Source organism: Hibiscus syriacus, unplaced genomic scaffold (genome assembly GCF_006381635.1).
Source record: "Hibiscus syriacus cultivar Baekdansim isolate YM2019G1 unplaced genomic scaffold, ASM638163v2 tig00113096_pilon, whole genome shotgun sequence".
Lineage (NCBI taxonomy): Eukaryota > Viridiplantae > Streptophyta > Magnoliopsida > Malvales > Malvaceae > Hibiscus > Hibiscus syriacus.
Genome location: NW_024063440.1, coordinates 625,282 through 686,229, shown reverse-complemented (window position 1 = coordinate 686,229; position 60,948 = coordinate 625,282). Strand labels below are relative to the sequence as shown.

Genomic DNA, 60,948 nt, shown 5'->3' with positions numbered 1-60,948 from the left:
AGGATTCAACAGTCCTCTAAATAAAAAGAAAGTGTTGAGATGGGATGGAAACTGTCAAATCAGCATCTTGTGTTTGCTTGAAGCCAGAGTTAAGGAAAGTAATGTTGGGGGTATTTTGTACCAGAATTTCAGTGACTGGAATTCATGTTGTAACTACAATCATTCAACTAATGGTCGTATCTGGATGCTTTGGCACAGTAGCTTAAGTTGCACTATACTTTATGTGTTTGATCAAAGCATCTCTATGAAAGGTACTTTTAGGGGGAAAGAGTTTATTATCTCAGTAATTTATGGTTCTAATGATGGATGTATTCGAAGGCAACTTTGGAATGAATTGAGTTCTATGGGGTGTACAATAGGGAATTTGTCTTGGATAATTGGAGGGGACTTCAACATCATCCTAAATGCTGAGGAAAGCTCGACTACTGTAAGTATGACTACAAGTGCATATATCTTTGATTTTCAGAATTGTGTGGAGGATTTGGGAGTGTTTGATCACCCTTTCTCTGGTCCATTTTTCACGTGGTCGAATAAACAACATGACACTTTCTTGGCACATAAATTAGACCGTGTGCTTATTAACTCGAGCTGGCTCGAAGCATTTCTGAATATGAGGTGGAATTCCAAGCTCCTGGGGACTCCTCAGACCACTGTCCAGCTCTGATCTGGTTCCATAAGGAAGCGCCCATAACAAAGCCTAAGTCATTCAAGTTTTTTTAATTTTTGGGCAAAATACTCTGAATTCCTAACTATTGTGGAGAAATCATGGCAGGCTCCAGCGGTGGGGAATCCTGCTCAAATCCTCTTCCACAAGCTCAAAAAGGCTAAAGTGTTGCCTTAAAGAACTAAACAGAAAATGTTTCAATGACATTTCTAATCGTGTAAAAAAAAAGAGAGAAGAATTGATCAACATTCAGCTGGCTAACCTAAATTCTGCTCATATTGGCAATAACATCACTTCTGAACTGGAAGTTGGTAAGAAGCTGCAAGTCCTTGAAGAAGCTAAACTACTTTTTTATAAGCAGAAAGCCAAAGTGGATTGGATCAATGAAGGGGATCAGGGGACTCACTTTTTTCACTCTATGATGGCAAGCAATAGAAAAACCAACACAATTAGGGTTCTCTACAATAAGGCTAGGCTTAGATTAGACACATTTGAAGATTTATCTAATGAGGTGATCAGTTTTTTTCCAAACGCAGCTAGGGGTTACTGATCTGAATGTCATGGGTAGCAATGTTGAAACTATTAAAGATCTACTGAAGTACACTCTTCCTCTAGGGCTGCTGATGACTTATGTATGAGAGTGTCTGACACAGAGATAATGGAGGCAGTTTGGGGGCAAGGGAATGAGAAATCTCCTGGACCTAATGGGTATAACCCTTTCTTCTTCAAATCAGCTTGGTCTGTTATCTCTGATGAATTCAAATCTTCTATTCGGTACTGTTTTGACAACTCCTTCATTCTTCATGCTTTTAACACTACAGTTGTTGTCCTTGAGAAAAAAGTCCCTAATCCCAATATGGTAAAAGACTTTAGGCCAATTTCATGTTGCACTATGATCTATAAGACAATCACAAGGATTTTAGTTAGGCTTCTTTCTGTTGTATTCCCTAGTATTATCTCAAAAACCCAATCTGCTTTTGTTCAGGGGAGAAGCATTGTAGATAACACGCTACTTGCTCAAGAGCTTGTTCGGGGCTATAATAGAAAGAATATTTCCCCTAGGTGTGTCATGAAAATCGATTTGCAAAAGGCATTTGACTCCTTGAGTTGGGAATTTATTGTTGTAGTGTTGTATGCTTTAGGCTTGTCTGAAAAATTTGTTGGTTGTATTTGGGCTTGCTTTACTAAACCTAGTTATTCTATTGTGCTTAATGGTTTCTTAGTTGGATACTTCAAGGGTTCTAGGGGAGTAAGGCAAGGAGACCCCCTATCTCATTACCTTTTCGTCATTGTCATGAATGTTTTGTCTAGCTTGTTGAATGTGGCAGCTCAAAAAGGAATTTTTAGTTTATAACCCAAGTGCAGGAAAGTTGGCCTAACTCACCTCTACTTTGCTGACGATTTATTAATTTTTTGCAAGGGATCTATTGAATCCATTCTTGGTGTTCAATCTGTTTTGGATTTATTTTACTCTCTTTCGGGCTTAAAACTGAATGCCAGCAAATGTGAATTATAAGTAGCTGGGATGTCTACCACTCTGTGTGATGACATAAGGGAAATCACTGGATTCAAAATAGCGAAATTACCTGTGAGATATTTGGGAATTCCTTTGGTGACTAAAAAGATGGCAGAGAAGGATTGTCAATGCCTCATTGAAAAGATAAGAGCCAAGCTTAATCTGTGGGTTAACAGACATTTGAGTTTTGCTGGCAGTTGCAACTGGTGCGCAGTGTATTATTTAGCATCGTAAATTATTGGTGTAGGCATGTCATGTTGCCTCTAGTGGTGATCAAAAGGATCGAGCAACTTTGCTCTCGATTCTTTTGGAAAGGTGCTGACGTGTCCGCGAAGGGAGCCCGAGTCAATTGAAGGTATATTTGTCTATTAAAATCTGAAGGAGGCCTGGGTGTTTTTGATCTAGGTGGGTGGAACAAGGCATTCTTTGCGAAACTGGTCAAAAACTTATTGGCAGAGGATGAATCCCTATGGGTGGCTTGGATCCATTTCTATATGATAAAGGACGCTGATTTTTTGCAGATGAGTGCACCTTTAAATGCTAGCTGGAGTTTTAAATGCTTACTTAAAATGAGACCTGCTATCTCTCACTTAGTTGCTGGTCTAGGCAGTGAACTTAGCACGAGACAGATCTGGGAAAACATGCGGATCACAGAAGATAAGGTTTTGTGGCACTAGTTGGTGTGGTTCCTTGGGCGCATCCCTAAGCACATCATTATCCTTTGGATGGTTGTCTTGGACAGGCTCCCCACTCGTGTCAGACTTTTGCGGATGGGATTAGCCATAGAGAATGACAAATGTTTACTATGTAGTATTAAACCTGAAACTCGAGACCACATCTTCTTCGAGTGTGGGTTGACCAATGCTTTATGGGGAGCTATTCTTTCTCTCCGTGGTGTAAATCGCAATGTGAGTAGCTGGAATGGAGAGCTGGCATGGGCTATCCATTGCTTTAAAGGCAAATCACTCATTGTGCGAGTGTTGAAGCTTGCTCTGGCCGGATATGCTTATAGCATCTGGAAAGAAAGGAACAACATACTGTTTGGAGGGAAAGCAAGGTTGATGAGATATATCCTGGAGGATATTAGAGAAATCATTAGGATTCAGTTTAGTGGCTGGTCTATTGACAGAGTGGACTCGAGGAATGTTGCCCTTTGTGTAAACTGGGGCATTCCATGTGTATAATTGTTCCATATTTTTTTGTTTTATGGACTGGCTAGTCTATTGCTAATGCCTGCTACTAAAGTATTGAACTGTTTCTTGTAGCAGTCTTCTGCTTTCTTGGGTAATGAAATTGATTATCCAAAAAAAATTATTTTGCAGAAACAATATGAGGACGTGAAAATGAGGATTGAAACCACAACAAAGTTGAACCGAATTCCACAGCACATTCGGAAGCAACACGAAGGATTTCGAGAATGGGACTTTGTTTCGAGCAAACGTGATCAGCAAACCATTCTTCAAGTAATTAATCATTCAATAAAACCCTATAATTAATTTATTGATTAATCTCTGAACAGTTGAGTTTCATTAGTTAATGGTGCTTTTCTTTTAGATCCTAATCGATGGAAGAGACCCCAATGCTTGGGATATTGAAGGAAACCCTTTGCCAACTCGTGTATTTGTGAAGAGAGAAAAGACCCCAACATCACCACCATTTCAAAGCTGGATCCATGAATGCGCTTGTAAGTATAATATACTACACATGTTTGAATACAAGGCAATTTAGTTTGCATGTTGTTGAGTGATTTTTTATGGTGAAGAATAGATCAGGCTATCATCAAAGACAACAACAGTCCAATTATTTTGAACGTGGATTGCGACATGTATTCGGACAATTCAGAATCAATCAAATATTCTCTGTGCCTTTTCATGGATGAAGAGAAGGGAGATGAGATTGCATTCATACAGTTCCCTCAGAATTTCGATAATCTCACCAAAAATGATATTTATGGTAGCTGTTTACGAGTGATACAAAAAGGTAATTAAGCCTATATCAGAAAGGTTTTATTGCATACAATGATTATCTGATCATATGGTGTATGATATTTGGTTAAGGTGGAGGTTCAAGGACTTGATGCAAATGGAGAACCATGCTACATTGGCACAGGATGCTTTCACAGAAGAGAGGCTCTTTGTGGGAAGAAATATGAGAAAAACTACAAGGTTGATTGGACGAAACTAAATGATACTAAGGTTGAAGATAACGCAAGCCTCCTTGAAGAGACGTCTAAAGTCCTTGCAAGCTGTACCTTTGAGCACAACACACCATGGGGAAAAGAGGTGACATTACAGACATGGATTTTTAATAATTCTTAATTGTAATAATAATGATAATAATGAGTTTTTTTTTATTGCAGATGGGTTTAGTATACGGCTTCTGGTGGAAGATATAGTTACTGCCCCTTGTTGTATGGATACAAAAAGATCCCTTTTAGGCTTCGGCTTGCTTACTGTCCTTGCAGTTTCTGGTCTGCAAACTGACTGGCGACGTTGTATTATGCCGTTGTTCCATGCCTTTGCATGCTTAAAGGCATCTCATTGTTCCCCAAGGTATGAAGCTCCTAAGTTGTTAACTATTTATCTGATAGGATGCTATGTGAATGATTGTAGAACCATGGAAACCTGCAGATATCGAGCACTCTGGGTGCTCCCGTTCGCATATGTTGCCTTTTCGCACCGTGCATATAGCCTCAGTGAGTTCGTATGGTGCGGAGGCACGTTCATGAGTTGGTGCAACGATCAGAGGATGTGGTGCAACCATCTCGAAGCTGTTAGGGTATTTACAACTAGCCTTCGTAGTCACCGCTAAATTACCCAACGAAGACGTCTGGGAAAGATATATATGATCGTGAGCTGATTGAATTTGGCGCCGCATCACAGATGTTCGATATTTTAGCCACACTTGCGATGTTGAATCTACTCGGTATGTTGGGGGCAATCAAGAAGGTCATCATCTCTAATGTTTTGGAGTGCAAATTCTCATCTGCTTGGCTTTGGTAACAATAAACTTACCTGTATACCAAGCATTGTTTTTCCGAAAGGACAATGGCAAGATGCCAGCTTCAGTTACTTGCAAGTCTATTGTTTTCGCCTTGCTAGCTTCGGTACGTCATTCATCCCTAAACCTTTGAAGACGAAAACCGTATTTAAAAATTACACCATTTTACATAATCATAGAAAGTTTTAAGATTTAATTGAAAAATAATTATCTATATTATATTTCTTGTTTACTTTTAATGGACGGTTTATTTCACGTAAACGTTTTCCGGAAAATGTTTTCCTCATTTTCTAATGTCTGCATGGAGGAAAACTGATTAGTCAACGTAAAACATTTTCTTGATCAACAAAATTTCATTTGTGTTTTTTGGAAAATGACTTACGGTATAATTTTTCGTAATTCATTTTCTGAACTTTTCACTTCAAAGAATATATACTCAAAATAATTTTATTTTATGAATTTAATATTAATAAAAATATTTTAATATCATTTTAATTAAAATAATAATTATTAAAATATTTAAAATATATTTATTAATATTTATAATAATGTAATATTATATTTTTAATATTATAATAAAATAATCAATTATATTATAATAATATAAGATATTATATTTGTATTTTAATTATATATAATAAATTATTAAAAAAATTATATTATTTATTAATTTCATAGAAATAATATTATTAAAGTATTAATAATGAATAATATTATTTATATATTTAATATTAATATAATGATCTAATAATATTTTAATAAAGATATTTAAAATATACTAATTAATATTTTTAAAATATAATATAACACTATTACTCTAATAAATAATTAATATAATTTATAATATTTTTATTTCAATAAAATATACCAATATTAATATTTTTATTAATAAAATTATAAATATAATATTTTAATAATAAATAAATTATTTTAATATTTTAAAAAATAATAATATTAAGTTTTATGATAAATAATATTATTTATTGTATTTAATATTTGTAATAAATAATTTTTAAAAAATTCATCAACTAGTGGAAAAATGATTTAAACAATATCTTTTAAATATCGTAAAACGTTTTTCAGAAAATATTTTTCAAAAAATATAATTCATTTTACGGAAAATATTTTCTGAAAAACGTTTTCAGTGAAACAAACGGACTCTAAGTATACAAAAATTTTCCCCTAAAATATACATCTAATGTTTTCTTTGTTATCATTTAAAATATATAAGATTTCATTCCATTACTATTTTAATGTCATTCCGTTAGGGATCATTAAAAAAATTCATGCTGCTTGATACATGGTGTTATTTTATAATTAATATTAATTTTTAAAAAATAAAAACCCTAATTTTCTAAAAAAACCTAAATTTTATAATTTCTAAAAATATTTAAATCCCCAAATTTCTAAATCCCCACGTCCCTTTAAAAGGTTAGAGATCAAGCGGAAAACAGAAGTTCGAGCGACTTAATTTTAGTTAGGGTGGCAGTGTAGCTTCATCGACAGTGACGAACAAGCAATGATTTGATTTAAAAAATAATCTTATGCGACACAATTAACAACTAAGTATTGTGATTATTCTGTTTCGAGCAATGATGCGTGACATAAAGGGGCGATTAATCTGTATGAGTCCAACGACAAAAGAGAGATCAATTCATGCATGCAGGACAACTAAGACCTACATCATTCGTAGAAAGGATTATTCATAATTGCAGGACACCTGAGTGAGAGCTACACCAGTTTTAATAGTTAAGAGGGCAAGTGTAGGTTTTGGTTGTTCCAATTTTGCAATAACTGTTGAGAAGAACAATTTAGACTGCTAAGCAAAGACAAAATGGATTAGAGATTCAAATTAACATCACTACTCCCTCTTTGAAGATACAAACATAATTTCGAAAAAGAAGAGGGATTTTGGTAGTTAGCTTGCTGCTGCATCCACGGGTTGTCCGGTTTTCCATGCCCAACTAGTAGTCCTTCAGAAAGCGTATAAATTGTTTGTCAAAATACCTGAATGAAGTTTTCTCACTAGTATAACATGGTAGGTCCTCCGATGGAAACTATGGCTTTGTTTGTGAATTATTTACTGTTAGGTATGGCTCATAAATATACCAGTAAAGAGGACAGGAGATGGAGCGGAGTGAGCGAAGCGAACATAAACTGTCCTTACAAAGAAAGTCTCGTTGTGGGGTTCCGAATTATGTGGGTTGGGGGTGCAGGGGCGTAGGCCCCACGGTACGGTACAGGGTTGATTTTGTAATTATGTACCAGGGTTTTCTATTATAAATAGAGATGTAACCTAGACCTAAAATATCATTGAATAAAACTTCTAGCGCCGCCTAGGCACCGAGGACGTAAGAACATTGCCGAACCTCGTAAAATTCTCGTGTTCTTTTGTTTTCTTTACCCGTTTTCGTCAACAATTGGTATAAGATGTCAGGAGCAAAATTCGAAGTCGCGAAATTCGATGGTCAGGGTAACTTCGGATTATGGAAAACGAGGGTGAAGGATCTATTGGCACAGCAAGGGATCTTGAAGGCTTTGCGACCTTCAAAGCCGACGTCGATGGATGAGGAAGATTGGGAAGAATTGCAACAGCGAGCGGCAGGAACCATACGATTATGTTTGGCGGACGAGGTCATGTATCATGTCATGCATCTATCGTCTCCAGATGAAATTTGGAGGAAGTTGGAAAGTCAGTTTATGTCCAAATCCTTAACGACAAAACTGTATTTGAAGCAGCGGCTGTATGGGCTGAAGATGCAGGACGATCATGATTTGGCGCAACACCTGAATGTCTTCAATCAAATCGTTTCTGATCTGGCTCGGCTTGATGTGAAAATTGAGGATGAAGACAGAGCGATGATTCTGTTGTGTTCGTTGCCTCCCTCTTACGAACACATAGTGACTACTCTTACATATGGGAAAGAGACTATCAACGTTGAGGAGATTACTGCAGCCTTGTTGGCTCACAACCAGTGGAAGCAGAATGCAGGGGAAAGCTCTCAAGCCGATAGCTTATATGTCAAGGGTAATCGAGATCGTGGACGGAAGCCAGAGAAGGCAGGGTCCGGGAAGCGGAATTCCAGATCCAAATCCAGGGATAAGAAGACGATTCACTGTTACAAGTGCAAAGAGGCGGGATATATGAAGCGAGACTGTCCGAAGTTGAAAAAGCAGACTGATGAGAAGCGTGATGGCTTATCCAAGTCTGTGAACGTGGTCGAGGATGATAATTCTGATTGCAGTGAGGGTGATATGCTTTCTATTTCAACGACACAATTGACGGATGCTTGGATTCTTGATTCTGGATGTTCTTATCATATCACGCCAAATAGGGAATGGTTTTCGACATACAGGCCGGTTAATTCTGGTTCGGTTTATTTGGGTGATGATCGATGTTGCAATATTGTTGGTATTGGTGATGTCAGAATTAAGATGCACGATGGCTCCGTTCGGACATTGAGTGGTGATCGACATATCCCAGACTTGAAGAAGAATTTGATTTCCTTGGGCACTTTGCACAAGAATGGTTTTATCCCTAAGGCTGACGAGGATAGGGAAACCATTCGGATTGTTAAAGGAGCATTGACTGTGATGAAAGGCAAGATGACTGCAGGGAATATCTACAGATTGTTAGGGAGTACCGTTGCAGGTGGAGTTCACTCTGTTGAGTCCTGTGATGATACGACAAAATTATGGCATATGCGCCTTGCTCATCTTAGTGAACGTGGTATGGCAGAATTACACAAGAGAAACTTGTTGCATGGTGTCAAAAGCTGTAAGCTCGATTTTTGCAAGTATTGTGTTCTTGGTAAACAGACTAAAGTCCGTTTTAAGACTGCGAAGCACACAACTCAAGGGATTCTTGATTATGTGCATTCTGATGTATGGGGGCCTTCCACGACATCGTCTTTGGGTGGATCTAGGTACTATGTTACTTTTATTGATGATTTTTCACGGAAAGTTTGGGTGTATTTTTTGAAACAGAAATCTGAAGTTTTTGAGAAGTTCAAGCTGTGGAAAGCTGAGGTAGAAAACCAAACAACACGAAAAATCAAGTATTTGCGGTCTGACAATGGTACGGAGTACACAGATTCACAGTTCCTATAATTCTGTAAGGAGCATGGGATTCAGAGGCATTTTACAGTGCGCAAGACACCACAACAGAATGGTGTTACAGAATGAATGAACAGGTCATTGAATGAAAGAGCCAGATGTTTGCGGTTGAATGCGGGGCTTCCTAAACACTTCTGGGCTGAGGCTGTTAACATGGCGTGTTACCTTATCAACAGATCGACAAGGGCATCGCTGGCTGGGAAAGTTGCAGAAAAGGTATGGACTGGTCATGATGTTAGTTTTGATAACTTACGGATTTTTGGTTGTCCTGCTTATGTGCATGTACCTGCTGATGAGAGATCCAAACTTGATGCAAAATCGAAGGAGTGCATTTTTCTGGGTTACAAGAAAGGTGTCAAAGGGTTCAAGTTCTGGGATCCAGTTGTGAAGAAAGTTGTGATTAGTAGAGATGTCGTTTTTGATGAACAGTCCATGTTGCATCAGAAGCAAGACACGACAGTGGTGGATTTCGAGCAGTTTCCAGTTGAGAAACCAGAAACTTCTCAACCGACTTCTGGTGGTTCCACTACGGATGATTTGCAGGATTATAGTCTCGCCAGAGACAGGGTGAGACGGAAGAATATAAAGCCTCCGAACAGATTGGGTTTTGAAGACTTGGTATCTTTTGCACTTATTGTTAGCAGTGATGATCCGGTTACTTTTCATGATGCCGTTACTAGTCAGGAAAATGACAAGTGGATGGCAGCCATGGTTGAGGAGATGGAGTCTTTGAATCACAATCGCACATGAGAGTTAGTTCCCCTTCCTGAGGGTAAGAAGCCGATTGGTTGCAAATGGGTGTATAAGAAGAAACCAACAGTAACAGAAAAAGAGGGGGAGAAGTTGAAGGCTCGTTTGGTAGCGAAGGGTTTTTCACAGCAGAAAGGAGTTGATTATGATGAAATCTTTTCTCCTGTGGTCAGGCATACTTCAATCTGAGCAGTACTTGCATTGGTGGCTAGTTGGGATTTGCATTTAGAGCAGATGGATGTTAAAACTGCTTTTTTGCATGGTGATTTAGAGGAGCAGATCTACATGCGGCAACCTGAAGGTTTCACTCAATCTGGAAACGAGCATTTAGTTTGCAGATTGAAGAAATCTTTGTACGGGTTGAAACAGTCTCCGAGACAGTGGTATAAACGGTTTGACTCCTATATGATCAAGATTGGCTATAACCAATGTGAGTATGATTGTTGTGTCTATGTTAAGAGCCTTGATGATGGTTCTTTTATTTTTCTATTACTGTATGTTGATGATATGTTGATTGCTGCGAAGAACATGGATGATGTTATCGGTTTGAAAACTTTATTGAGTCAGGAATTTGTTATGAAAGATTTAGGTGCTGCAAAGAAAATTCTTGGAATGGAAATTTGCAGGGACAGAGACTCAAGGAAACTGCGGCTATCTCAACGGGGTTATGTTGAGAAAATGCTAGAAAGGTTTGCGATGAGCAGCGCGAAACCAGTTAGCACTCCATTGGTGAATCACTTTAAGCTCTCATCAGAACAGTGCCCTAAGACAGATAAGGAAGCTAAAGCTATGGCAAAGGTTTCGTATTCTAATGTTGTTGGCTGCTTGATGTATGCGATGGTATGTACTCGTCCTGATTTAGCTCATGTTGTTAGTCAAGTTTGTAAGTACATGTCTAAACTTGGTAAGCAACATTGGGAAGCAGTCAAGTGGATCTTTCGATACTTAAAGGGTACTGTGGGACATGGAATTGTTTTTGGGAGTCAGCGGGATAATCCTTTGGTTGTAGGATATGTGGATTCAGACTATGCAGGTGACTTGGATAATAGAAGATCTACGACAGGGTATGTCTTTACTCTTGGTGGAGGGCCTATTTGTTGGAAGTCTACTGTTCAATCTGTTGTGGCTCTATCTACAACTGAAGCTGAGTACATGGCAGCGGCTGAAGCTGCAAAAGAAGCTTTATGGCTTACTGGTTTAGTGAAGGAGTTGGGTGTTCAACAAGGTGGAGTTCAGTTGCTTTGTGATAATCAAAGTGCTATTCACTTGGCTAAGAATCAGGTGTATCGTGCTAGAACTAAACATATTGATGTAAGGTTCCACAAGATCAGAGAGTTGGTTGCATCTGGAGAGGTTTTGTTTCAGAAGGTACATACTGATGAGAATGCCGCTGATATGTTCACCAAGCCAGTTACGATAGACAAGTTCAAGCATTGCTTGGACTTGTTGAATATTTCGAGTTGTTAAAGAAGCAAGGTAACCCAACCCACATTGAAGTTTCCAAGGGGCAGGACATTTGCCAAGGTGGAGATTTGTTAGGTATGGCTCATAAATATACCAGTAAAGAGGACAGTGTTGATTTTATAATTATGTACTAGGGTTTTCTATTATAAATAGAGATGTAACCTAGACCTAAAATATCATTGAATAAAACTTCTAGCGCCGCCTAGGCACCGAGGACGTAAGCACATTGCCGAACCTCGTAAAATTCTCGTGTTCTTTTGTTTTCTTTACCCGTTTTCGTCAACATTTACCAAACTCTATTCTCTGGAAAGGATTATGGGAGGTAGTGGGGTGTTATGGTGAGGTTCTTAGTGTGTATATTCCAAAGAAGAGGAGTAGAGCAAGAACAAGGTTTGGATTCGTAAAAGTTAGTAATTGGGTTGAAGCAGAGAGAGTTAGGGAACAGTTGAATGGTCTTATGGTGTATGGCAGTCGTATATCAGTAAGTTTTGCCAAGTATATGTTGAAGGATCAAAAAAAATGTTTGCAAAGTGAGATGGTCTGGAAATCAAAGATCGCGAGTCAGAAAAAACTCAAAGTATGATGGTTTGCCAAGAGGGAGCATCCAGAAAGGAAGTATTGGGTCATGTTGATGAGGACGAAGTAAGAAAGTTGAGGAGATGTTTGGTGGGCGTTATGATTGGTGTTTGTAGTGTTGGAAGTATAGTTGGTAGATTACAAAACTGGGACTTAGGGGAAATTAGAGTTCAAAGATTACATGGGAATGCCTTTCTACTTACCATTGAGGATGAAGACTTGTTTATCATGCAGGAAGACCTTAAGTGGTCTTACTTGAAAGAGATTTTTATGGATGTCATGCTGTGGACAGAGACTCTATGTCAAAAGGAAAGAGTTGTATGGATAGAGATAGATGGTTTACCATTGCATTGCTGGAATGAAATCACGTTGAAAAGGTTGGCTGGCTTGTGGGGTACGTTTGAAGTTTATGGTGAAAATGTTAAACATCAAATAGATTGTGAAAAAGTAAGAATGTTGATATCCACTTCGTGGGAAGCTCGAATTGATGAAGTTATGGTGGAGAATCAGAAATTTGGTGTCCGAGTTCTTGAAGTAGGGATGGTGGATCACTCGAATGCTAAATTGTCAAAGAATGAAAATTACAAGATTGAAGAGAATGGGGATGAGAAGGTTGGAGTAGATTTTGGGGCTGTAAAAGAAGGGTGTGCATCGGTAAAAATTTCCAAAGATACATCAGATGCGTCTTCGTCGGGAAGCTCTTCTGATATAAAAGGGGATACGAAAAATAGTGGTGGCGTAATTAATGTTTTGTGTTCTGGAGACAGCTTAGGAGATTGTAGAAATGATAGTGTTGGGATGCCGATCGAGGGTGGATGTGGTTTCGATGAAGAAAGAGAGAGAGTAGAAAATCAAATTCAAAATCACTCTATTCAGGAGGTTGTTCAGGGAGTGGGCGATGTTAGGGTAGAGACTATGGCTTTAGGTTCTCATGAGGTCAATAATATGTATGAGGGGGGGTACATTGATGGAGGTTAGAGCTGGGGATTTTGTAGGTGCCCTAGAAGTTCTTATGGATTTAAATTTGGGCTCTAATCCAATTGATATAGGTAATTTAGATATAAAGAAGAAAACAAAAAGTGAGCAATTTGGGGGAGATTTTGTAGAGGATTCGGTCATGCCATAGATAAACTCTACTAAAAATAAGAACTTGAAGAATAAATACGGATCTCTTTTGGATATTCAGGACAAAGTCCTATCGAAAGCGGAGATAAGAAGAAGAAATCAGGCGTTGAAGAGGAAAAAATGAAGAAATATGATCTTATTTACTCTAAATTATCAGGTAGATCTCTTTCGGATTCTGATTTAAAGAGAAGATGGGTTGATGCATCTGTTGAAGCGGAGAAGACATTGGCGTTAGGTAAGATTCTCGGTATTAATTTTGTTGGTTCTGAAAGTGAGATTCTTCAGGATTTAGCGTCACTAGAATGAAGTTGAGGATGGTGTGTGAGTGTTAGGGGTTATGGAGGTCTTAGCGGTTTGACTAAGAGGTTTGTGTCATGGTTTTAAGAGGAGCTAGAGTAGATTATAAATATAATCCTTGTGAAAGGATATTAGTAGATTGATTAAAATGGTAGTCTGTCTTGCCGTGGGTTCAAGAATTATTGGTTGCAAGTCGTTTATACTGGATTACATCATTTGTAAGGATTATGCGCCGAAATTTAGGATCATTGTTCTTAAGGAAGAAGGAATGTGGATGGACTAGATGTGCTGATTAAAATGGATCACAAGTATTTTTTGACTGTATGGAGAGAAAGTTGTAGAATTGCAGGAGGTTATGTGGAAGCAAAAGTTCAATCATTTTGACTTGTCTAAGGGGAATTAATTATTGCATAATTTTCAGAGCATTGTTTTTTTTAAGGAGCAAATCGATGATTGATTAAAGGGCTGGTTTTTTATGTCAAATTACTTCTATTATGAAGAATCCAAAGTGGAGGAGCATCAAGTTTGGAATTGCCATTTTCAATGTAGCATTTAAAGGATATGGTCTGGTCAATTTCTCTGTATTGAGATCGATTAAGTTTTATCTCCAATTATATTTTGCTGTTTTATGATAAGTTGGATGCTTTTTAATCACATTTTTTTCCTTTTTTGGAGGTTAGTTGGATGGGGTTGCCCTTGTTCATTGTGAAAGTGGTTCCTATGGTGATTTTAAATTGGATTGTGTTACTGATTCTAGAGAAGTAGTGGTCTGTTTGTGTTGTTATTGTTTTACTAGTTCATTTTCTATAGTGGAATGGTAGCTTGGCTGGTGTTTGTTTCTTTTGGTCGAGAGCTTCCTGCATACTTGTTTGATGGCATTAGGAAGAGCTTACTGCTGGACTCTCCATTGTATTAATACGGTAGTAGAATCTTCTTCGAGTTATTCGTCTGGTGGCCTGTTATGGTGCTTTTGGTTTTAGTTACTATCGCTTTGTTGAATTTACAAGAGTAATACTGTGTCCTGGTTATTGTTGGACTGCAGTGTTTGTTTTTGTTCTCTTATGTAGCACTATTTTCCTCCAATTTATTATTGGGAGGTTTTTAATGAGACTCATAAGTTGAACTTTATCTTTTGTTTTAAGTTAATAATATGTTCTTTGCCGAGAAAAAAAAAGACAAAAGAGAGATTAAAGGTGACTGATTCAATAGTCGCATATGGGATTTAAATATTCAAAAATTTTGAGTGATTTAAGAATTTTAGCATGATTTTAAAAATTATTGATTTGAGTTTTTAAAAAAATAAAATTAAAAGAAATTTAAATATATCATACGCATCAGAATAATGAACTTATTTTAATGATTCGTTAACCGTTTGACACCTTAAATATTATATATATTCTTGATCCCAAAAAAATATATAAACATATAAAACAAACCAATGATATAATTTAAATACTTATTTTTTATTTAAATTAATTTTGTTCATTAATTTTTAAATCACTCAAAATTTAGATACGTTGTTTTGTGTTCGTTGATAATTTTTCACGACGCTCGGCTCTAATTTATAATTCTCAATGATCTTTTAATAGCTTAATCCCCTTTTATTCGTATCTATTTTTCATTTTAATATTTTGGTTAATGTCAAAATTATGTATTTAATTTACGATGATAGCTGTAAATTCTTATTGTAATTTTAAATATTTTTATTTTTTTAGTAAGACTAGATGATTCTATTAAAAAAAATAATTAATTTTTAAAAACAATTTTAAAGGACCGTTGTTGGGACTTAAAGTCGTCCTTAAAAACTATTAACTTTTGTAGAGATTAAAATGATCGACGCAGAGAGAGGGGGAGAAATGGGTAAAAACGATCAAGTTCCACTCTTCGAAACAAAGCAAGTTAAGGGACGAATTCTTTTCAGGTGGATTGTAGCTTCAATATTTCTTGGCATATGCTTCATCTGTATGTATAGACTCAGGTTTTTCCCAGTTGAAGGAAAAGCTAAGAGAATGGCTTGGACTGGACTGTTTCTTTCTGAACTATGGTTCAGTTTTTACTGGTTTCTCATCTCAGTTTCCAGATGGAACTCTGTCTACCGTATTCCCTACGTACACAGGCTCACTAAAAGGTTCGGGAAAGAATTACCGGGAGTCGACGTATTCGTGTGCACGGCGGATCCGTTGTTAGAGCCACCGAGCATGGTGGTGAACACGGTTCTATCAGTGATGGCATATGATTATCCACCTGAGAAATTAAGCGTCTATTTATCAGACGACGGGGGATCGGATTTGACGTTTTATGGCATGTTAGAGGCTGCGAATTTCTCAAAGACATGGCTACCTTTCTGCAACAAGCTCAAAGTGGAACCCAGATCACCCGAGGCTTACTTTAGGACGGCTTCTGAACCAGTCAATGATCCTGTCAATGTCCAACACTGGCTTTCCGTCAAGGTAAATTTAAATATTTAACATTGGTTCGCTTTCGTACATGGATCATGCAACTTGTTTGACTGTTTGCTTGCAATTTGCACCCTTTGTGTAATTCTTTTACCAACTTATTATAAAAAAAATGAAAACATATGCATCACTGCTCACCTCACCATCAACCTCGTTGACGAAAACATTCAAATTCCAACTTTTTTTGTGTGCATGAAGTATCTCTCAAATAATTATTAAATGAAATGTTACACCTAACCCTTTAATTCCATTAAAATCGTACAAAGCTCGATCGGATCCAACTTTTCGTCACCTTATGGTAACGTGAGAGCTAAGTTATTCACATAACTCCATGAACCTTGTATAAATTAGAGTAACAGTGAGCAAGGACTTCCCTTTAAGCATCCTTATAGCCCAATTAAGCTCCATACTCCAATCTATAACCCCTCTTGCAAGTCATAAGTTCACAATATACTAATTCACACAGTGGCGGATGCCAAGCATGTCTTGTTTCTGAGTTTCTTTATCTTAGTTATCAATTTTATTATTTGTGCTCACTCTGTAATTTTATTTATACTCATCCAATTTGAAAATATTCAATAATTAATTTGTGTGTGCCCACCCTAAATATTTCTGGATCCTCACTGAATTCACACATTCTTAATCACAGTCAAAGAAAATATGATATCTTGTTTCTTGTTTCCGACGACATAAACCGCAGCAGCTATCAGTTTGAATACCATAAGAGATCAACCTATATATACTCTCAATAATTTTGCAGAAACAATATGTGGACATGAAAATGAGGATCGAGACCACCACAAAGTTGAACCGAATTCCAGAGCACGTACGGATACAACACAAAGGATTCCGTGAGTGGGACTTTGTTTCGAGCAAACGTGATCATCAAACCATTCTTCAAGTAATTAATCATACCTAATCAGTTTATTAATTAAGCTCTGAACAGTTCTTTTTTTATTAGTTAATGGTGCTTTTTTAGATCCTAATCGATGGAAGAGACCCCAATGCTGTGGATATTGGAGGAAACCCTTTGCCAACTCTTGTGTATTTGTCAAGAGAGAAAAGACCCCAACATCACCACCATTTCAAAGCTGGGGCCATGAATTCCCTTGTAAGTATAATATACTATACATGTTTGAATACAAGGCAATTTAGTTTGCATGTTGTTGAATGAATTTTATGGTGAAAAAAAGATTAGGGTATCATCAAAGATAAGCAATGGTCCGATCATTTTGAACGTGGATTGCGATATGTATTCCAACAATTCAGAGTCAATCAAATATTCTTTATGCATTTTCATGGATGAAGAGAAGGGAGATGAGATTGCCTATGTACAGTTCCCTCAGAATTTCGATAATCTCACCAAAAATGAAACCTATAGTACCTCTCTCCGAGTAATACAAAAGGTAATTAAGCCTACAATGGAATGGTAATTTTATGAAACAATGATTATGCTTGATGATTTTTCTCTTTTTTTTGGGTTCTCTTTGATCTGTCTATACTGGTTATATCAACAATAAAGCTAGAGATTCAAGGGCTTGACGCAAATGGAGGGCCAATGTACATTGGCACAGGATGCTTCCACAGGAGAGAGGCTCTTTGTGGGAAGAAATACGAGGAAAACTATAGGGTTGATTGGAAGAAACTGAATGATACAAAGGTTGAAGAAAGTGCAAGCCTCCTTGAAGAAACATGTAAAGTTCTTGCAAGCTGTACCTTTGAACACAACACACCATGGGGAAAAGAGGTGCATTTTGTTCTCCTTATGTGAAACATACACAGACATGAACCCATAGTTTACTTCACCTGGTTTATTACAGTTATCGTAAGAGATGACATACTTTAAGAATAATTGCATGGATGGCTTGGATTAACATTTCTCAATGGTAATGGTGATAATTTTTTTGGTGGCAGATGGGTTTAAAGTACGGCTTTGCGGTGGAAGATATAGTTACGGGGTTGAGTATACAATGTAGAGGATGGAAATCCATGTATTTAAACCCAGAAAGAGAAAGCTTCTTAGGAGTTGCTCCAATAACATTACTGCAGTTGCTGGTGCAACATACGAGATGGGGTGAAGGTCACCTTCAAATTTTCCTATCAAAATACTGCCCTTTGTTGTATGGATATAAAAAGATTCCACTTAAGCTTCGACTCGGTTACTGTCCTTTCAACTTGTGGGCTGCAAATTGCTTGGCAACGTTGTATTATGTTGCTGTCCCATGCCTTTGTCTGCTTAAAGGCATCTCCTTGTTTCCTAAGGTATGATGAAGTTCCAGAGTTCTTAACTATCTATCTCGTAGGATTCAATATGAATAACTGTAGGGCCATGACAACCTGCAGGTATCAAGTCCCTGGGTGCTCCCGTTCGCATATGTTATCTTTGCACACCGTGCATATAGCCTCGGTGAATTCATATGGTGCGGCGGAACGCTTCAAGGTTGGTGCAACGATCAAAGGATATGGATGTTCAAGAGAACAACTTCGTACATCTTTTCCCTCATTGAAACCATCTTGAAGCTCTTGGGATATTCACAACTATCCTTCATCGTCACTGCCAAAGTAGCTGATGAAGACGTCCTGAAAAGATATGATAGTGAGCTGATTGAGTTCGGTGCCTCCTCACCGATGTTCGATATTTTAGCCACACTTGCTATGTTGAATCTATTCGGTATCATAGGGGCAGTCAAGAAGGTTATCGTGAATGCAGATGAGGAGTCTAAGGTTTTGGACCAATTTGGGCTGCAAATTCTCCTCTGCTTGGTTTTGGTAACAATCAACTTGCCTGTATACCAAGCACTCTTTTTCCGAAAGGACAATGGCAAGATGCCTACTTCAGTTACTTGCAAGTCTGTTATTTTCGCTTTGTTAGTCTGTACTATAGCCATGTATTGAATACAAGTCACAGATACTGATATTTGAACTTCAAACTAAATGCCTAAATAAAGCTGTATGACCAATGGTTTAAATCCAGTTTTTTTTTTTTTTTTTTAATAGTTTAAGGTGACTATAAGATATTATATGTTCAAAATTTTTCTCAACTACGGATAAAACTACTCGAACCTAAAATCTCTAGAAAGAACAACACTCCTTTTAATCACTGAAACCTCTTTATAAGTTTGTTTAAATCTAGTTTTATGGGGACAATATCCTCACAATTAAGCATTCACATTAAACCAAACAAGACTTATCCGAAAAAACAAATTAAGCACATTTATTGGCTGATAAAACCAACCTTTGTGGGGAAATACACTGGGTCCATATTATCAACACATCTAAAGCTCTTGCAATGATTAACAAATTGTACAATCCAGACGGTCCCTTTCTCATTGAAACCAAAGAAAGAGAGATATGGGAAGCAATGGCTATCTTCCACTTTTCGAAACCAGGCTTGCCAATGGCCTCCTCTTCTTTCGACTCTATGCAGCTTCCATATTCATCACCGTCTTCTTCATTTGTTTCTATCGACTCACCTATTTTCCACTCCAACAAGGCAACCCAGAGCTTGTCTTGGTTCGGAATGTTCCTTGCTGAACTCTGGTTCGGTTTTTACTTCTCCATCACTGTTGTTGTTAGATGGAACACTGTCTTTCGTTCCACATTCAAGAACAGGCTCTCTTCCAGGTCTAATTCTTTCATTTTTTCCCCCAGTTTTCTTTAACAGATTAGACACTGAAGTGATTCAATTTCTTACAAAAACAGGTATGTTGAAGAAACTTTGCCGGGAGTATACATTTTTGTTTGCACGGCAGACCCCGTGATAGAGCCACCGACAATGGTGATCAATACGGTGCTATCGGTTATGGCCTATGACTACCCATCTTAGAAGCTGAGTGTGTATCTGTCCGATGATGGCTGCTCCGATCTAACGTTCTATGCTTTGTTAGAAGCTGCACGTTTTTCCCAGACATGGCTGCCGTTTTACAGGAAGCTAAAAGTAGAACCGAGGTCGCCGGAGATTTATTTCTGGAACGCGGCTGAACCGGGTGATGATTCTGCCATGGCCCAACAGTGGTTGCTCATCAAGTTAAAAAGCTTATTTTCCCTTAGTTTCAGAAACAAAATATCAAGGTAACATCATAGCACTGAAACCATTATCTTTATCACTGGATAAACGCAATCATTAGTCACTCAACTTTAATTGATTTCTTAGTTTTATCATTAAACTATGAAAAGTTTAAATCACAGCACTAAAGATTTTGAGTTGATTTTTTAATCATTGGATCGTTAAACCTTTGACAAACCTTTGACAGTTAAATGACTTGACATTATTTGTGTTGACGTGGAAGGTGGAAAATAATTTTCTTCTTTTTCGTTAAATTTTGGGTTTTATTTCAAGTTAAATATTTTTGCCTAAACCTTTAAAATTTTGAACAAAATTTCATGTTTGACCCTTTAAACAGGTCTAATAAGATGTTAAATATAATTGTTTAATTTGTGTTATATATTTCTACTCTAATCTAGTCAAATTTAATCTTTTTACTTTTTGAAGTTTTCAATTTTTTTTATTTCAATTAAAAATATCAATTTTATACAAAATGTACAAGGTAATTTAACATAACTGGCGATTTCCCGATATATCACTGGTGACCGGTAATATTATCGATCTAACACCGGTCAGACTATATTTCCCGATCTAACACCCTTAGCAATAAAGCGCGCCCCCTGCACCGCGCTATATGATGATTTGGCGCCACGTAGGGTATAGCGCGCCCCCTGCAGCGCGCTATACGGTGAGCTGGCGCCACGTGGGTATAGCGCGGCCCCTGCAGCGCGCTATACGCCACGTAGGGGTATACCGCGCTATACCTTTACTCCTGAATAATTTTATATAGCACGGGGCAGGTACCGCGTTTTGTATAACTTTCCTCGCTATAAATACCATTCTCCGCCGGTTAATTTCTCACATCTCTCCTCTCAACTTATAAATTAATACAACAATTCCGTCAACGAGTCAACCTTCTCATATTTTATTTAGAAGTTCGTGCGATTTTTCGTTATAAGGTAATTTTGTTATAATTTTTTATTATATTTATTGTTTATTATGATTATTTGAAAAAAATATTATACTAATTATTTTCAATTAATTTTTGTGTTTGTAAAATTGGAAAGCGGGAGCATACGTCGAAATAGTTTTACGGTGCAGGTAATAATATTAAATTATATTATTTAATTTATTTACGTTGATGTGTAAAAATTTTATTGTGTTATATGTTCGTTCATATATAATTTATTAAATCAGGTTTGTTTCATTTATTTTTTTTGCAGATATAATAGTGCCGCACTTTTAAACTCAAATAATGGCGTGACTTTCAGCTTTTGTTTATTATGATGGTGAAATTCGAGAAGATGAAACCGGCGTTGTTTTCTTATCAAATGAGCGTGTTAAAATATCATTCAAGAGAAACATAACTCTTGAAGAGCTGATAACGAAGATTTCGAGGAAGATTCATGTTGGAAGTAGTAGAAGAGTGTCGTCGTTGCTGTATAGATTTCCATCATCATTGTTGCCATTAACTTATACAGCGTTCGAACTTTTGAACAATGATGATTTTGAAATGATGGTTGAAGCTCAAAGTAATTATTCAGACGCCATTATTGAGATGTATGCACATTTTGTTCAAGTGCGTGCTGTTCGGGGTCAATCATTAAGCTCCCACCATGGGCTGACTGAACAAGTTGATCAAGTTGACAGCCCGACGACAGTAATGTGTAATGATTTTAATGCCATAATGGGGAGACATTCATCCGCAACTCCTTACGATATGTACCGAGGTAGGTCGACGAACAATCCGTATGGCAACATCGCGTCCAGTTCAAGGGGAATGCATTCATCTGCAAATCCCTTTGACCTTAATATGGAGATGCCATTGACGCAACCATCTGTGCAGTTTCCATTTGACACGATGGCTTCAAGCTCTAGGGGGAGGCATTCAACTACGAGCTTTTTCGATCTCAATGTCGATATGCCTTCCAGTTCAAGGGGAAGGCATGCAAGTAGTAGGTTCTTCGACCTAAATGTGGAGAGCATGGAGGAACCATCATCTCCACCAGAAGAACCGCTTCGTGAGCCTGGTGCGGATGGTACTGAGACTGGACTATTCATTGACCCAGAATCACCGCAATTCAACTCCGATGATGATGAAGTTCCAGGAAATGTGGCACAAAATGACCCTCCTGCACACATGTTTGAAGTTGATTATGGTGCAATGTACGGGCCAGAATTTACGGATATGCCTCATCTCAGTGACTATGGGTATTACTCATCAATAAATAATGGTGAGTTATCTTTAGGCATGGAGTTTTCAAGCAAAGAAGAAGCGATGATGGCTATCAAAAATTACAATATCCGTAATTCTGTTCAGTCCAGAGTAGACCGCTCCACGACCGAAAAATATGTTTACTACTGTGCCCAGCGCGAAAACGGATGCAATTGGATGGTTCGCGTATCGAAGAGGAAGAGGAAAAACAACAGATGGGAACTAACAGTATACAACGGTCCTCACACATGTTGTGCTGGAGGGGTCAACCAAGATCATCCCAACTTGGACTCTGAAGTGATATACCAAGCCATCATTCTCATGGTCAAAGCAAGCTCTCATATAGCTGTTGCAATGTTGATTTCAGCTATACAATCGTAGTATGGATACACTGTCTCCTATAAAAAAGCTTGGTTGGCAAAACAAAATGCCATTGTCAAACTTCATGGCGAATGTGATGCATCTTACAAAGAACTTCCAGGTTGGTTTAGGCTGGTGCGAACGTTGAATCCTGGGACAATTGTGGACTTCGAAACCTCTTATGCATACCATAATGATCGAGTTCTTCGCGATCGATGCCAATTCTACCGGGACATAAAAAGGGCAATCGATACCATGCCCAAGACTGCAGCAGCAGGAGACATCCACCGATAGCATTACGCCTGTAGTCAGTGGCTCCACACATCTCCCTATATAGCAAAGCCAAAACTGTCGAGTCCCAACTGAATGATCCGACGAGACGAAAGTCACTAAGATGTCGCAACCACATACAGTGAACTAGGTTACGCAATTTGTCCGGCATCAGCAACCCTCCTATCAGCTTCCCTCCTATCAGCTTCAGTATGCATGCCTGTGTATACATCTTAACCTCATCCTCAGAGGCGTCTACGCTCAACTCCCGAAAATTGGCATCTAACCAATTTAACGGTATCCTACCTCCGATAAAATTTTCCGGGACACGTCATAGACTATCCCGACACAAAGCAGTCCAAGAACCGGAAGCTATCCCCAATATCACATCTCTATCCACCGGAAGCCCCAGGTGCATAGAAACATCCTCAAGCGTGATCGTGCACTCTCCGCACGAAAGATGGAATGTGTGGGTCTCCGGCCTCCACCGCTCTACTAAGGCAGAAATCAGGTCTGGCTCTATCTTACAGTGACCCTGATATCTACCTATATAACCGAATCCAGCCTCTACTAAATACGGCAAGACACGGCTGGGTATCACTAACTTAAGATTCCTAATAAAAGGATCTAATACACTGTCATTCTCTTAAAAATAAATAATTACAAAAATTAATTCTAAATCTAATAATCATGCATTAAATGAATCAACTAATTATTAATAATAATTTAAATTAAATTAAAACGTTAAAATGTTACCGTATCAGCAAAGTGTCGAGATATTTAATTATTAATATAATAATCATGCATTAAATAAATAACTAAATATTACTAATAATTTAAATTAAATTAAAACGTTAAAATGTTACCGTATCAGCAAAGTGTAGAGATATATGATTTCCATCCGAGCGAAGTAGATTGTCTTCCATTATATATCTGCAAAAGAATTATATTAGTAAAATATTAAATAAAGTAAAAACATAACAGTAAAAATATTATAAAATATACCTTAAAAAGAGAGTATTTGAGAGAAATTTAGAGAATTTGAGAGAATTTGGTGTGATAAAAGTGATTGAGGATGGGGTACTTATAGGGAGGATGGGGTATTTATAGGGAGGATGGGGACGTGAGGGTTCGGTAATTAGGGGTATAGCGTGCCCCCTGCACCGCGCTATACCCCACGTGTCAGATATACAGGTATAGCGTGCTACAGGGGCCGCGCTATACCCACGTGGCGCCAGCTCACAGTATAGCGCGGTGCAGGGGGCGTGCTATACCCCACGTGGCACCAAATCATCGTATAACGCGGTGCAGGGGGCACACTTTACTGCTAAGGGTGTTAGATCGGGAAATATAGTCTGACCGGTGTTAGATCGGTAATATTACCGGTCATCGGTGATATATCAGGAAAATCGCCAACAAAACTACATGGACTAGAAGTTATGAAATTGGAAAAAGAGAAATTAAATCTAAAACACACGGGCAATAAATTATTAAACATAATTGAACTTAATAAATTTAAGGGTAAGGTACAAAAATAGTCCTTGTTATAAAGTGATGTTTTGTTGAGTCTTATGACTATTAAAAATTATAAAATGGTCCCTTAACTATTAAAGATTACAAAATGGTCACCTGACTATTCATATGTTACAAACCCGTCCTTTTTAAAAAATTGATGGTATTACCTGTTGACTGAAATATGATAAAATTATATTTTTAATGATGTTTATTGTCATCGTCATTACTTTCAAGTATTGTCTTGACGGGATAATGTTTCAAGCACTGACTTGACAACATAATATAAAAGAGATTTAATCCACAAAATACAACTCAAATAGTTCTGAGATCAGATTTTACCATATCCCAATGAGCATATAACGTCTAGGTCAGACAATCGCCAATTTTTTAATGGAAAATGATGAGTTTGGAACCTATGAATAGTTAGGTGACTATTTTGTAACTTTTAATAGTCGGAGACTCAACAAAGTAGTATCCTATAGTTGGGGGATCATTTGTGTAATTTACCCTAAATTTAACCATTATAGACTAACTTGCACAAAGTTCTTGGACTAATAGTTGAATTTTCCAATCTACTTTTGTATGAATTATAGAAATCTTATGAAGATATGAAGATGAGAATAGAAACCATGGCAAAGTTGGGCAAAATTCCAGCTGACATATGCAAGGAACATAAAGGATATCGTGAGTGGCTCCGATCTAACGTTCTATGCTTTGTTAGAAGCTGCACGTTTTTCCCAGACATGGCTGCCGTTTTACAGGAAGCTAAAAGTAGAACCGAGGTCGCCGGAGATTTATTTCTGGAACGCGGCTGAACCGGGTGATGATTCTGCCATGGCCCAACAGTGGTTGCTCATCAAGTTAAAAAGCTTATTTTCCCTTAGTTTCAGAAACAAAATATCAAGGTAACATCATAGCACTGAAACCATTATCTTTATCACTGGATAAACGCAATCATTAGTCACTCAACTTTAATTGATTTCTTAGTTTTATCATTAAACTATGAAAAGTTTAAATCACAGCACTATAGATTTTGAGTTGATTTTTTAATCATTGGATCGTTAAACCTTTGACAAACCTTTGACAGTTAAATGACTTGACATTATTTGTGTTGACGTGGAAGGTGGAAAATAATTTTCTTCTTTTTCGTTAAATTTTGGGTTTTATTTCAAGTTAAATATTTTTGCCTAAACCTTTAAAATTTTGAACAAAATTTCATGTTTGACCCTTTAAACAGGTCTAATAAGATGTTAAATATAATTGTTTAATTTGTGTTATATATTTCTACTCTAATCTAGTCAAATTTAATCTTTTTACTTTTTGAAGTTTTCAATTTTTTTATTTCAATTAAAAAATATCAATTTTATACAAAATGTACAAGGTAATTTAACATAACTCGCGATTTCCCGATATATCACTGGTGACCGGTAATATTATCGATCTAACACCGGTCAGACTATATTTCCCGATCTAACACCCTTAGCAATAAAGCGCGCCCCCTGCACCGCGCTATATGATGATTTGGCGCCACGTAGGGTATAGCGCGCCCCCTGCAGCGCGCTATACGGTGAGCTGGCGCCACGTGGGTATAGCGCGGCCCCTGCAGCGCGCTATACGCCACGTAGGGGTATACCGCGCTATACCTTTACTCCTGAATAATTTTATATAGCACGGGGAAGGTACCGCGTTTTGTATAACTTTCCTCGCTATAAATACCATTCTCCGCCGGTTAATTTCTCTCATCTCTCCTCTCAACTTATAAATTAATACAACAATTCCGTCAACGAGTCAACCTTCTCATATTTTATTTAGAAGTTCATGCGATTTTTCGTTATAAGGTAATTTTGTTATAATTTTTTATTATATTTATTGTTTATTATGATTATTTGAAAAAAATATTATACTAATTATTTTCAATTAATTTTTGTGTTTGTAAAATTGGAAAGCGGGAGCATACGTCGAAATAGTTTTACGGTGCAGGTAATAATATTAAATTATATTATTTAATTTATTTACGTTGATGTGTAAAAATTTTATTGTGTTATATGTTCGTTCATATATAATTTATTAAATCAGGTTTGTTTCATTTATTTTTTTTGCAGATATAATAGTGCCGCACTTTTAAACTCAAATAATGGCGTGACTTTCAGCTTTTGTTTATTATGATGGTGAAATTCGAGAAGATGAAACCGGCGTTGTTTTCTTATCAAATGAGCGTGTTAAAATATCATTCAAGAGAAACATAACTCTTGAAGAGCTGATAACGAAGATTTCGAGGAAGATTCATGTTGGAAGTAGTAGAAGAGTGTCGTCGTTGCTGTATAGATTTCCATCATCATTGTTGCCATTAACTTATACAGCGTTCGAACTTTTGAACAATGATGATTTTGAAATGATGGTTGAAGCTCAAAGTAATTATTCAGACGCCATTATTGAGATGTATGCACATTTTGTTCAAGTGCGTGCTGTTCGGGGTCAATCATTAAGCTCCCACCATGGGCTGACTGAACAAGTTGATCAAGTTGACAGCCCGACGACAGTAATGTGTAATGATTTTAATGCCATAATGGGGAGACATTCATCCGCAACTCCTTACGATATGTACCGAGGTAGGTCGACGAACAATCCGTATGGCAACATCGCGTCCAGTTCAAGGGGAATGCATTCATCTGCAAATCCCTTTGACCTTAATATGGAGATGCCATTGACGCAACCATCTGTGCAGTTTCCATTTGACACGATGGCTTCAAGCTCTAGGGGGAGGCATTCAACTACGAGCTTTTTCGATCTCAATGTCGATATGCCTTCCAGTTCAAGGGGAAGGCATGCAAGTAGTAGGTTCTTCGACCTAAATGTGGAGAGCATGGAGGAACCATCATCTCCACCAGAAGAACCGCTTCGTGAGCCTGGTGCGGATGGTACTGAGACTGGACTATTCATTGACCCAGAATCACCGCAATTCAACTCCGATGATGATGAAGTTCCAGGAAATGTGGCACAAAATGACCCTCCTGCACACATGTTTGAAGTTGATTATGGTGCAATGTACGGGCCAGAATTTACGGATATGCCTCATCTCAGTGACTATGGGTATTACTCATCAATAAATAATGGTGAGTTATCTTTAGGCATGGAGTTTTCAAGCAAAGAAGAAGCGATGATGGCTATCAAAAATTACAATATCCGTAATTCTGTTCAGTCCAGAGTAGATCGCTCCACGACCGAAAAATATGTATACTACTGTGCCCAGCGCGAAAACGGATGCAATTGGATGGTTCGCGTATCGAAGAGGAAGAGGAAAAACAACAGATGGGAACTAACAGTATACAACGGTCCTCACACATGTTGTGCTGGAGGGGTCAACCAAGATCATCCCAACTTGGACTCTGAAGTGATATACCAAGCCATCATTCTCATGGTCAAAGCAAGCTCTCATATAGCTGTTGCAATGTTGATTTCAGCTATACAATCGTAGTATGGATACACTGTCTCCTATAAAAAAGCTTGGTTGGCAAAACAAAATGCCATTGTCAAACTTCATGGCGAATGTGATGCATCTTACAAAGAACTTCCAGGTTGGTTTAGGCTGGTGCGAACGTTGAATCCTGGGACAATTGTGGACTTCGAAACCTCTTATGCATACCATAATGATCGAGTTCTTCGCGATCGATGCCAATTCTACCGGGACATAAAAAGGGCAATCGATACCATGCCCAAGACTACAGCAGCAGGAGACATCCACCGATAGCATTACGCCTGTAGTCAGTGGCTCCACACATCTCCCTATATAGCAAAGCCAAAACTGTCGAGTCCCAACTGAATGATCCGACGAGACGAAAGTCACTAAGATGTCGCAACCACATACAGTGAACTAGGTTACGCAATTTGTCCGGCATCAGCAACCCTCCTATCAGCTTCCCTCCTATCAGCTTCAGTATGCATGCCTGTGTATACATCTTAACCTCATCCTCAGAGGCGTCTACGCTCAACTCCCGAAAATTGGCATCTAACCAATTTAACGGTATCCTACCTCCGATAAAATTTTCCGGGACACGTCATAGACTATCCCGACACAAAGCAGTCCAAGAACCGGAAGCTATCCCCAATATCACATCTCTATCCACCGGAAGCCCCAGGTGCATAGAAACATCCTCAAGCGTGATCGTGCACTCTCCGCACGAAAGATGGAATGTGTGGGTCTCCGGCCTCCACCGCTCTACTAAGGCAGAAATCAGGTCTGGCTCTATCTTACAGTGACCCTGATATCTACCTATATAACCGAATCCAGCCTCTACTAAATACGGCAAGACACGGCTGGGTATCACTAACTTAAGATTCCTAATAAAAGGATCTAATACACTGTCATTCTCTTAAAAATAAATAATTACAAAAATTAATTCTAAATCTAATAATCATGCATTAAATGAATCAACTAATTATTAATAATAATTTAAATTAAATTAAAACGTTAAAATGTTACCGTATCAGCAAAGTGTCGAGATATTTAATTATTAATATAATAATCATGCATTAAATAAATAACTAAATATTACTAATAATTTAAATTAAATTAAAACGTTAAAATGTTACCGTATCAGCAAAGTGTAGAGATATATGATTTCCATCCGAGCGAAGTAGATTGTCTTCCATTATATATCTGCAAAAGAATTATATTAGTAAAATATTAAATAAAGTAAAAACATAACAGTAAAAATATTATAAAATATACCTTAAAAAGAGAGTATTTGAGAGAAATTTAGAGAATTTGAGAGAATTTGGTGTGATAAAAGTGATTGAGGATGGGGTACTTATAGGGAGGATGGGGTATTTATAGGGAGGATGGGGACGTGAGGGTTCGGTAATTAGGGGTATAGCGCGCCCCCTGCACCGCGCTATACCCCACGTGTCAGATATACAGGTATAGCGTGCTACAGGGGCCGCGCTATACCCATGTGGCGCCAGCTCACAGTATAGCGCGGTGCAGGGGGCGTGCTATACCCCACGTGGCGCCAAATCATCGTATAACGCGGTGCAGGGGGCACACTTTACTGCTAAGGGTGTTAGATCGGGAAATATAGTCTGACCGGTGTTAGATCGGTAATATTACCGGTCATCGGTGATATATCAGGAAAATCGCCAACAAAACTACATGGACTAGAAGTTATGAAATTGGAAAAAGAGAAATTAAATCTAAAACACACGGGCAATAAATTATTAAACATAATTGAACTTAATAAATTTAAGGGTAAGGTACAAAAATAGTCCTTGTTATAAAGTGATGTTTTGTTGAGTCTTATGACTATTAAAAATTATAAAATGGTCCCTTAACTATTAAAGATTACAAAATGGTCACCTGACTATTCATATGTTACAAACCCGTCCTTTTTAAAAAATTGATGGTATTACCTGTTGACTGAAATATGATAAAATTATATTTTTAATGATGTTTATTGTCATCGTCATTACTTTCAAGTATTGTCTTGACGGGATAATGTTTCAAGCACTGACTTGACAACATAATATAAAAGAGATTTAATCCACAAAATACAACTCAAATAGTTCTGAGATCAGATTTTACCATATCCCAATGAGCATATAACGTCTAGGTCAGACAATCGCCAATTTTTTAATGGAAAATGATGAGTTTGGAACCTATGAATAGTTAGGTGACTATTTTGTAACTTTTAATAGTCGGAGACTCAACAAAGTAGTATCCTATAGTTGGGGGATCATTTGTGTAATTTACCCTAAATTTAACCATTATAGACTAACTTGCACAAAGTTCTTGGACTAATAGTTGAATTTTCCAATCTACTTTTGTATGAATTATAGAAATCTTATGAAGATATGAAGATGAGAATAGAAACCATGGCAAAGTTGGGCAAAATTCCAGCTGACATATGCAAGGAACATAAAGGATATCGTGAGTGGCATTTCATTTCAAGCTGACATGATCATCAATCCATTCTTCAAGTAATTAATTGCTATACACTTCACCCCTTTTTTGATCCCATCACTTTAGCCTTTAAGTTTATAAATAGCTCGGCTTCAACTTACAGATCATAATTTATGGAAGAGACCCTTCCTCTATGGATATCGAAGGAAAACCTTTGCCAACCCTGGTATATTTGGCACGTGAAAAAAGACCTCAGTACTACCATAATTTCAAGGATGGAGCATTGAATGCATTGGTAAGCTTCTAATCATTCATTTACTCTAATACTATGTATGTTGAAGCAAATTATTACAAATAAGGGTGTCATCCAGACTCAGCAAAGCGCCGTTTGTCCTTAATGTGGATTGCGACATGTGTTCGAATAATTCGGAATCCATCAGAGATGCTCTTTGCTTCTTTATGGATGAAGATAAGGGGCGTGAGATTGCTTATGTGCAATATCCACAGAGCTTTGATAACCTCACTGAAAATGATATCTATGGCAATTGCTTCAGGACGGGGGTGAGCATCAAGTAACAACTTTTAATATCCAATCGATTTCAGCTAACAATACCGAGAGAGTTGATGTTTTCAAAATATCCATACGTGAAGTTGGAGTTTGCAGGGTTTGATGGGAATGGAGGACCTCTCTATAATGGAACTGGATACCTTCACATAAGAGAAACTCTTTGTGGAATGAAGTATAGAGAGGATTTTGAGTTCGAATAGAAGCCAGTGGAAAATGAAAGAAACACTAAACAAAGTGCAAGTGTCTTGGAACGAAGTTCCAAAGCTCTTACAATGTCAAGGTTGGCGGTCCATCTACTTCAACCCCGAAAGGAAGGCATTCCTAGGAGTCGCTCCGAAAACACTACTGCAATACCTAGTACAACAGAAGAGATGAGCTGAAGGTGACTTTCAGCTCTCTCTCAAAATATTGTCCCCTTCTCTATGGACACAAAAGGATCCCTCAAACTCCAGCTTTCATATTGTCCTTACTTTCTGTGGCCTGTGAATTGCTTAGCTACACTATACTATGTTACTGTCCTTTCCCTTTGTCTTGTTAAGGGTATCCCTCTGTTTCCAAAGTAAACTTTCTTGTCTGAAAATTTCTTAATGATAATTTCATGTTGTTTTGATCCATTAGATGTCATGCCCTTGGGTCCTATCGTTTGCATATGCCATGATTGCCGGTTGTATGCAAATCCTGGGAGAATTTATATGTTGTTGAGGCACAATCCGAGGTTGGCTAAACGATCAACGGATGTGGATGTTCAAAAGAACAACTTCCTACCTGTTTGCTTTCTCTGACACGATAACAATGATGTTCGGATTCTCGGAGTCGGCCTTTGTAATCTCCGAAAAAGTAGTTGATGAGGAGATATCTCAGAGATATGAACAAAAGTCATGGAGTTTGGCACTCCTTCAGTAATGTTCACAGTATTAGCAACGCTCGTATAACTTAATCTGTTCACCTGTACTCTGGGAATAAGTAGCTGATGAGGAGTCGACCTTTGTAATCTTCGAAAAAGTAGCTGATGAGGAGATATCTCGGAGATATGAACAAAAGTCATGGAGTTTGGCACTCCTTCAGTAATGTTCACGGAATTAGCAACGCTCGCACAACTCAATCTGTTCAGCTGCACTCTGGGAATAAGGAAGGTAGTCACCGATGATATTTCGATAAAGATTTTGGATCAATTCGGTTTACAAATGATTTTGTGTTGTGTTTTGGTAACGTTGAAACTTCCTATATATCAAGGGCTCTTCTTTAGGAAGGACAGTAGTAAAATGCCTTCATCTGTAACATGCCAATCAATTGTGTATGCTCTTTTGGCTTGCACAATAGCCATGTAATAGGACTGAAAATCAAATTTTGAAAAGTATTGGGATTAAAAGTCAACAAATCATAGTATATAGATTAAATCCATAACTTACACAAAGTACCGGGACTAATAACTGAATTTTCCAATCTACTTTTGAAGGACTTATAGAAATGTTATGAAGATATGAAAATGCTCTTTGCTTCTTTCTGGATGAAGAAGGGACGTGAGATTACTTATGTGTAACATCCAGTATGAATGTAAGAAATTGATCCGATATAAAAAATTGATTAAATCTGGAATTACATGAAATCTGAGGTGGTGTTGATTCGAATTTGATTCAACTTCGAACTGGTGTTAATTTAAACTCGAGTTATACTTGGTTATCTTGGATCTAAATCCCACTTGTACATGACCTGAGAATGACCTGAATCCGAATTAAACTTGATAATGTGATAATCGAGCCCAACATGCATCCGACCTGATATAAAACTCAACCTGAGAGTAACCTGGTAAATAATAATATAACCCAACTTGAAACGATCCGAGATCTAATTTTAACTCGCATGTAATTGACTCAACTTATTAATTAACCCGACCTATAAATTATCTGACATGTTATTGAAATGATCTGATATAGACCTAATTTGATATTTACATGACTTTTAAGTTTGTAAACTTGTAATTAATAATTAATATTACAATGTGACATGTAACAACTTGGAATAAAATTTGGAATAAAAAATAATCAGTATAATTTGGTAAATTTTGGTGACTAAATAAAAAGTTTTCAAAACTTGTACGCTATTTTAGAAGTAAAAGAAATTTAGGGATCAATCCCTGAATTTAGCCAAAGAGTGTCAGCAGGTTATGTGGTTTTATATATGCACTGCGTTTTTTTATTTTAAAATGAGAAACTTTTGTAAACAAAATTCCTCCTCCCGCACCCTTCTTCCAAGTCCGATCCTGATGCCGTTCGATATCCGATCGTCAAATTGAAACCACCGTCGTGTTCATCTTCGACATGTGATCAAAACCCAGTAAACCAATTTTAGTGAAACGCTGCCAAACGCCGTGAATTTCGAGTCAAAGTATCGATTTTTTTTAGCACCACCGCCGGGAAAATCTTAAATTCATCTCCGATCGTTGATCGATTTTCGACAGCTCCCGCACCATCGTGTTCCTGGTGTCGTTTCGAGTCCGACGGTGTCCTCCTTGTCTCCGTGGGCGGTGGCGTGTGAGGGAGGTGGAGTGGTCAAAGTTTCGATCGAAGTGAAATCGAGCTCTCCACCGTTCAAAAATTTGAACCGATGTTGGTAAGTGACTCAAAATCGCTTAAAAGAATTTTTGGAAATTTTTGTAGGAATTTTTGGAATCCGAAGGCGGTCTCACGCGCCGCCCCTGCGCGTGGGGGAGTTACGAACTGATGGGTGATGTTATGACCGGTTTAGCCAGTCCAAACCGGTCTGACCCGACCCGTTACCCGACCCGACCCGTTGACCCGACCTAACCCGGTGACATTTTGGGAATTATTTTGAAAATGGTGATATTATGGGAATTATTTTAAAAAAGGTGATATTCTGGGAATTATTTTAAAAAATGTGACATTTTGGGAATTTTCGAATGTGGAATATTGATCCCCTTTGACCATAACTTTAACCGGCTTTAAACGGCCATTAAACGACCTTTGATTTTATTCGAGTATACTTATTCTGACATTTTTCGACGTGTCGAATCCGTTTCCGAAGTTTGTTTTGCCAAATTCAAACCCGAAGGTTTCCAAATCATCAGTCAAACCCGTTGACTTTGATTTTGACCAAGAATTTGAATTTTCGAAAAGTCATACTTTATATTTTTCGACGTCCTGATTCCGATTCCGCAATCCGTTTGGTCAAATTCAGACTCGAAATCCTCCAAATTGATAGTCAAATCCAGAAAATGCTTATATACTTAAGAATTTTAGCTTTGATCAATTAAGTAAGACTTGGGGTTGATAGATTATTATTGTTTGAAGGTACAAGAGACTCTCTGGATCGTTCGACAGCTCGACCCATCTCTTCTAGATCAGTTAAACCACGTGTGCCAGTATTCACCCGTAAGACCCGTAAATTTTATGATTTTAGAGATTAATTATGTTACCCATTAGTAATATAGTGTTATTATAAATTAGGTTCGAAATCTGTAGCAGAGCGTGGTGAGACCAGCAATTAGTAGATCTACTACTTGAACCTATTATCGAGGTGTGTTCCCTATTTATTACTGAACTGTTTTATTTGTTTTAATATGTGGTACATTGAATTCTTTGGTTACTGTTTTATTGATGCACCGATTTAATGTGATGGTTTATGGATTATGATCGGTATCTGATTTTGTTTTGAAATGGTATATGATTACCATGTTTATGGATTTATCGAATTTATGTAACGGTGTAATTGAATTTTTGGAATACAAATTTATAAAGTACAGCCATGATCAAGCTGAAAAATTTTACGGACCTAATGTGACTCTTAGATAGGCTCTGCGGCCCTGAGGTCATTCTCGGGTAGGCCTTGCGGCCCTAAGATGTGTTCTTAGGTAGGCCCCACGGCCCTGAAATCTATATTGGGTAGGCTCTCAGCCCCTAAGATGTTCCCTTAGGATAACTCTTTTATGAGATTTACTGCAGTATAATTTTATGAGATTTATTGGACTATGATTTGTTTAGTGTACCTATCATGATTTTATAGTAATGTTGGGACACACTGAGCCTAGCTCACTTTTTGAAAATGTTTTCCCCTTTCAGATATTTTTGGTTAGATTCACCTGATTGAGCACTTGGAGGATCAACATATCTCTTGAAGTACATCGTATTGTAATGTTTTATCTTTTAAGTTGACCCTATTTTGGTAACATAGGCCTTATTTTAAAGTATTGTATTTTATAATGATTTCTCCTTTGCTATTTATATTTGGGTTATCGTAAATTTGGATTTTAAGACATGTTTAAATTAATTTGTTTTTTTCTTCATTATATTTATGAGATGTTTTTTTATAGTATAAATTAATATAATTTCATAAACGTCATTTATAATGTGATTTTACCATGATTGAATAATGGTTTCGAAACAATATCTTTAAGAATCATGAATGTGATTCACTAGACTTAGTCGAAACACATAGACCGGGTCTTGGGGGTTACATTTAATTGGTATCAGAGCCTTTGGTTTTTAAACCTCGGACTGTGTATGAGTCCAAATTGAAAATACAGTTTTGAAATATTTTACAAAATAAGTTGCTAAGGCCATGTCTAAAAGTTTTTACGGTTTTAATTATGTTAGATACTCCAAGTGCTTTTCTAACCCTAAGTTCTATCTTCTATAGTAAACTAGAGATCTACCAAAATGAGTGCTAGACGTGGACGTCGAACTAGCCGTGGACGAGGTCGAATGGCTAGATTTGCAGACCCAATCGATGAGATTCGAGTAGATCCCCCACCTCCGACAAGTGATTCTTCTCATACGACCTCGACAAATTTACCTCCTGCTGCTGGGATTGGCATGACTACACCGATCAGGGGAGCAACTGATAGTGAGCCTGATTTTACCAGAGTTGCATTTGATGAGAATTTTAGTAGACAATTTTTATAGTTGATTCAAGGAGCGGTCAGAGCTGCTGGTACTGGATCCGAGGTGCCTATTTCTCAAACTCTGATAGCTAATGGGGTCAGGACTTTTGGAGGACAACTTGGAGGAATTCCTACTGAAGCAGAAGATTGGCTCCAAGATATAGAAAGACGCATGGATCAGTTGGGTTTGGACCCAACTAAGAGATATTTGGGGGCAGTAGCGATGTTAGATGGCAATGCCCACACCTGGTGGGAGTCAGTGACCAGTAGTGTTCCTATCGATCGTTTGACATGGAATTTCTTTAAGGAGCGCTTTCGGAGTCGATTCTTGGGGGAGAGTTACTTAGTCCAGAGACGACAATAGTTTTAGGACTTGGTTCAGGGTGATATGATTGTTTCAGGGTATGAGATAGAGTTCTTAAAATTGTTAAAGTATGGAATCAGTCTGGTGCCTACCGAGAGAGATCGATGTCGTAAATTTTCCCTCGGACTCAGATACGAGCTACGTAGGCAGGTGGTAGCCCTTCAAGATGAGATTTTTGATGTACTGGTGAGCAGAGCCAATGATACTGAGGAGATGGAGGCTTTAGCTTCTGGTAGAGAGCGTATTGATCAGGAGCGATCTAGGAAATCTTTTGGCCCTACTGAATCATCCGCACAGTCCGGTAAGAAGACTCATACTTTAGCCCCTCAGAGGAGCAATACACGCTTCAGGCCTGCAGTATCATCACCTTCAGCTGTTAGTAGAGGTGGTTCTTCGGTTCCGTTTCAAGTGCCTCATTTTGACTTTTGTGGTAAACGACACACGGGAGAGTGTTATAGGAAGACTGGAGCATGTTTTCATTGTGGATCTAGTGGTCATTTTCGGAGGGAGTGTCCTCAACTAGCTTCATCTGAGCGGACCGCTACCCAGACTCCTGTGCATTCACAGACTACAATACATACTCCAATTAGAGATCGTAGCCAAGTAAAAGCTCATGGTTCAGCGTCCAGGACAGACAGTAGAGCCCGACCTCAGCAGAATAAAGGGCCAATAATTTCTAAGGCTAGACAGCCAGCTTTGGTTTACGTCACTAGACGTCGGGATGACAGAGATGAGCCTGAGGTTATTGCAGGTACATTTACTATTTATTCTATTACATACTTTGCATTACTGGACAATGGCTCCACCCACTCCTATGTATCGAGCTCAGTATCTCGAAATCTTCAGATTCCGATTGAGAACACTGATAATACTGTTACGGTTACGAGTCCAGTAGGACAGGCAGTATTAGTGAATAAAGTATTTCGGCGTTGTCCTCTATAAGTTCAGGGAGAAATTTTTCTCACTGATCTTATGGAACTTCCTTTAGAGGAGTTCGATCTAATTCTTGGGATGAATTGGTTGAATAAACACAAGGTAAATCTAGATTGCGAATACAAGCGAGCTACTCTGAAGACTTCAGATGGTCGGATTGTTGTGTTAATTGGTGAACGGCGTGGCTATCTCTCCAATATTGTTTCAGCTATGGAAATTGATCGTATGATCAGGAAGGGGTATGAGACTTTCATTGCCTGTATTCTGAACACTAAAGGTTCCTTATCCACGATCGAGAAGATTCGTACAGTTAGCGAGTTTTCTGATGTTTTTCCAGCGGAGCTGCCTGGGTTACCTCCTGATAGAGAGGTAGAGTTCGAGATTGAGACTTATCCAGGATCTTCACCTATTTCAATGGCACCTTATCGCATGGCTCCAAATGAACTTAAAGAGTTGAAGGTCCAATTGCAAGAATTATTTGATCGAGGATTTATTCGGCATAGTACTTCACCCTGGGGAGCTCCCGTTTTGTTTGTGAAAAAGAAGGATGGGTCGCTAAGGCTATGTATTGACTATCGGAAGTTGAACAAGATGACGGTCAAGAATAAGTACCCATTACCCAGGATTGATGACTTATTTGATCAGTTGCAAGGAGCTATTGTATTCTCTAAGATTGATCTTCGTTCGGGGTATTACCAATTGAAAGTTAAGGGGTCCGATGTTGCAAAAACGACCATTCGCACTAGATATGGTCATTATGAATTCTTAGTAATGCCTTTTTGTTTGACGAACGCTCCCGCAGCTTTCATAGATTTGATGAATTGTTTGTTCCGGCCATATTTGGATCAATTTGTGGTTGTCTTTATTGATGATATTTTAGTTTATTCTCGGACAGAAACAGAGCATGATAAGCATTTGAAGATTGTTCTGCGGACCTTGAGAGATCATCGACTATATGCCAAACTAAGCAAGTGTGAGTTTTGGCTTCAAGAAGTGTCGTTTTTAGGGCACATTATTTCTGCTCGAGGTATTCAGGTCGATCCAAGAAAGATCGAGGCTATTGTGAATTGGAAATGACCCAAGAACGTCTCTGAGATCCGCAGTTTCTTGGGCTTGGCTGGATATTATCGACGTTTTGTCGAGGGTTTCTCGATCATTGCTACTCTTTTAACAAAGCTGTTAAGGAAGAGCGTGTCGTTTGACTGGGGAGAGGCACAACAGGAGAGCTTTGAGAAATTAAAGGCGGTTTTAACTCAAGCACCAGTGTTGATTCAACCAGAGTCCGTGAAGAATTTTATAGTATATAGTGATGCTTCACATTCAGGACTTGGTTATATTCTAATGCAGGAGGCTAAGGTAGTGGCTTATGCGTCACGTCAACTGCGACCGCATGAGTGTAATTATCCTACTCATGATTTGGAGTTAGCAGTAGTGATTTTTGCCTTGAAGATTTGGGGACACTATCTTTATGGAGAGAAGTGTTACATTTTCACTGATCATAAGAGCTTAAAGTATCTTCTGACCCAGAAGGAGCTTAATTTGAGACAACGACGCTGGCTAGAGCTTCTAAAGGATTAGGATTGTGTGATTGATTATAACCCTGGTAAAGCTAACATTGTGGCGGATGCTTTGAGTCGAAAGACGGTATTGGAGTTGAGGTCTTTAATGGCCAAGATGAATTTATATGACGATGGCACTCTGTTAGCAGAATTTTAAGTTAAACCGACTTTGGTTGATGAGATTAAGGCTAAACAATCTCTAGATAGCTCATTGTTTTCCATCTTTGAGCAAGTAGAGCAGGGGACAAGCTCATATTACGCCCTTGATCAGGATGAAGTTTTATGCTTTAAGGGTCGATATTGTGTGCCTGATGATGCTGAGTTGAGGCAGATTATTCTTAATGAGGCTCACAGTAGTCCATATGCTATGCACCCCGGTGGAGATAAGATGTACCGGAATTTGAGAGAGAGGTATCATTGGGTCTGCATGAAGAAGGACATCTCAGATTTTGTGACTAGGTGTTTGACTTGTCAGCAAGTTAAAGCAGAACATCAACATCCATCAGGTTTGTTACAGCCTATCAAGATTCCTGAATGGAAATGGGAGCGTATTACTATGGATTTTGTTACTGGCTTACCAATGACTCCTTCGAAAAAAGATTCAGTTTGGGTGATTGTTGACAGACTTACAAAGTCAGCTCACTTCATTCCTGTGCGAGTAAATTATACTTTGGACAAGCTGGCGAGATTGTATATTTCAGAGATTGTCAGATTGCATGGTGTTCCATTGTCTATTATTTCTGATCGAGATCCGAGATTTACTTCAAGATTTTGGAAGGCGCTACATGCGGCTTTGGGAACAAGATTGGATTATAGTACATCCTTTCACCCACAAACTGATGGTCAATCTGAGAGAGTGATTCAGATTCTGGAGGATATGTTGCGGGGTTGCGTAATTGATTTTCATGGTAGCTGGGAGAACTTTTTACCATTGGCTGAATTTGCTTACAATAACAGTTATCAGACCAGCATTTGTATGGCACCCTACGAAGCACACTATGGGCGTAAATGCCGCACTCCGATATGTTGGACTGAGTTGCGTGACCGGAAGACGTTGGGACCTGAGTTAGTACGCGAGACGGAGGACACAATCAAATTGATTCGTGACCGTCTGAAAGAGGCATTTGATAGACAGAAGTCTTATGCAGATCAAAGGAGGAAAGATATTCAGTTTGAAGTTGGAGATCATATCTTTTTAAAATTATCACCCTGGAAGAAAGTATTGAGATTTGGGCGTAAGGGTAAATTAGGTCCAAGATTTATTGGACCTTTTCGTATATTGAAGAGGATATGACATGTCGCATATCAGCTTGAGTTGCCTCCCCAGCTCAGTCGTATTCATGATGTCTTTCATGTATCAATGTTGAGGCAATATCGTCCAGATCCAGGTCACATTATTCAGGTTAAAGAGGTAGAGTTGAGACCTGATTTGTCATATGAGGAAGAGCCCATTCAGATTTTGGAAAATGATGAGCGAGTTCTTCGGAATAGACGTATCCTGATGGTAAAAGTTCAATGGAGTAACCGAAGCCCTTCTAAATCTACTTGGGAGACATTGGAGTTAATGGAGGCTAAGTTTCCTCAACTATTCTCATGAGGTAAATTTTGAGGACGAAATTTCTTGTAGAGGGGGAGAATTGTAACAACTCGGAATAAAATTTGGAAATAAAAATTAATCAGTATAATTTGGTAAATTTTGGTGACTAAATAAAAATTTTTCAAAACTTGTACGCTATTTTAGAAGTAAAAGAAATACATGGACCAATCCCTAAATTTAGCCAAAGAGTTTCGGCAGGTTATGTGGTTTTATATATGCACTGCGTTTCTGATTTTAAAATCAGAAACTTTTGTAAACAAAATTCCTCCTCTCTCACCCTTCTTGTAAGTCCGATCCCGATGCCGTTCGATATCTGATCGTCAAATTGAAATCACCGTCGTGTTCATCTTCGACCTGTGATCAAAACCCAGTAAACCAATTTTAGCGAAACGCTGCCAAACGCCGTGAATTTCGAGTCAAAGTATCGACGTTGTTTTAGCACCACCGCCGGGAAAATCTGAAATTCATCTCCTATCGTTGATCGGTTTTCGACACCTCCCGCACCATCGTGTTCCTGGTGTCGTTCCGAGTCCGACGGTGTCCTCCTTGTCTCCGTGGGCGGCGGCGCGTGAGGGAAGTGGACAAAGTTCCGATCGAAGTGAAATCGAGCTCTCCACCGTTCAAAAATTTGAACCGAGGTTGGTAAGTGAATCAAAATCGCTTAAAAGAATTTTTGGAAATTTTTGTAGGAATTTTTGGAAGCCGGAGGCGGTCTCACGCGCCCCCACGCACCGCCCTTGTGCGTGGGGGAGTTACGAACTGATGGGTGATGTTATGACCGGTTTGACCGGTCTGAACCGGTCTGACCCGACCCGTTAAGCGACCCGACCCGACCCGTTGACCCGACCCAACCAGGTGACATTTTGGGAATTATTTTGAAAATGGTGACATTCTGGGAATTATTTTGAAACAGATGACATTCTGGGAATTATTTTAAAAAAAGTGACATTTTGGGAATTTTTGAATGTGGAATATTGAACCCCTTTGACCATAACTTTGACCAGCTTTAAACGGCCATTAAACGACCTTTGATTTTATTCAAGTATACCTATTCTGACATTTTTCGACGTACCGAATCCGTTTCCGAAGTCAGTTTCGCCAAATTCGAACCCAAAGGTCTCCAAATCATCAGTCAAACCCGTTGACTTTGATTTTGACCAAGAATTTGAATTTTCGAAAAGTCATACTTTATGTTTTTCGATGTCCTAATTCCGATTCCACAATCCGTTTGGTCGAATTCAGACTCGAAATCCTCCAAATTGATAGTCAAACCCAGAAAATGCTTATATACTTAAGAATTTTAGCTTTGATCAATTAAGTAAGACTTGGGGTTGATAAATTATTAATGTTTAAAGGTACAAGAGACTCTCCGGATCGTTCGACAGCTCGACACAACTCTTCTAGATCAGTTAAACCACGTGTGCCAGTATTAACCCTTAAATTTTATGATTTTAGAGATTAATTATGTTACCCATTAGTAATATAGTGTTATTATAAATTAGGTTCGAAAACTGTAGCAGAGCGTGGTGAGACCAGCAATCAGTAGATCTACTACTTGAACCTATTATCGAGGTGTGTTCTCTATTTATTACTGAACTGTTTTATTTGTTTTAATATGTGGTACACTGAATTCTTTGGTTACTGTTTTATTGATGCACCGATTTAATGTGATGGTTTATGGATTATGACTGGTATCTGATTTTGTTTTGAAATGGTATATGATTACCATGTTTATGGATTTATGGAATTTATGTCACGGTGCAATTGAATTTTTGGAATACGAATTTATAAAGTACAACCCTGATCAAGCTGGAAAATTTTACGGACCTAATGTGACTCTTAGGTAGGCTCTACGGCCCTGAGATCATTCTCGGGTAGGCCCTGCGACCCTAAGATGTGTTCTTAGGTAGGCCCCACGGCCCTAAAATCTATCTTGGGTAGGCTCTTAGGCCCTAAGATGTTCCCTTAGGATAACTCTTTTATGAGATTTACTGCAGTATAATTTTATGAGATTTACTGGACTATGATTTGTTTAGTGTATCTATCATGATTTTATAGTAATGTTAGGACAAACTGAACCTAGCTCACTTTTCGAAAATATTTTCCCCTTTCAGATATTGTTGGTTAGATTCACCTGATTGAGCACTTGGAGGAACAACATATCTCTTGAAGTATATCGTATTGTAATGTTTTATCTTTTAAGTTGACACTATTTTCGTAACATAGGCCTTATTTTAAAGTATTGAATTTTATAATGATTTCTCATTTGCTGTTTATATTTGGGTTATCGTAAATTTGGATTTTTAAGACATGTTTAAATTAATTTGTTTTTTTCTTCATTATATTTATGAGATGTATTTTTATAGTATAAATTAATATAATTTCATAAACGTCATTTATAATGTGATTTTACCATGATTGAATAATGGTTTCGGAACAATATCTTTAAGAATCATGAATGTGATTCACTAGACTTAGTAGAAACGCATAGACCGGGTCTAGGGGGTTACATGACAACTGACAAAATGATTTTTCATAATTTAAGACACATGACTAATTATAGTTATTAAATAAATAAATTTACTTTTTATAATGTAATCTATAAATATATTAAAAAGTTTAATTAAATTAATAATTTATGATCGATAGTTATATTAAAAATAGTTATTCATCATTTAAGACACATAATTGACTATGACCAATAGAATAATAATTTTAAATATTATTATTAGATTAAAAAATTTACTTTTTATATGTGTAAATTGCAATCAATAAACTATTTATATTTTTGCACCACTAATAATAATAACTTTAAATTATTAACTATGTTATTTAAATTATTTTTCTAAATGATTTATTTATTAGTTATTAATTTTAGGATAAACTATACATTTAGTATCTAAATTACCAGTGTTGTTTTGTTTTCGTACATAAACTTTTATTTGTTTCAAAATCATACCTAACATTTATTTTTGTTTCATTTAGTACCCCCGTCGTTAAAAACTTAATGGAATTGTTGCACGTGACATTTTTATGGGTAAATTACACCATTCATCAATTAACTATCTTCTCACTCTTATTTTGGTCACTAAAATTTAAAAAAATTCATTTTAACTACTCAACTTTCAAATTGCCCATTTTGTAATCACACTAATTTAGTTTATAATTAATATTTTTTTTAATTTTTAATTTTATTTTATTAATATATAATTGAAATAAAAAAATTAAATTTGAAAATTAGAGTGAATAAATTAAGAGTAATTTGAAAGTCAAGTAATTAAATTGAAAAAAATTAAACTTCAGTTACCAAAGTAGGAGTGAGAAGATAGTTGAGTGATAAATGGTGTAATTTACCCATAAAAAGTATCATTTTTAACAATTTTGCTAAGTTTTTAACGCGAGGTACCAAAACAAAATAAAAAGTAAATGTTATGCGTGATTTTCAAACAAATGAATATTTAGGTACCAGCACGAAATAAAACTGATAGTTTAGGTACTAAATGTATATTTTATCTTTAATTTTATTAGATTATACATTAAATTGTATAAAATGATTTTAAAATATTAATAATCATAAATCATTATTAATGATGTAGGAAGAGAAGATAGAAGAGAAAAGTTTTTATTTTAAAATTTTACTAAAATTTTAAAATAAAAATAGGGTGGGAAGAGATAAAGTTTCCATTTTAAAATTTCACAAAATTTTTATGTGTATAATTATATATATGAGATAAGTATAATGCAATATATGTTGAAAAATAACTCTGTAACACCCACGGACCGATGCGAGTGGCCTGATCCAATTTGTGGTGTCACATTAGGGTCACCTTATTTTATGAGTTTAAATATATTTTAGATTCTTGATTCTAGTCTAACTTAGGTTTAAAATATTTCTGTAGAGCCTTGTATATTTATCCGATGAGTGCTTCTAGAGGTCGTAGGTTAGGCCATAGAGTTAGATCGTATTTAGAGGGTGTCCTATAGAGATCCATAGGGAGATCTTTCTAGCCGACCGACTTGATGGAGTTACCTTTAGAGGAGTTTGACTTGATTCTTGGTATGGATTGGTTGAACAAGAATTGAGTTAATCTCGATTGTACGACCAATAGAGTTGTTTTGAAGACTTCGGATAACCAGAAGATTGTGATGATCGGGGAATGTCATGGATTCTTGACAAATTTTGTGTCGTCATTGGTAGTTGAGAGGATGATTAGGAAGGGTTCCGAGGCATTTCTTACTTATATTCTAGACACTAGGAGTTCCCGATCTGACATTGAAGGCATCCAGACTATTAAGGATTTTCCTTATGTATTTCCTGAGGAGTTACTAGGATTACCGCAAGATAAAGAAGTTGAGTTTGAGATTGAAGTCTATTCCGGTTCTACCCCAGTTTAGATGGCTCCTTACCGTATGGCCCCAAATGAGCTTAAGAAACTGAAAGTCCAACTCCAGGAGTTGTTGGATAGGGGATTAATTAGACCTAGTGTTTCACCGTGGGGAGCCCCAGTTCTCTTTGTCAAGAAGAAATATTGGACATTAATACTCTGTATTGATTATAATAAATCTCACGGTTAAAAACAAATATACTTTGCCAAGGATTGATGATCTGTTTGACAAATTTCGAGGGGCCTCTATCTTTTTGAAGATAGACTTGAGGTCTGGTTATTACCAACTCAAGGTGAAAGATTTTGATGTCCCAAATATTATTTTCCATACTCGGTATGGGCATTACGAGTTTTTAGTGATGTCATTCGGGTTAACTAATACCCCTGCTGCTTTTATGGATTTGATGAATCGGGTGTTTTGACCCTATCTGGACCAGTTTGTGGTTGTGTTTATTGATGACATATTGGTGTATTCTCGAACTAAAGCAGAGCATGATGAGCATTTAATAATTGTTCTTTAGACTCTGAAGGAAAATAAATTATAAGCCAAGTTGAGCAAATGTGAGTTTTGGCTTAGCGAAATGACTTTTCTTGGACATATCATTTCTGCTGAGGGTATCCGGATGGATCCGAGTAAAGTGGAGGCTATCTGAACTGGAAGCAACCCAAGAACATCTCAAAAATTTGTAGTTACTTGGGCTTTGTTAGTTATTATCGTTATTTCGTTGAGGGGTTCCCCATTATTCCAGCTCCTCTGACAAAACTGTTAAGGAAAGATGTTCCATTTGTCTGGCCTGAGGACCAATAAGCTAGCTTCGAGAAACTGAAGATTATTCTGAATCAAGCCCCAGTGTTGATTTATCCAAAGTCTATGAAGGGTTTTTCTGTCTACAGTGATGCTTCTCACTCTGGATTAGGATGTGTTTTGATGCAATATGAGAAGGTTGTCGTATTTGCATCACTCCACTTAAAGTCGCATGAGCGCAACTATCCCACTTATGATATGGAGTTAGTTTCCGTGGTTTTTTCTTTAAAGATTTGGAGACACTATCTCTATGGAGAAAAGTGTTATATCTATACCGATAATAAGATTATGGAGTATCTGCTCACTCAGAAAGAGTTGAATTTGAGACAACGTCGCTGGTTAGAGCTTCTAAGGACTATTATTGTGAAATAAAGTATCATCCAGGGAAGGCTAATGTGGTGATCGACGCCTTGAGCTATAAGGAAATATCCAATCTGAGAGCCTTGTTTTCCAATTTGAGTTTGTTTGATGATGACATCCTGTTAGCATAGTTACAAGTTAAACCCACTTTGGCCATGGATATTAAGACTAAATAACTCCTAGATATCTCCTTACTTCCTATGATTGTCAGGTTAGGCAGAGAACAAGTTTAGAATATACTTTTTATCATGATGGTATTTTGTGCTTTCATGGTCATGATTACGTCCCTAAAGATGATGAGTTAATGCGGGTTATTCTTCAGGAATCTCATAGTAGTCTTTATGCCATGCATCCTATGGGGACAAAATGTACAAGAATCTCAAAGAGCGATACTTTTGGAGTAGAATGAAGAAGGATATTTTAGATTTTGTGGCGAGCTGTCTGACTTTTCAACAGGTGAAGGCAGAGCACCAACATCTATCGAGATTGTTGTAGTATATTAAGATTCTTGAGTAGAAGTGGGAGTGTATTACGATGGACTTCATTACCGATATTCCTCTGACTCCTTCCAAAAAGGATTATGTTTGGGTGATTGTGGATCTACTCACCAAGTCATCTCATTTTATTCTTGTTTGGATTAATTATTCTTTAGACAAGTTGGCTAAATTGTACATCTCTGAGATCGTTAGACTCCACGATGTTCCATTGTCCATCATCTCCAACCGAGATCCGAGGTTTTCTTATAGGTTCTCGAAGGCTTTACACGAGGCTCTGGGTACTCGTTTAAATTTCGGTACGGCTTTCCACCCGCAGACTGATTGTAAGTCTGAGCAAGTGATTCAAGTGCTGGAGGATACACTATAGGGTTTTGTGATTGAATTTTGTGGTAGTTGGGAAGATTTCTTGCTTTTACCCGAGTTTGCTTAAAATAACAGTTACCAGGAAAGTATTCACATGGCACCTTATGAGGCTCTATATGGATGTCGTTGTTGTACTCCTATATGTTGGACTGGATTTCATGATATTAATACTTTGGGTCCATAGTTAGTTTGAGAGACTGAGGATACTTTCAGATTGATCCATGATCGTCTGAGAGAAGCGTTTGATAGGTAGAAGTCATATACAAATTAGCGACGAAAGGATATCAAGTTTGAGGTTGGGGATCAGGTTTTTCTGAAGGTATATCCGTAGAAGAAAGTGTTGAGATTTGGACGTAAGGGTAAATTGAGTTCAAGATTTATTACTCCGTATCGTATTCTGAATAAAGTCGGACCTATTGCTTACCAGCTTAAGTTACCTCCCCAACTCAGTCGCATTCATGATGTTTTTCTTGTATCCATGTTGAGGCGATATCGTCTAGATCTATGTCACATTATTCAGATTAAAGAGGTAGAGTTGAGACTTGATTTGTCCTATGAGGATGAGCCCTTTAGATTTTAGATCAAGACGAAAGAGTTATTCAGAATAGGCATATTTCGATGGTCAAAGTTCAATGGAATAACCGTGAACCCTTGGAAGCTACTTGGGAGACATTGGAGTCAATGGAGGCTCAGTTTTCGCTTCTGTTTCCATCAGGTAAATTTTGAAAATGAAATTTCTTTTAAGGGACAGAGTTTTCACACCCCAAATTAAGGCCTAAAATTTTCTTTAAAATTTTTCTGAGGACTAAATTGAATTTTTAATTAAATTTGGGGACCAAAGTGAAATTTTGATTAAATTTGGATCCAATTAAGAAATTATCAAAAAATGGAGGACCTATGACATGATTTTGCCATTTTCTTTTTAGGATTTATATAACCATAAATCTGGAAAGTTTCCATTTAGAAACTAATTTTTCTCTCTTTTCAAACATTTCCTCTTGTAGAAGCAAACCTTAGATCATCGATTCGTTGTTAATCGTTGCTCCGTTTTTTATGCCTCTTGCACCATTGTGTTTCTTGCGTTGTCCCGAGTCCTCCTATGTCTACTTTGTCTCCATTGCCTTCGGCATGTGAAGGGTGAAAAATATTAAGTTTTTGATGTATCGAAATCGAGCTCTCTATTGTTCACTGTTGTGAACCGAGCTTGGTAAGTGTCTCAAAACCCCTTAAAACACAAGTAGGGATTTTTCTAGAATATTTTCGACACTCTGAGGCCCTGCACGCGCCCTACGCGTGAGGAAAGTCCACCGCCTGGTGGACTGCTTGAAAATGGACCGATCCGACCCGACCCAACCCATTGACCCGTGTCCGAACTAATCCGGTCTGACTATTGACTGTTGACTTTGACCAAAAGTTCAAATTTTTTGAAAAGTCATATTTTATATTTTGCAACATCCTGAGTCCAATTTTGCGATCCGTTTTGCCAAATTTTGACCCAAAAGCCCTGAATCAAGCTCGTTAACCTGAAAAATGTTTAGTATTTTAGCATTTTTACTTATTTATTTGAGGTTTGGTTATAGAATTGATCCAAGAAGATATTTTTATGAAGGTACTTGTGTTTCACTTGGCCAATGGTCAGTTTGATCTGGTGTTTCTCGTCTATCAGATCCTCACGATCCGCGTTCCTCGAGAGTTACTCGTAGTTTTCTGTAAATTGTTTAAATAGAGGTTATTATTATTCATATTATGATTTTGATATAGATTTTCCGATTCTTAGGATCTAGCACTCCCACTGATCGTGATCGTCAGACTCAGTAGTAGGCTTTCCTACCAGATTACATAGACTGTTACATGTGTGTTTCCTGATGGTGTTACATTACTGTTTTAAACTATCTATCTGAATTGTTTTAGATTTTTTAGGATACTAAATATTTTTAGGAGATAATACCCGATTTTCTGAATAATGTTTATCTGATATAGAATTATCGCATAATTCTGATATGATCTTTGGTTATGGTATTTATGTACCTGATTTCTTAATGTGGAAAATTTTCATGTTTTAATGGATTAATTATCTTTTCCCTAGTATACATACATGTTTATTACTGTTATTGGGGGTATTATTGGATGAAGTATATCAGGCCTAATCTATAACTTATAAAACCTTATCGCAGGCTCCTCTGCTTTGTGCACAGGGTAAGTCCTTACCGAAGGTCCTTATACTAATGTATAAGGCCCTTACCGGGTGTACAGTTCAGGGGAACCTACACATTCTTATGATCGAGTGGGGGTAGTGTTCATATTTTTAAAACATGTTTGATTAACTGATTTATACTGGGGTGTTTTAATCTGAATGTTTTTTTATACACCGCAAGGAGCACACTGGACTTTTTAGCTTGTTTTGTAAATTTTAAACCTTTCAGATAATAGCAGACTTGGCATCAGGATGACCTATTACTCCTTTTTGTTTACCATTGTATATTTCTATATACCTTTTTGTTATATTTTGGTGACACTTGTTTTTGTCCGTCTCGATATATATGTACTACCAGTATTTTGCTATGTATATATTTTATACGGTTTTTATAATACATATATATATTTATATATGGACATTTATCGTATGAATTTTTCTTATGACAATTTCATATTAAATTGTTTATGGATTTTAACGTTGTTTAAAAAATGAAAAGAATCTTTGAATACGATACGTAACCGCCAATATTTGGGTATAACGTCCAAGCTGGGTATAGGGGGTTACACTTAGTGGTATCCGAGCATTCGGTTTTAAATACTCAAACTGTGGATGAGTCCTAAAATCTGGATTTTCATGATATTTTTTATATTTTCAAAACCTATGTCACCTTATTTTATGAGTTTAAATATATTTTAGATTCTTGATTCTAGTTCGATGAGTGCTTCTAGAGGTCGTAGTTCAGGCCATAGAGTTAGATCGTATTTTTAGAGGGTGTCCTATAGAGATCCATAGGGAGATGTTTCTAGCCGATCGACCTGATGGAGTTACCTTTGGAGGAGTTTGACTTGATTATTGGTATGATTGGTTTAACAAGCATCGAGTTAATCTCGATTGTATGACCAAGAGAGTTATTATGAAGAATTTGGATAACCAGAAGATTGTGATGATCGGGGAACGTCGTAGATTCCTGGCAAATATTGGGTAAGGGATTCATTCGACCTAGTGTTTCACTGTGGGGAGACCAATTTCTCTTTGTCAAGAAGAAAGATGGCACATTAAGACTTTGTATTGATTACAGGAAATTGAACAAACTCATGGTTAAAAACAAATATCCTTTATCTAGGATCAATAATATGTTTGATCAATTTCGAGAGGCCTCTATCTTTTCGAAGATAGACTTGAGGTCTGGTTATTACCAATTCAAGGTGAAAGATTCTGATGTCCCAAAGACTATTTTTCGTACTCATTATGGGCATTACGAGTTTTTAGTGATGTCATTTGGGTTAACTAATGCCCTACTGCTTTTATGGATTTGATGAATCGGGTGTTTTGACCCTATCTGGACCAGTTTATGGTTGTGTTTATTGATGATATATTGGTGTATTCTCGAACTAAAGCAGGGCATGATGAGTATTTAAGGATTGTTCTTTAAACTCTAAGGGAAAATAAGTTATACGCCAAGTTGAGATGTGTGAGTTCTAGCTTACTGAAGTAACATTTCTTGGTCATGTCATTTCTATTAAGGGTATTTGGGTGGATCCGAGTAAAGTGAAGGCTATTCAAAACTGGAAGCAACCCAAGAACATCTCAGAAATCCATAGTTTCTTGGACTTAGCTAGTTATTATCATCATTTTATTGAGGGTTTCTCCATTATTGCAGTTCCTCTGACGAAATTGTTTAGGAAAGTTGTTTCATTTGTCTGGTCTGAAGACTAACAAGCTAGCTTTGAGAAATTGAAGACTATTCTGAATCAAGCCAGTGTTGATTCAGCATGAGTCTGGGAATGATATTTCTGTCTACAGTGTTGATTCTCACTCTAGATTAGGATGTGTTTTGATGAAAGATGGGAAGGTTTTCACTTCTGTGTGACATCAGTTAAAGCCGCATGAGCGCATCTATCCCACTCATGATCTGGAGTTAGATGCCGTAGTTTTTGCTTTAAAGATCTAGAGACATTATTTCTATAGAGAAAAGTGTTATATTTATACCTATCATAAGAGTCTAAAGTATATGCTTACTCAGAAATAGTTGAATTTGATACAGCGTCGCTGATTGGAGCTTCTAAAGGACTATAATTGTGAGATAGAGTATCATCCAGTGAAGGCTAATGTGGTGACCGACGCCTTGAGCCGTAAGGCGATATCTAATATGAGAGCCTTGTTTACTAGTTTGAGTTTGTTTGATGATGGAAGCCTGTTAGCAGAGTTCCAAGTTAAAACCACTTTGGTCAAGGAGATTAAGGCTAAACAACTCCTAGATAGCTCCTTACTTCCCATGATTGGACAGGTTGAGCAGAGAATGAGTTCAGAGTATACTTTTGATCAGGATGGTATTATGTGCTTTGATGGTTGTTATTGTGTCCCTAAATATGATGAGTTAAGACAGGCTATTCTTCAAGAGGCTCATAGTTGTCCTTATGTCATGCATCCTGGTGGGGACAAATTATACAAGAATCTCAAGGAGCGAAACTTTTAGAGTGGAATGAAGAGGGATATTTCAGATTTTGTGGCAATGTGTCTGACTTGTCAACAGGTGAAGATAGAGCACCAACATCTGTCAGGACTGTTACAATCTATTAAGATTCTTGAGTGGAAGTGAGTGTGTGTTACGATAAACTTCATTATCGGTCTTCCTCTAACTCCTTCCACAAAGGATTTTATTTGGGTGATTGTGTATCGACTCACCAAGTCAGCTCATTTTATTCATGTTCGGGTTAATTATTCTTTAGACAAGTTGGCTAAATTGTATATCTCTGAGATCGTTAGACTCCATGGTGTTCCATTGTACATCATCTCCAACCGAGATCCAAGGTTTACTTCTAGGTTATGGAAGGCTTTGCACGAGGCTATGGGTACTCGTTTGAATTTCAGTACAGATTTTCACCTGCAGACTGATTGTCAATCTGAGCGAGTGATTCAAGTGCTGGAGGATATGCTATGGGGTTGTACGATTGACTTTTGTGGTAGTTGGGAAGATTTATTGCCTTTACCCGAGTTCGCTTACAATAACAGTTACCAGGGAAGTATTCGCATAGGACCGTATGAGGCTCTATATGGACGTCGTTGTGTACTTCTATCTGTTGGACCGAATTTCATTATAGGAATACTTTGGGTCTAGAGTTAGTTTGAGAGACTGAGGATACTATCAGATTGATTTGTGATCGTCTAAGAGAGACATTCGATATGCAGAAGTCATATGCAAATCAGCAACAGAAGGATATTGAGTTTGAGGTTGGGGATCAGGTTTTTCTAAAGGTATCTCCGTGGAAGAAAGTGTTGAGATTTGGACGAAATGGTAAATTGAGTCCGAGATTTATTGAGTCGTATCGTATTCTAAAGAAAGTCAGACCTGTTGCTTATCAGCTTGAGTTTCCTGCCCTGCTTAGTCGTATTCATATTGTTTTTTATGTATCCATGTTGAGGCGATATCGTCCAGATCCAGGTCACATCATTTATATTAAGGAGGTAGAGTTGAGACCTGATTTGTCCTATGAGGAGGTGCCCTTCAGATTTTATATCGGGGTGAGAGTTTTTCGGAATAGGCATATTTCGATGGTCAAAGTTCAATGGAGTAATCGTGGACCCTCAGAAGCTACTTAGGAGATATTGGAGTTAATGAAGGCTCAGTTTCTGGATCTGTTTCCATCAGGTAAATTTCGAGAACGAAATTTTTTTAAGGGGGAGAGTTGTCACACCCCAAATTAGGGCCTAAAATTTTCTTAAAATTGTTTTGATGACTAAATTGAATCTTTAATTAAATTCAGAGATCAAAGTGAAATTTTGATTAAATCCGGATACAAATTTAGAAATTATAAAAAACTGAAGGACATATGGCATGAATTTTTCATTTTCTTTTTAGGGTTTATATAACCCTAAATATAGAACGTTTTCATTTGGAAACTAATTTTTCTCTATTTGCAAACATTTTCTCTTATAGAAAGAAGCATTTGATCGTCGATTCGTCGCCGACTTTTGCTCCGTTTTCAATGCCTCATGGACCGTTGTGTTTCTTGCACGTTTTGAGTTCTTCGGTGTCCACTTTGTCTCCGTTGCCGCCAACGTGTAAAGGGGTGAAAATGATTAAGTTTTGGACGTTTCGAAATCGAGCTATCCTCCATTCACCATTGTGAATAGAGCTTGGTATGTGTCTCAAAACCCTTTAAAACACGAGTAGGGATTTTTCCAAAACTTTTCCAACCCTCATAGGCCATGCACACGCCCCCACGCGCCAGCCCTGCACGTGGAGAAATTCTATCGCTTGGTGGACTGCGTGGAAATAGGCCGATCCGACCCGACCCACTGACCCAACTCACTAACCCGTGTCTGACCCGACTCGGTCCTACTGTTGATTGTTGACCGACCGTTAACCGTTGACTTTGATCAATCAAAATTTTCAAAAAGTCATATTTTATGTTTTTCGACTTCCTGAGTTCGATTCCACGATCTGTTTTGCCAAATTCTGACCCGAAAGCTCCGAATCGAGCTCGTTAACCCGAAAATGCTTAGTATTTTTAGCATTTTTGCTTATGTATTTGAGATTTGGTTATAGAATTGATCCAATAAGATATTTTTATGAAGGTACTTGTGTTTCACCTGATCGAGGGTCAGCTAGATTTGGTGTTTCCCGTCTTTCAGTTCCGCACAATTTGTGTTCCTCGAGAGTTACTCGTTGGTGTCTGTAAGTTGTTTAAATAAAGGTTATTATTATTCATATTAGGATTTTGATATAGAATTTCCGATTCGTAGGATCTAACATTGTCACTGATCATGATCGGTAGACTCAGTAGTAGGCTTTCCTACCAGATTACTCAGACTGGTACATGTGTGTTTCATGATGGTGTTACATTACTGTTTTAAACTATCTACCTGAACTATTTTAGATTTCTGAGGATACTAAATATTTTTACGAGACAATACCCAATTTTCTGAATATTGTTTATCTGATATATGAATTACCGCATAATTCTGATATGATCTCTGGTTACGATATTCTTGTACCTGATTTCTGAATAGGAAACATTTTCATGTTTTAATGGATTAATTATTGTTTTCACTCGAATACATACATGTTTATTAATGTTATTGGGGGTATTATTGGAGGAAGTATATCAGGCCTAGTTTATGACTTGTAAAACCTTACCGTAGCCTCCTCTGCTTTGTGCACAGGGTAAGCCCTTACCGGAGGTCTTTATGGTAATGTATAAGGCCTTTATTGGGTGTATAGGTAGGTGTACGGTTCTGGGGAACCTACACATTCTGGTGATCGGGTGGGGGTAATGTTCATATTTTTAAATCATGTTTGATAAACTGATTTATACTGAAGTATTTTTATATGAATGTTTTTTATACACGCCAAGGAGCACACTGGGCTTTTTAGCTCAGTCCGTATATTTTAAACCTTTCAGATAACAACATACCTTTATGCTAGTAGACTTGGCATCAGGAGGACTGATTACTCCTATTTTTGTACCACTGTATCTCTCTATATACCTTTTTGTTATACTTTGGTGACACTTGTTTTTTATTTCTCTCGATATATATGTACTACCGATATTTTTCTATGTATATGTTTTTTACGATTTTTCTGATACATATATATTGATATATGGACATTTATCTAATGAACTTTTCTTATGACAATTTCATATTATATTGTATATGGATTTGAATGTTATTTTAAATATGAAAAGAAATTTCTGAATAAGATATGTAACTGCCTAGATTTGGGCATAACGTCCAGGCCAGGTCTAGGGGTTACATGGCTGATGCTTTTTTCCATTAGATTTTGTATTCTTTCCGAGAAGTTGACAGAGACCAGGCTATCTATGATGGTTCTGGTAACGACTCCTTCCAGCACTTCAATGTCATCGTCTTCAATGGAATCTTCCTCCATTGTTGGAGGGATAGTAGTATTGCCCATGAGAGGCTCTTTACAAGACATAGGCGTTGTAGTTTTCATGGTTTCGCCCGAAGGAGATTCGATATTCTTGGTTATCCACTTCTGTACTTCGCTCTGTCCCACAGTAGTTTTTTTTTTCTGGTGTCAATTTCCATGCGGTTTAGGGCATGGCCGCCTGCGTCTAGTGGTTCTTCATCCAGTTAGCGAGCTTTCTTGGTTGTTCGGTCTTCATCGGCTGCTTTTTCCATGCAAACCCTAGCGATCATGATACTAGTCATGTTTTTGAAGAATAGAATATTTAATTTTTTTCTAATTAAGTATTTAAAGTATCAGTATTGTATTTCTATTTTCATCAATCTATCGCCAATTTAAGCTTTAAGATTCAATTTGAATTTGAAATAGAGTATAATTTTTTATAGAACATATGGTATAATTAAAAAAAATGGATCAAATTATAAGTGTGTATATATATATATCATATGAACAATTTAGAGATGACCCATTAAAAATTTAAAACATAAATGGATTCCAAGAAAGCTATTATATGTCATATTCAAACTGTTAATGCAATAAGTATATGCATTTACAATCTTGTCCGCATTTTAAATATATTTTCACGTTATATTTGAGTTGGTTCCAAAACTAATGAAAGAATTCAATTGATACGTAACTTAACTTTAAATACTTGATTAGATTGTTTTAAACTTTATTGATTAATTAAGAGGTGGAACCACAATCGACAATTAATCTAAGAATTTTGCTATGAAATAGAAAATGTAAAAATATCAATTTGATTTAATGTCATGGTCTACATAGCTCATTGCTAGCAGATGCTATTTATTGCTACCTTTATTTAAGTCAAACTTAGCTTTAAATATTGTAATAATCTTTTATTTGGTTGATCCTGTAAACTATTTGTCGATATCGTAGCGTGTGATTTTGAAATTTTTTTAATAAGGACGGAGTCATGATTTCAGCTCAAAAAGAATAAAATATAACTTCTTTTTGAGTATAGGGAACAGTTCATAATAATTCCATAAATATATGAAATACATATATAAATTAAATATAAAACATTTTGCCTGATTGGGGGCCACAACCCCTCCCATGTATATATTAGTTTTGTCCCTATTTTTAGGTTATAAATAATAATAAATGCTAGTTTTAAATATAATAATCCGTTCTAATTATCATCGTAATGCTTAATTTCAGCTTCTATATTCTTTCGGCTGATGCATGATTTGTTTACATGTTTGTAGCCGCGTTGTTCTCTAAAACAAGGACGTGTCTGATAGGTTATAAAATAATTAAGTTGGAGAAGATAACAAAATTATATGAGGCTGAATGCATTGCGAAATGATCGGGAAATAAGTTGTGACATGTTTTTTTTCAATATAGATACTATATATCATATGGTACCTCTAAGTTATTATTATTCTTATTATTTTGAATGAAAAGGGAGGCTAAAGGATTACATCAACCTTTAATCCGTAAATATGACGGTCCATAAGTATCTCTGTGAAGGATACAATGAAGATCAGGTGGAATCGAGGTGAAGATAACTAGAGATCCATCTTCCTTGAGAGAGTTCTAAGCCATCTTCCTTGAGAGTGTTCTAAGCTATTTAAATCTCGACAATAATATCAATTTTCACTCAAATTTTAATATATGAAAAAGATGGTTACATGTTAACAGGCTCATAGTTTATTATTTTTATTTAATTAACTCTCATTCTTACACACTTTTGCACAATAATAATAATGAAAACTTTCGTCTTTATTTATAGATTTTAGTGACTATTAAATTGTTCACATGTATCAATATCTTAACTATATTAATTTTACAAATATCTAAATTCTTCTATGAATAATTCTAGATATAATATTAAATATTATAAATATTTAAATTATTTTATGTATATTTCTTGACATATACTATTTTAAATAATAATATCTAGATAATTATTAGGAATTATCTAGAAAGAAAGAAGTTGATGAATATTTAACATTCCCTCTCGATTTCTCTCCACAATTGTTTTATAAATAATTTCGAGTGTTTCTTTATATTTTTTAATCTTTGATCCATTTAGACTTGTCGTAACCGGTTTTCGTCCGGGCACGAAATATTATTTTTGGCGGGGAAATTGATGTGAATAAATGGTTTTGAAAATAATTTGGGAGTCGCCATCGGCCTTTTGGGTCAGGTAGGTCGAATACCTAAAAATTATTTTTTTTAAAAGAGTTTTAAGAAAACACCAATAAAAAAATGAACTGATCTGCATTTATAACCAAAAATTCGTTCTTTTTAATAATAAAAAGGGATTCGTGGTCGGTTACGTTTAGGGAAGGATTAGCACTCCTACAACGCCCAAAATTGGTACTTTTTAATTATAAATTGTCTCTATTATTAAAATTATAAAAATTCAAAAATATATTTAATTTATAATTCTATTATTTCAAAATTATAAAAATATTTTAAAAATATCAGAAAAGAACTTCTAGGTGCCTTAAGACAGCTCTTTTCTTTGATATTGATAAATATTAATTTAAATAATATTGTTTAAAAAATATCAGAATAGGACATCCAGTTGTATTAAGACTGTCCTTTTCTTCGATATTAAAAATAAACATTAAAAAATTTATTCCAGATTTATTATATATATATTTATGAATACATAAAAATATTTAAAAATATAAATAAAATTAAAACAATAAAAATACCACTAAAACCATATATTTTAAAAGCAATAAAATAAATGAAAACTTATAAATTAAATGACTAAATTATAGTAAAATGAAAAACTTAATTCAATATTAATCAAAGTATTAGGGATTAAACATGCTATTTCTTTATTTTATTTATTTAGTGACTAAAATAAAATTATCTAAAATTAGGATATTATAATAAAATAAATTAAAAATATAAACTAAGGATTAAAATATTATTTATTAAAATTAAGGGATTAAATCTGCTATTTATCCTAAATATATTATTTTAATATAAAGGACTAAAATGAATAAAATTAAAATAAAAGAACCAAATTAAAAGGATTATAAATTTGATTTAGTGACTAAAATGTAAAGTTTACAAATTGGGATGACTGCGGACGTGGTTTAACTATTCTATAATTACGCGCATAGTCCTTCCCGAAACGACGTCGTTCGGGAAGGCCTATATATGGTCCAAAACCGGCTGGCCCGAAGGGCCAGCCTTCATTTTTTCATTTCTGTTCTCTCTCTAACTGAGAGAGAACAAATTTCTCTGCCTTCTCTCTAGCTTCCCTCATCGGAGGGAAGCCGGTCACCGGTCGGCCACCGTGTGCCGCCGTGAATGCAACCGCCGGCCACCGCATTTGGTGGCCGGAAAAATTTATTTTCCCTTAAAAAGCTCCTAATAGGAGCGAATCTACAAAAATACCTTCGATATTTCGAAGGTTCTGACGAGATCCGGTGGTCGAGGCTTCTTCGGTAAGTTTCTTTCCTTCCTTTTCCTTCTGTTTTTGGTTGCTGGATGTTTGACTGAGATCGTTGGTTTAGTAGTTTTTTTTTCTTTCTCTATTTTTTTTTTCTGTCCCTCTGGTTTTTTTTTTCTGTCTCCGGTCTCTTTTTTTTCAGGTTGGGGTGGTGGCTTTTATAGCCACCACCGGTGTGGCCATCGGACCAGTCCGAAGATGGGGTCTCGGTGAGTCACCGGACTACCAGTGGTGACTCACCCCGTAGCCAGGGCATGGACGGCTGGCGTTGATCTTCTGGAGTCTTCATTTGGGACGTGGCAGCGGCGGAGGCGGCGAGAAAGTGTCGACAGCCGCGTGGAAACGGGGGTGGCGCCGCGTGGCCCTAGGGTATCAAACCCTAGGGTTTCCCTCTGGAGCCATCTGGACCGTTGGATCTTGCCAGATCCAACGGCAGCAAGCTGAGGCGGCTGGTTTAGATTAGGGTTAGGAAACCCTAACTGGAAACCCAAATGTTTAGGGTTTCTGGTTTGATTTGGACCGGTTTTGGTTTGTTTGTAACTGGGCCGGTCCAGTTGTAATTGGTCTGTAATTATTATTTATATATATATGTTTAATATATATTTAATAATAATAATAATAATGATAATAATAATAATAATAATAATAATAATAGTAATAATAATAATAATAATAATAGTAATAATAATAATAATAATAATATGGATAAAAAATTAATATCTTCAGCTGCCCCTCTTTGCTCATTCTTGTGTTAACAAGAATAGGGCAAAGATGAAAAGATAATAAATTTTTTTATCCATTTTGACTTTACTTTGATCATAATGGAGATATTGAATAAATTATTCTCTCTCTCCAGATAAGTTCTTCTTATTATGAACTTTCTGCTGGGGATGATGATGACCTCCTTTCTGTGATAGAGTCATTCAAAAGGTTGAATAAGCTCTTGATGAGTTCTTCTCATTATGAACTTTTTCTAGAAAGGCTGATGCTAATCTATCTCCTTCTGCGATAGAATTATGCAAAAAGTTGAACAAGTTCTTCTTATTATGAACTTCTTCTTTCTTCTTCAGATGAGTTCTTCTCATTATGAACTTCTCCAGAAAAGATAATCCATCAATTGATAAATTCAGGTAAAAGGTTGAACAAATTCTTCTAATTATGAACTTCTTCTTCCTTCTTCAGATGAGTTCTTCTCATTATGAACTTTCTCTGGAAAAGATAATCCCTCAAATGATGGATTCAGGTAAAAGGTTGAAGAAATTCTTCTCATTATGAACTCCTTCTTCCTTCTTCAGATGAGTTCTTCTTATTATGAACTTTCTCTGGAAAAGCTGATCCATCAAATGATGGATTCAGGTAAAAGGTTGAACAAATTCTTCTCATTATGAACTTCTTCTTCCTTCTTCAGATGAGTTCTTCTTATTATGAACTTTCTCTGGAAAAGCTGATCCATCAAATGATGGATTCAGGTAAAAGGTTGAACAAATTCTTCTCATTATGAACTTCTTCTTCCTTCTTCAGATGAGTTCTTCTTATTATGAACTTTCTCTGGAAAAGCTGATCCATCAAATGATGGATTCAGGTAAAAGGTTGAACAAATTCTTCTCATTATGAACTTCTTCTTCCTTCTTCAGATGAGTTCTTCTTATTATGAACTTTCTCTGGAAAAGCTGATCCATCAAATGATGGATTCAGGTAAAAGGTTGAACAAATTCTTCTCATTATGAACTTCTTCTTCCTTCTTCAGATGAGTTCTTCTCATTATGAACTTCCTCTGGAAAAGCTAATCTTTCAAATGATAGATTTGAATCTTTGCTAAAATCTTTGAAATTCCTGTTAAAAATTCAACAAGAATAAAAATGAATGAAAATGCACCTATTTTTGTAAACACCTAAAATATGATGCATGAATGTTAAGTTATTTGATTTCAGATTGGTGAATTGAATATTTCTTCAATTGTAAAAACCCAATAGATCTTTCTTTTTCAAATCAAAGAATCTATCATCTTTGACAAATGTAGATGTAGATATAATGTCACAAAACCTCTTGAGAATAAAACTCAATAGTATAAACTCTTGAAAAGCTTGCATTCAGGCAACATGTTGATTCTGATAACAACTCATCTGATTATGAAGTGACCTTTCAAGATGATTTCACAGATATCGATAGTTCTTTTAATACCGAGAAATCTTGAATTCTGATTCTGATGAGGAGAATAAACTCAATAGTATGACTAAGGCTGCTGATGTACTTCTTCTAGTAAAAGATAGGAAGTCATTATGCAATGATCCCAATTACAAGCAAAGGAAAAACTTGGGCTATGATTTTTGGAAAGGAAGAAGCAGAAGAAACTTGAAAATAAGCTTCTTAATGAAGATGATCATGCAGTTCATCTTTCAATTCCAACGATCGGTTCTGGGGTTCCTACTGAATCAGATCAGATAACTCAAAGAACACTTCCAGAAGATGCTATGAACACATTCATGTTCCGAATTCAATGATTGGTTCTGCCAAACAAGATCAGATAACTCAAAGAACATTTCCAGAAGATGCTATTGGCAAATTCATCTTCTAAACTCACTGATTGGTTCTGCCAAACCAGATCAGATAACTCAAAGAACACTTCCAGAAGATGCTATGAACACATTCATCTTTCATTTAATTGTTTGGTTCTGCCAAACCAGATCAGATAACTCAAAGAACACTTCCAGAAGATGCTATGAACACATTCATCTTTCAAATTCAATGATTGGTTCTGCCAAACCAGATCAGATAACTCAAAGAACA

General features: G+C 36.9%; 2 protein-coding genes across 2 annotated transcripts; both read left to right on the top strand.

Moving 5' to 3' along the window:
* Positions 1–15,337: 15,337 nt before the first annotated feature.
* On the top strand, positions 15,338–18,944 carry LOC120185337 (cellulose synthase-like protein E1). The gene is made up of 7 exons (XM_039189583.1): positions 15,338–15,958; positions 16,725–16,865; positions 16,944–17,075; positions 17,158–17,370; positions 17,487–17,711; positions 17,879–18,226; positions 18,308–18,944. Exons 1-7 carry the CDS (start codon positions 15,338–15,340, stop codon positions 18,857–18,859), a joined length of 2,232 nt encoding a protein of 743 aa, XP_039045514.1. The 3' UTR covers positions 18,860–18,944.
* Positions 18,945–19,286: 342 nt separating this feature from the next.
* On the top strand, positions 19,287–19,930 carry LOC120185338 (cellulose synthase-like protein E2). Its single transcript, XM_039189584.1, has 2 exons — positions 19,287–19,588; positions 19,667–19,930. Exons 1-2 carry the CDS (start codon positions 19,326–19,328, stop codon positions 19,788–19,790), a joined length of 387 nt encoding a protein of 128 aa, XP_039045515.1. The 5' UTR covers positions 19,287–19,325; the 3' UTR covers positions 19,791–19,930.
* Positions 19,931–60,948: the final 41,018 nt, after the last annotated feature.

Coding starts and splice junctions, on each gene's coding strand:
- LOC120185337 (XM_039189583.1), top strand. CDS start 15,338: ATGATCGACGCAGAGAGAGGGGGAGAAATGGGTAAAAACGATCAAGTT. Junction 15,959..16,724: donor AACACTGGCTTTCCGTCAAG/GTAAATTTAAAT, acceptor ATAATTTTGCAG/AAACAATATGTGGACATGAA. Junction 16,866..16,943: donor ATCATCAAACCATTCTTCAA/GTAATTAATCAT, acceptor GTGCTTTTTTAG/ATCCTAATCGATGGAAGAGA.
- LOC120185338 (XM_039189584.1), top strand. CDS start 19,326: ATGGCTATCTTCCACTTTTCGAAACCAGGCTTGCCAATGGCCTCCTCT. Junction 19,589..19,666: donor AAGAACAGGCTCTCTTCCAG/GTCTAATTCTTT, acceptor TTACAAAAACAG/GTATGTTGAAGAAACTTTGC.